This window comes from Cibotium barometz, chromosome 23 (assembly GCF_041138505.1).
Source record: "Cibotium barometz isolate CiBa-2024 chromosome 23, ASM4113850v1, whole genome shotgun sequence".
Taxonomy (NCBI): domain Eukaryota; kingdom Viridiplantae; phylum Streptophyta; class Polypodiopsida; order Cyatheales; family Cibotiaceae; genus Cibotium; species Cibotium barometz.
The window spans coordinates 25,893,040-25,965,128 of NC_141068.1; the positions used below are offsets into that span (position 1 = coordinate 25,893,040).

Below are 72,089 nucleotides of genomic sequence, written 5' to 3' on the forward strand. Positions count from 1 at the left end.
GATCACTTGATTCCCACCCTTATATGAGGCGAGTTTGTATCTAGCCCATCATGGTTGTACTTAGCTCTTTGTGGTTGTTTTATTCATTAACTAATTGAAGGATTTTTTCCTAGAAAAAAAAAGATCCTAACAATGGGATTAGAGCTTTCGGGACCACTCAAGGAGAAGGATTTGTAAAGAATTTTTCAAAAAACAAGGTGTACGCAATTATTTGGAGCAAAGAAGGTCAAAGATTTGATTCTTGGTAAATACGAACGCTTCAAATAGAGAAAGAATACTTGCACGAGAAGGCTAAGACATTGTCAAGAAATTTATTATGAAGGGTACAAGTACTTTGGAGAAAGGAATAAGTTCACAGAAAAATCCAAGGGATAAAGAAGGCAGGGTGTGAAGATTTTGAGGTAAATGATGGATCTTTAGATAAAAGGGCTATGGATCTTTGTCACCTTTAAAAAAAAAAACCACTTCCCGCTAGCTAAAACAAGAAAACCACCGTTTAATTTCTTCATTCTCTCCAAAATCCTACCGCATTCATGGAGTGAGCAGGTTCTTGGCTTGGTTCTCCTAATTGGACAGTCAGAAAGTATTCCTTCAAGAAAATTATCAAAGAAAAAGAGAAGAAGCTTTGCTGCACGCTATCGTTTGGCTTAAAAAATAAAAATAAAAGATCTCTTTCTCTTGCGTTGCTTTGAAAAAGCACGATCCTCTTCACACTATAGGAAGCGCCAAAGGCTATAGCCAGCTTGTTTTATATATATATACATATATATATATATATATATATACATATAAGCTAAGCTTTATAAAGCTCATACTTAAAGGCTCTAAAAAGCCTTGCATAAATGCTTTATAAGCTCTTTTTTATAAAGGCTTTAAAAACCTTATAAACGGTCTGCCAACATTTTTATTAAAACAAAGATTTAACTTATAAGCTTTATTAAAAAAAACTATAAGCTTCTAAAAGCCTATAAACCAAAGGTTTTTAAAAAACCTTATCTCTTAAGGTTTATTTCAACCTTTCCAAAAGAGTACCTCCAAAGTTTTTCAAGGCCTTTTCAAAAGAATTTTTCAAAGGTTTTGTCAAAGATTTCAAAGGTAACTTTGGGAGCAAAATAAAAAATTTCAAAAATACTCAAGTATTCTCATACATTGGACTTCTTCAATAGCTACTCCTCTTTTACACCACTTACGGACTTCATGACACTTGAAGTTGGGATTCTTCATCCACAAAATTTGAGACAATAAACGACTTCAACAAATTCAAAGCAAGGGTTGTAAGTATTACTTCTTACATATTATTTATTGCTTATCTTAATTGCCATTAAGTTTTTATAATTTTCTTTTTCTCTCTTAATTCTCCATTATGTCAAACTCGCAATCCTCTTCTATTTCCAAGCAACTTCTATCTCTTCAAGATCAATTAAATAAAGAACAAGCTAAGAGGATAAAATCGAAAGAACTAATCTCTAATAGGAAACGATCTTAAAGTATTGAATTTGATTGATATTAGACGTATCATAAAAGAAATTTTTCATGATCAAGAGCAATAAAAAGGAAAGAAAATTAGTTGTAAGGCTTTCACATTTCAAACTTTTGTTGGGAAAAAGGATACAAAAACGGTCTTGTCATGGATTAGTAAACTTGATGATTATTTTTCTAGGGAAGAATTTCTCGAGAAAGATAAGGTCAAGTGTGTTGCAAATCACTTGGTTGAAACTCCATCATATGGTGGAATGTAATCAATCAAGGACATGAAAAACTAAGAACTTAGAGATAATTTCAAAAGCTCATTAAAAATAATTTCTTGCCACCCCAATATAAAGCAAGTGCTCATCAACAATAGAATATGCTTTGCCACAATCGGATAAATTTTGGCAAGTTCTTGTCTAACTTCAAGCCATTAAACGATTGAGAACAAAGGATCAAAAATGTAAATTCATTGCTAGATTAAAGCCTCCTCTTTGAGCGGAGATCAATATGTTCTAACCTCATTCTCTTTCCACGGAAATCTCTTTGGCTTATAATTATGAGCAAAAGAATTGAGTACCAAGGGACAATAAACCACCTTAGGATTCTCATACTAATAAATTTAAAAAGTTTGTTCCTTTTTGTAAGTTTGATAGGTACACCAATGATAACAAAGGTGTTATTTCAAACAATAATAACAATCATGTGCTCACAACAATAACAATAAGAAGAGTGATGACACAAATAAGAAACAAGATCTTGTTGTGACATGTTACAATTGTCAACAAAAAGAACACATTGCATGTAATTGCCCGGAGAAGAAGAAGACGTCAACAACCGCATGAGTCAACATGATTGGTAGTGAAGAAGATGTAGAAGGATGACGACTTCTCTCCCGAGCAAGATAGCATTCTGAAATGAAGATCTTTTAGATGATCTAGGTATGACTAAACCTATTGAAAAACAAGTTTCACCTCATATGATTTTAAAAATGAAAGGATAAATTAAGGGTAAGGAAGTATATATATTGGATGATGATGGTGATACGCATGATTTTATTTCCAAAAAGCTTGTGCATACTCTTAAATTGAATGCTACTCCTTCAAAGTATAAAATAAAAATTTCTTTTCAAGGAACAAAGTATAATTGCACTAAGGAAGTGAAGATGTAGTTGTATCTATTGTATCATATAAACAACCTTGTACTTTTCTATTTGCACCTTTGCATTCATATGATGCTATTCTTGGAATGCCACCTTGAACTGGCACCTAGACCACTAGCAATGCTCAACCTGCCCAGCCTGACTTCTATCTGCTTCGGATTGTTAGCTTAGACCTCACAAGTGTTAAACAAGTCCATACTAATAATTTAACAACCTTAGCTAACCTATGCTGACGTGCACAGCTGATCAAGCTACCTCCTTTAGAACTTGCTGACTCAAACACAAACTAACTCACATAAATCTGATTCAACACAAGTCAGCTCTTCACTCACAGTTGTTTCTTCTCAACAAACTCCATCAAACACAACATAATTAAAACTAAAACATAAGATTTAATCAATCCAACACAGCCAGATTACCCTGTGTATATATACAATTGAGAAAATCTCAACACCCTTGAGTTTTGGAGATAGAACAGAAAGAAGAAAAGCACTACAAAACCAAGGGACTTCTTCACAATTATTCAAGCAAAATCGTGTATTCTCAACTTCACAAAAGCTAGAAACAACCACCATGGCTGCAACTATACTCTATAGACACCCAACAACAAACACTGCAGATGATTGTTGATGAAGGCTTTGAGATGGTCCAAGTTCCAACAGAATTACAATCTCAGAGGTCTTAGGGAACCACCTCCTACAAGATCCTCTCACCTTTGCAACTTTTGCTCTAGGCAAACTCAACTCAAACAAAACCTGTGTTCTTCTGCTCACACAAAATAGTTGCAACAAGCTTCTGCATAACTACTTCACTCCTAGTGTCCTCCTCCATGGCTCGCTCTCGAATCTATTTCTCCTTGCGCTCCTTCGACCTTCTTCTCGATTCTCTTCTCTACTCTCGTCTCGACGCCTAGCTCACACACAATATAATCTTCTCTATCTACAAACTTCTTTTTTCCAAGTGTCTCCAATTCCAAGATTCTCTCCCCACTGCTTCCCGTATTGCCCTTCTCCTTGCAATCACCCCTCTCTACTGCATACAAGTGTACTTTCCTTCTGTTAGCTAGGGAGGCAATGGCTAATTTCATTTTCTGGAAAGTGGCCACACAAAAATTACCTTTTCCTAAGGTTTTTAACCATACATCAATGATTTATTTTGTTTTCTTAGGGTGGGTGGACATATCTATTGGGAACAAAAAAACCTATTAGAATCAAGGCGCCAACAATAGGATGTGAGGGCAAGAGTGGATGTGGATGCCAATGGTGGATGCCGATAACCAAATGTTGACGCACACTTTGATACCATTGTCGAAAATGGCAAGACCCGAGGAAGGGGTGTGTGCATGGGGGTTCCACTCCCTGCTACCTAGCCACCCAAAACCTCCACCATCACTAAAAGGGTGGATCCGAGAGGATGGAGAGGTTGTCTCAATGTGCCATATGAACCCTATGTCAAGGTAGGAGAGGACATGATGTGGGATAAGTGGCACGTGTCAAACCACGGGGGGATGAACTAGGATCTCATCTTATAAGTGGTGGCCTACAATACTTGACCTTTTGTAACTCATCTCCCCAATCATCTATATACTTTCGATGTAAGTCTACTGCATCCATGTATTGGAGCCATTGGGCAATATTTGTTCTCTCTTGTAGCCTTCTATGATGATGATTTGTTGCTGCTGCATAGCATTTATGTCTCCTCCATCTTCGGAGATGCTCCCTAGTGTTTTGAAGAACTTCATCCCTTTCTTCAGATTGGGAATCCATATTAGATTCGGAGCTACTCCCTATAGTTTCTTCTGATGTTGTTAGCTCTATTTTTCTTGTGGTAACTGAGGAGTCGGTGTCGCTTTCAATCCCTATTTCAGACTCCTCACCACTATTGGTGCTTGAACTTGAGTCATCCCATATGGACTCAAGTTTGCTATAACCAATCCCCTCAACATTAGAAGGTAGAGCACAAATCATTTTGTAGGGGCATAACCTTAGGGAGCTCCTCACCAAGTGTAACCCATGTAGATCCTCTAGTTCCCTAGCTATTGATTGTAGCCATCATATGTATCTTGTTTAGATCATCTTTAGGCTCAATAGCTTGTTTTTTAGCATCTTTATAGGGTGGGTGCTTCCCTATGTCCGTCTCTTCTGTCCAAGTATAGCAATATTGCAGAGGGGTTGAATGGATGGTAGTATCAGATCTATGATCAAATAGTCCGCCTGGATGTACGTGACCAATCACAAGCTCTACTCTAAAGATTGAGTCATCAAATTGTAGGTAGACATGGTTTTTAGACCAATCATGGACCATTTTAGCTTCATGCATAAATGGTCTTCCTAAGATCATTTTATAAGAATCAGGTTGCTTGGAAATGACCATCATAATGAACATATGCCTCACCCGATGTTTCAACACCTTGATCTTAAGGTTGTGTAACATTCCCATTGGTTTGGTAATAGTACCATCAGCCATTTTAACCATAATGTCTTAGACTTTAAGCCTAGGTTTGGCCTTTTTTCCTAGCATTTTTTGGTGATTACACTAACTCTCGCACCACCATCTAGGACTCCCATTACAGTGATACCCTTGGTGGACTGGTAGTAATGTATTGGATTCATCACCTTCAAAGTACTGACCCAATTTATTCAATGGAATTTTAACTATTGATTTGGCTTACTTAACCCTACTACTCGATAGTAGGGTTGAGTCTTGTGGGTTTCTGCAAATGGTGGTAGTCCTATGTTGAGTTCTCCATTTAAAAGAGCTTTCAACGCTCTAAAGAGTTTGGTATCTCCACATAAGTGTGTAGTCATTGTGGTCTTTGTTTCAAAATCCATGAACTCCAACAATTTAGGGATGTTCAAGGGAGTACCCATCACCTCTCTACCATATGAGGGTGCTGGTGATATTGGAATTACCACCTCTTGAACGGGTTCAGGGTTCTCATACTCAAACATTCTCCTAAAGAGTTCAAATTCCATGCTTGGGATAGGTGAGTTCTCATTGACCTCAAGGATGACACTAGGTATATCCAAGGGTTTGTCGGTTGTGATAGGCTTTACGTTGTTTGGATGAACAGTGTTGTCAAGGATGTTTACTTGTTTTGGCCTTGATTCTAACTCCTCCTGAGCATATGTGACCATATCCTTGAGCTCATGAAGTTGTTCCAATTCTCTTATAGGGGTCACGGTATGAACCAAGTTTCTCTTTGTTTGGTTTCTTTTTGGTCTCCTTAGTTTTTGTTCGAGTCTCTAGTTTTCTCAAAACCAGTGTGTGTATCCACTGAATTAGAATCCTCATCAACATCATTCATGTAGATTAGTTCATTAGCTATTCCCAAGTTTAGTCATTACATTTCTTTGTTTTGCCCCCTTTTATGGATTTCTTTCTTCTATGGCCTCTCTTCTTTTTGGATCCCGCTACTGAAGTAGAATGGTTTTCTACTTTCTTTTCCACAACAGATGTGTTTTGAGCCATGAGTCTCGTTATTGCATTTACAGCTGGGTTAGGATTTCTCAAAATTGATGTTTGAGTGGCGTGGGTGGTCAAACTCAAACATCAATTTTCTTAAAATTGATGTTTGAGTGGCGTGGGTGGTCAAACTCAAACATCAATTTTCTTAAAATTGATGTTTGAGTTTGACCACCCATGCCATAATCATGTTTGAGTTTGACCATTCTGCTGATTTTCAACCACCACTTTCATTGGGCAATCTTTGATCCAATGATCTATGCCACAACGATTAAGGTTGCAGGTGGCATGCTGGAAGATGTAACTTGGATGATTGGTTGGTTTCTGATGGGATGCTCAAAGATAATGATAGCATTGAAGAAGCATTCTCTTGATAGTAGAGTTGTTGATGTCTCGACCCATTCTAGTTGTAGCTAGCTGGTATACTGGTTCAACTACAAAGTAGTTCGGATAAAGCTCTGTGGAGTCCTCGGTCACATGTGAGGCACTATCCAAGTCAACCTCGTATTTTGGATATTCAAAAGGTTCCTTGAAACCTATTTGATTCAATGATGTGATCCTCGGGTGTGGAGGTTGAGGTCCCAAAATTGGAGGTAATGACACATTTTGTGCATTGTAAATCCCCCTTGCAAAATAGGTTGTTGTCCCATTTTCTTAGCATTAGGTTGACGTGTAGCAGTAGGCATTATGACTTGTGACTGTGATGGAGCTAGTAAAAGCCAACTACTAAGGTCTGGAAGCATTAGCAAGGGTTTGCAAACACGTACGGCACTATGAAGCCTCATGACCATAACGTCCACAAAAATTACAATTCCCAGTACAACGTGCCCTTAGGACTTGACACTGACTGGTCGAATTCCCTTGTTGGCAAATTGAGCACCATTGAAGCTCTCTCCTTGGATACATATGTATGTTTTCTAGAGCTTTATTGACCTTCATCCCCTCTTGGAGTGCTTTCATGAAATATTTGAAATCATCTCCGCTAAAGTGTTACCCTTAGCAATGGGTTTAACTATAGAAGTGCTATGTCCCATGAATCTGGAAGCAATAGATTTAGAATACAATGCTTTGGCTCCCTTGACCATCAGATTATCTTCTAGTTGGATGGCATTTGTTGTGACTTCATCCTACATAGTGATCCCTCTAATGACTAAGCCCATGGATGAATCTATCAAGCAGTTGATTATTCGAATAGCATTCATGCGGAAGGCAATAAGAGTTCAAATGCTTAAGATGGCTAATGAAATCTCTAACCAACTCCTCTTCTTCTCTTTTGGCTTTGTGTAGTTGTGGAGCTACACCCCATAAACTCCTTCACACACAAATTGCTTCAAGAACAATCTCCTAAGAGCGGTGAAAGTTCAAGCACTCCTCAACCTTGAGAGTTTTATACCAATCCCCAGCCTTACTGTCTAATGGCATTGGTCTTGGAAACCTCATTTCGTTCTCCTAGTGCCTCACACACTTGATCAAATGCCTCCAAATGTCTCCTAAGATCACTATCTCCAGTGAATTTATGAGTTAGCTTGGCTATTTGCTGCTACTGGCAGCCTTTCCATGGCTATCTCGACCACCATCTCTCACGACGACAAGTGCTATACTCTCCGCTACCACTCTTTCCAGGGCCTGTGCAAAAGTAATTGGGTCAACGAGTAGAGTTGGTGCTGGCATAATATGAGCAATGATAGGAGCAGGTGGAGGTGCAACATGTGGCACTGTATGAGGATGCATTGGTATGAACCTTGGTGGGTGTGTATTTTCTACATAAGGTATGTGTCCTATTGGCACCCCAATAGGTGCTTTAGTCATGTGGGCATTAAGTCAGTCGGTCTCTCACACTCTAGGTGCTTTAATCATGTGTGCTTTAGCAAGAGTTGGTAGCACATGTACTCTAGGGAAGGGATTTTTCAAGGATATACTAGAATGAGATATGACCCCTCTAGGAATAGCAATACTAGATATGCCAGGCGACGCAGGAGCGTCCATGTGTAAACTGGTGGCTACCATGGTAACCGTGGGCATGTGGCTCAAAGGTAATAATGTGTCAGTAATAGGTGCCATATTTGGTGGTGTGGTACCTACCACTGGATGAGGCAATGTACTAGTAGTGTCTTAGGTGGGAATAACTCTAGGATCTAAGAAGGTGAAGCTCATGCTAGTATGCTCTTGAGTCCCTACATGGCCTTATGGGTTAGAAGATATGGGTTGGTCCATGGTATAGCCGGGTGATACTGTAAAAGTAGGAGCCATTGGGCTCACAGGAGGTGCTCAGGAGGTGTTACCATTTCTCTCATTGTGGGTATTCTTGCTTTGGATGTCTCGAATTACGCCATAGGCCTTTGGATCCTTTTATGTTCAATGATCCTATATATGCAATCGTAGATCCCCTATAAATCATTCCTCCTCTGTTGTGGCCCCAGCTATTGATTGGACAATCCCTTCCTAAACTAATACCATAAGCTTGGCTTGTACCGAAATCGATAAGAGTATCTATTGATGCATCATACTCCCAATCGTCTGTGAGAAGACGTTGATCACAAATTTACAAGCCTAGCTCTTTCCTCAAGGTAGACGCAATGTTATTATTTGTGTCGAGACTATCGGCGACGTGGACAATACTTGTGCAGTCCTGGCTTGGGACTTGTTTTAGGCATACTGAGCTGTTTGGGCTGCTAATTGTTGTCGAGCCACTTGCAAAGTCTCTACTTCCTTTTCTCTAGTAGCTTGGATTAGTGCCTCTATTGCATGCACTTCTTCTAATGTTCTACCATCATGCATAAGCACTTGTGCAAAGGGGTGGTTTGATGGTCATAGTTGCAACAGTAGGTGCAATAGGAGCTATATGGATAGGGATATCAACGTGAGCGCTCCCTACTTATAATGATGAGAGTACACCAGGTGTCCCTCTAGAGTTTACCTCAACTCCTTCATCATGTGGTCTGCATGTAATAAGATGTGGTTCAGAGCTAGCCGTTGAGGCCGAACCTCTGAGGTGGCTAGCTACGCGGTCAAAACGATGTGGTATCTGGCTTGACTTGTGAGGCTTGGTTAGGGTTCCCACTTCTTGAGACTGGGGATCCTTCCATTGACTCAAAATTAGATGAAGTATCACTGGCCCCTATTACAGTTTCTTGTACGATGCTAAACTGGTTTATGACTGAAGGTCTTGAGCTTAGTGTAGGTTTGTACACACTTACCTCTAGTATGGACCCACTTTCCTCTAAATTGGCCTTTAAAATCTGCCCACATCGTAGATGCATGTGAGTATGGGGTGTTTGAAGGTCCTGCAGAAGCCTCAAACAACTTTGAGAATTTTTAAAAATTTTCATTTTATTTTTAAATTTTTATCATAGAAAATTTTTGGATTGTCCAAAGTTTTTCCAAAACATGTCTTTGGTGTTTCTTAACCCATTTGGCAAAAAAATAATGTTTTTTTTTTTGGGTCAATCAAGTGCTACAAGCGCTGGTTCCCATAGTTAAGGAAGCTCAACTATGAAAACATACACTTTTTTGGGGTGTTACACAAGTTGCATCAACATGATCGCAATGGCCTAAAATATATATATTACACAAATTTGTGCGTGCATTTAAAAAAATAACTATACTTTTTTAAAACTTGTGGACCTTTTACCTTTTTCTTTTTCTTTTCTTTTAAAAAAAACTTTTTTTAAATTTTTTACTTCACGGTTTTGATTTTCAGTTTTACTGAAAAGTACTTTTGAAATCTTTGACTTATAGGCTTGCCTAAAAGCCTGCATGCATTGAATGTCGCCACCCCATCCTGAATTATCCAAAATTGGTTAATGTCAGGATTCAGATTTTTGTGACTAGTGGCCTAAAAGAGTATACACATTAAATGCGGCTAGCGAGTCAAGATGCCCCAAATTAGAAAGAGGATTAAAGCTAGTTTACCTACATAATTGCACTAATGCAAAAACACAAAAACCTACAAAAACACAAAAATTTATGTGTTACAAATCCTCCTCTAAATTCAGCTTCTATCCTGATTTCGTCATGTGAGGAGTTGAAATTAGGGTAAAAACTATGCTACGAAGCCAATTCTAAGGTCAATTTAACCAAATTATTTCTATTACATACTCATTTGACAATTTTTTCATTTCAAAAATGAAAAAATATAAAAAAATTACAAAATAGTAGAAATTACAAAAATTATAGAAATTACAAAAAATGTAATGATAAACACAAATTTATAATGAAAAATGCAACAAATCAAACACCTTGCATAGATTTTAATTCTTTCATTTTTGCCATTCTTGAAAAAACCAGAAAACATAAACATAACATAAATTAACCATACACACACATGCATTCAAAATGCACAGTGCCTATGTGATGGGGCTATTCTCTGATAGCGGCGCCACTTATGGGAGGGTCCTTACAAAATGCAAAAGGTGTAGGGAACAACCAAATATCATGGGGCTTCACCCAATCGCACTCGAGAGCACAACAGCTCAATTGAGAAGCCAAACTACCATGGCCTACACATAAAATACGAATGGGCATGTGTCACTCACCTTGTTGAATGTTGGTGGTTGCTGGGATTCTCATGGCCGTTGTCGTTTGCAGGAGCACCAGAGAGCTCCACTCCACTGCCACCATCGCACTCCAATGGAAGCTCAACTCTTCTCTCACTAAATCTCTCTCTCTCTCTCTCTCTCTCTCTCTCTCTCACATATACAATGAGCATATAACAGCTCTAGTTGGATTAGGCAAGGAATTAGGTAAGAAGAAAGAGAATGGAGAAGAAGAGCACTATAGTAGTTGCATAAGAGAATGAATGGTGAGAATAAGATATGCAATAGAAGAGATGAAGTGTTGAGTGTGCAATCTCTCTCTCTCTCTCTCTCTCTCTCTCTCTCATGGAGTTTTTAGTGTGGTTTAATGCACCTTAATTATGTTGCTTAATCATTGTCTTTCACCATGATCAATCCCATTTTAGGATTGTTAACACTAGCCACAAAATATCATCTTGGGAGCAACCACCGATTACACTCATTAGGCACACCCCCTGGCAACTTCCACAAAATAACCATTGTTTTGTGGTGGCGGGTAAATAATTCCAATCTATGATCATCAATTGTCTTAAAGCAGATATTCTAATTGGATATAAACATGCATCGTGCAAGTTTTATGTGACAACCCCCATAGGTACATTGAAAGAGAGCATCAACATAGAGAGGGGATGGATCACGGATTACATCATCAGCGCTACTGATAAAGAAAGTTCAATTGCCCGATTAGTGATCTCTAAAGTCGAATTGACATAGGTTGGATCACCGCCACTGATTTGAGGGCTCTAGTAATTAATAAATTTGAGTTATGATTTGAGCAATAGAATCAATGATTCAAGATGTGAGATTTGTAAAGCCAAGTTGCAATGTAGAATAGACAATTCAAGATGTGAGATTTGTAAAGCCAAATTGTGATTTTGATGAGTAGAATCAACGATTCAAGATGTGAGATTTGTAAAGCCGAATCGTGATTTGAGAAAAAAAGAGTTGACGATTCAAGATATGATATTTGTAAGGTCGATTCACAATTTGAGAAGTAGAATCGATGATTCAAGATGTGAGGTTGGATTATGATTAACAATGAAGGAAAATGAATCGTTTGGAAAGTGGGATCATCCAGAAGTTGGATTACCATGAATCATCCTTGAAAGTGGAATCATCCACTTTCAAGGAGTGGATTACCATGAATCATCCTTGAAAGTGGAATCATCCACACAGGAGAGTTGGATTGCCATGAATCATCCTTGAAAGTGGGATCATCCAAGAGTTGGATTGCCACTAAGCATCCTTGAAAGTGGGATTGTCCGAGATTCGGATCACAACAATTAAAGAAGTTGAATCGTCCCCAGGAGTCAAATTGCCCTAGGAGTTAAATCCCCATGATCTAAGAATCAATGATCAAATATGTGAGATTGATGAGGTCTTGGTGAGGTCAAATCACGATTTTAGAAGTGGGCTTGAGGTTGGACCATCTAAAAAGTCAAATCATCAACAAGAAGGGTAATCACATAATTGGGTTTCTTGGATCGTGATTAAGATGATGCAACACCTGGAGTGCTTGGATGGATTATCTCATGCCTCATGCCTCACAACAACTGGGGGGGGGAAACATGCCTCATGCCTATAATTGCCTGCGTGGAGAGAGAGATAATCAAGATTGCCTACTACCTCCATGTAGAGAGGGTGAGGAGATCATTTTTATCTTACCAATCTGTTAAAGCAAAGAGGGAGGACTAATTTGTTGTAGCAGCAAAGAGGGAGATCATTGGTCACCAGAGAGATATCGTTGTAGAGTAGAGTGAGGAGGAGCAAAGGCTTGGATCTTGGCCATACTACCACGGTTGTCTTCTCTTGCACCACCCTGATCTTGCAACCAATTGTCCAATCACTGAGCCCACAAAGCAGAAGAGGAGGCAAGGAGGAGCCTTGCCGATAGGATTGTTTTTGGTTTCTTTTAGAGTACCACATAATAGTCTTTATTATCTACATTTGTAAGATATATGAGAGTCTTTTCTTTACTTTATAGTAAATTTTTCTGGGGTGAACCTCCTTTTGATTGGCATAAATATATTGTGTTAGTAATGTCTAGATGTAGTTTTGCCCATATTCTTGAATGGTAAGAAATTTGTTTCTCTACTCATGCTGGATGCCAAATTCTTCAATCTTTAGGTTTGCATCCTTTGTCTTTATCTTCAAAAAGCCTCCTCGTGTGTGAATGTCCTTATTCCATCTTCTAGCTGTAAGCTATCATATATGTGACCATCCTCTTTTCCAGAAAATCTTGTAACTATGAGTTTGTAAGCTTTGTACTTACTACCATGTTCTCCCATATAGTGTGCTCCTCCCATTTTGGCATTGGTTCCCTAATTAGATATGTCATATATACGAGATTTTTTGGGGGGCTGTGACGTAAGCTTCTAGAAAAAATCTAGAGCTTTGGCTACAACAATCTAGGGGTTGTGATGTAAGCTTCTAGAAACAGTTTGGTAGGGAGGCGGCACAACTGAGGTTCTCCTAGAGAGATCTGCGAAGAGCAGATCCCTCAGTATGTGAAGGGACAAAAGAAGTACACTGCACTCCCAACAGAGGTATTGAAGCCATTATGGTTGGGGGGTGAAGAAGCTGTAGTCATAGTTGACAAGGGGCCTTGAGAAAATCAGAGTGCGCAGCAAAAGCGTGGTTCAACTTAGCAAGGCGTCAACAAGTGACTGAGCAAATGGTCCAGAGATCACAGTCCATGCGAAGAAGCACAGGACATAGTCCAACACGAGTAGGAGGAGGCAGTGGCGGCGGCCTATGATGTAGCAAGTGGCATAGTCCAACATGAGTAGACCTAAAGTGAAAACATCAGGGTCAGCATAGCTAGACCTTGATACACAGCTTCGAGTGCAGTAGACAGCTAGCACAAGGAATCACAACCACCCAGAATAGTAAGCATAGTGAGATGGCTCTAGAGAAGTGATGGGTGCAACAAGAAGGCGCTCTCAGCAAAAGACATTATGATGAGCTAAAACACAAGCAAGGCAAAGGCAACCAAAACAGTCAATTAGCATGTAAAACAGAAGAAACACTCCACGACCACAAAAAGGGAAAAATGATACAATTTGTGTGAAGGAAATAAGCCCTTTGGAAAAATTGACCGTTTACACTAAACCTCTAATAATAGTTGGTTCACATGCTTAAAATCATACCCGCAAAAATTTGTATCGCCTCGAAATATCATGCAAATATCGGCTTTATGAAAGCCGTGGTATTTTTGACCACTTGGATTTTTTGGGTACCCTGCCCTTGCTTGCACGCATGAAAAGGATTGTATTCTTTCTCACCCAAATTTTATGAGGGTCCCTTGCGTGAGACCATGGGTGCTCAAAAAGGATGTAATTGTGGTGTGCGTTCAGTTGTGCACGCATAGGTGTCGCACTACATGGGTTAGTTCCCACCCGAACATGTATGTTCAAATTGGACTCAATGGTTTCGCTGTGAGCAAGTGGCCTCAAAATGGACTTCGTGTCTAAGTTCGCTAGGCACATGCACACACACTTGTTGACACTCCAATTTGCATTGAGGGGGAGTGTTGAGATTGGCAATACCAAAATTGTTGGAGGTGAGAGGTGAGTGATCTAATTGATTGGAGAGAGAAGCTGCCATGGAAGCTAAAAAATGGAGATTTCAGAAATATGAAGATTATGAAGTCTTCATCAACATCAAAGAAGCTGCGCCCAAGAGAGTTGCAAATGGGAGTTTTGCAACATGGAGGGCTTGCTCATCATCAAAGAAGCTGAAATAAGGATTTTCAGCAAGTATGAAGGCTATGGATTCTCTTCGGTGTCAACAAAGAAGCTGCCAAGGAGACAAATGTCTAAGAGGTGCAATGCTTGTCTAAGAAGGGACGAGTGGTTATGGGCTTGGAAGAAGTCCATGGTTGAGCACATTCGAAAGGGAAGATGCCCATTGGTATGCTCATGAAGTATGGGCAATGTTGGGTGAAAGCAATTGGGGCTTTCACAAGGTATGCACTTATGGTTTCTAGAGAGAAACCAAAATGGAGAAGCACCCTTTAGAGTGGAACATGCAAGCAAGAGAGCATGTGAATTTTTGGGACTCATCAAGGAGCTCATTGTAGCAATAATGATGGGTATTGGAACCTTAAAGGTAGGGTTGCAGAGGCAAAGAGACTTACAGTAAAGGAGAAGCTGCATATGAGCAGCTATCTATAAGCATGCAAGTTAGAATCTGCATATGAGCAGCTATCTATAAGCATGCAAGTTAGAATCTGAATTGGGAGCGTGTGATAGCCATGCACATGGCTATGGAAACCTCACAAGGAAGAGCCAGAACCACCAAGTCCACGACAGCAAAATTGCAACAATTTAAGAAGTTGCACAGTGAGCAGCTTATGGAAATGCAGCTACAAATGAGCCAGGCATTGCTAGGTTAGAAATGGAAGTCGAGAAGTTCGTGGAGCTATTGAGGAAGGAGACGCGGCAGCCAATAGTGCGACTGAGAGAAAACGTGCGCAAGCAGAGCTTAAAGAAGGAAGAAAGAGCTGCGAGGTAGACGGAGACACTGTTTTGGAAGATGAGGAGCAGGCAACAAAAGCTAGAAAGAGGACGTAACCTGTGCATGAAGCTTGAAGGAGTTGTTCGTGGGGGCACCATAAGAGGAGGCTATGCAGGGTTGTGTCGACAAGAGGAAGACGACGGCCGACCTCGGGTGATAGCAGCGGAGAGAGAGAACGTAGCTTAAGCTGTAGCGTTTGGCAGACAGACCTCAACGTGTTTGAGAGCATAAAGAGGACGACCAGCAAAAGCATGCAGCACCAAGGCAGGGAAACTTGCAGGTGGGTTTCATGGGGTTGCACGTATTTAAAATTGTGATATGACACTCGGGTTCTTGCCCTGCTTTGGCCAAAAGGCATTGTATTTGTTTCACCCATGATTATGAGGGTAGCCGTACCCGAGCAGTTAAAAGCTCAAAACGAGAATTTGTATTCACCCAGTGCATGAGGGTTCTCCTACTCGAGGCGAAGGTCTCAAAAGGGATGTATGGTACTAAAAATAGAACTGGGTTCCCAGCTTGAGCAAAAATAGGTGCTCAAAGTGAAGGGTGTAGTCCTACCCAAGTTGAGACTCAAAAGTGGATAGTGTGCATGTTCCTGTCCTAGCACAATGTGATGTAACACTCCGATAGCATTGAGGGGGAGTGTAGAAAGGTGCAATGCCTATTATTGTATGGGTGATGGGTGAATGTGAACACCTCGCTTAAGAGGGGATGTTGAAATATGTAAGCTCAGTTTATGCGTGTGTGGGAAAGCACCCTAGAGGTGCAAGATATTGTAGTAAGATAAGAATGCCACATATGATATTGTATGGTGTGTAAATGTTGAGAGCCATATAAAAGAATGTGGAAAAGGGAGTGCCACGTGCATGATGATGTGTAAAGTGGGATAAGGTTAGAAGGCCTATATCATTGTATGGTTCATTTGTGATATGCAATAGAATAGAGCTATTATTGAGTGTGCAATCTCTCTCTCTCTCTCTAGTCATAGAGTTTCTTGTGTGGTTTAATCCACCTTAATTCTTATGCTTAATCTTGTGTCTATCACCATGATCAATGCCATGTTAGGATTGTTAACATGGTATCAAAGCTAAGATGGGCTCTTGATCATGGTGAATATCTATGCATAGTTTTCTTGTTTATGAGGTTATTTAATTAAGCATTATTTTTATTTTATTATGAAACATTTAGCACACTTGTTGTCATTAGTATTGCATTTGGAGAGAGATTATGTTGGTGAAGGCTATGGAGTCTTTGGTGTTAACAAGGAAGCTGCCAAGGAGACAAAGGTGTCTTAAGAAGGTTAGTTTTGTGAGTTTTGCCTCATGAAATTTTGGAAAAGGGTTGCTATATTGGGATGTGTGAATCCCTTGGTACCTTGCAATTTGTCAAGGATGTGAGGTGCATGCTTGTTCATGTGAAAATAAGCAATTATGGGCTGGTTGGAGCCCAAGTGGAGCTGATTGTGCTCACTAATTTGCTCATGAAAGAAGAGCTGGTTGTGGATGCTATTGGAGCATTCATTTTCTTGTTTATGAACCTATGGTTTCATTTGAGAGACCATGTGAAAAGCACCCCTGAATGGATGCACGCATTGAAGGAAAAGCAAGCAGATTTCGAGCTCAAGAAGACCATGTCAATGTTCATGGAAGACTCAACTTGGAGGTCTTGAAGAGGCAAAGAATCTCGCAACAAAGAGAGCTAGTGTTGAGTGTGCAATCTCTCTCTCTCTCTAGTCATGGTGTTTCTTGTGTGGTCCTCTCTACATGTGTCATGTTCAGCCCTTCTCGTTCCTTTTCCAAATTCTCTATGCATTGCATCTTGATCTCCTCTACCTTGTGTAGCTTTGTGACCTCTACCTAATGTGCAGCTTTGTGACCTGTTCTTTAGCCAGCTTTCTTGCTAGCTTCAAAATCTACTCTGATTTGTTGGAGTTTGGCCTTCCAATTCAGTAGATAGGTGTATCTCCTTTTGATTTGTTGGAGTTTTGGCCTTTGAGTTCACTCGACTGGTCTATCTCCTTTTGCAGCTTCTGTTCATAATCTTCTTTAAGGCCTTTCATAATCTTTCCATTATCAACTTATCTTCTATTCTTTCCAATTCATCGTTACAACCCTTAAGGCTTTTCCGTAAGTACTAATTCGGTCGAGCATATAATTGATCAGCATATATGGCAATCTGACACTAAACTAGTCATTATCATTATCTTCCTTCTCTGGGATTATAATATAAGTCCATGTATTTCTTACGCAGACAATGTTCTAATATTTAGCTCTGTAAGGCTTGGAGATAATAGCAGAAAATTTGTAAGAAAACCTAGTATGCAAGTATTTGTAAGTTAAGATCATGAAGCAGAAACCTTCTCTGTATGGCTTGGAGATAATAATAAAAAATGTTTGTAAGGAAACCTGGTGTGCATGCATTTGTAAGTTGAGATCCTTAAATGGAAACCTTCTCTTTGCCTGGTCGTTCCTCTTATTCTTTTACATCATCTTCACTTCTCATGTTTTCTTGAGGATTTTGCTATATCAGCTTCCACTAGTTTAGGAGCATCTACCTATCCTTTGAGAGAGGAGTCTCTTCCTTGGGAGCTTAGTTCAGGAGCATCTACCTATCCTTTGAGAGGAGTCTCTTCCTTTAAAACTTGTTATGCCCTTGGGAGCTCTTCTTATGGCACCTTTTGCTCTCGAATGTGTGTCTTTGGTGCTATATGTCCTTGGCTTTGTGGGTATCTTCCTTGTCCCCTTGCCTTCTGCTTCTTGTGACACACCTCTTAATTTGGTATGACTATCTTTGGTGCTATGTGCTTGGCTTTGTGGGTATCTTTCTTCTCCCTTACCTCTTCTGCCTTACCTTCTGCTTGTTGTTCTTGGTGCTATGGGGAAAGAATTTAGGCCTCTTTGAGGATTCCTATTTACACGGGCTCCTACTATAGGAGTTTTTCTATGACTTCAATTGTGTGATGGAGAGTTTCCTCTTTGAGGATTTCTATTTACACAGGCTCCTAGAGAGGTTTTTCTATGACTTCAACCGTGTGATGGAGAGTTTCTGAATTAAACAATAAAGGTTCATGTCGTTATACTTGCTAAGGTACTCTAATAGGAGGTCTTGCCTGAAACAAATTCTATACCTATGTCTGGATCGACCCTTGAGACCATATAGAGAACGTTGTTAGGGAGGGAGATAGATTTTCTTGTACGTACTCTTCACCTTCTTCAGAGGCTTCTTATCCACCCTTGGCTTCACAAGGGCTAACTTATATATGTTAGCCCTCGTGGATTTTCTTATACATACTCTTCACCTTCTTCAGAGGCTTCCTGTCCACCATTGACTTCACCAGAGCTAACATATATGTGTGTGTGTGTCTGTGAACGCGCGTGTTTGTAGAAGATGCTTGTGGCCACCACCGTTGCCTCCAGCATAAAAGAGGAGGAGGACCAAATATGAATTTGGTCCTGACACCTTGGTTTCTAACAAGTGTCCAATGAGATGGAGCAACACCCCATGTTTGCATGCATGTTCAAATGATTTATTAATTAAGTGACTTGTTTTCATGCGCTACTTGTGTTGATGTGGGCCAGTACTATAGAGGCAAGGATGGCCGGAACTATCGCATGCAAGACAATGTGAGTGCACTTGCTTGTTGGCGAGCAATTGGCATTTTGTAGGGCTTCAAACAGGAGATGAAACCATGCTCAAAATCCATTTGGGGCTTTCAAGGTGACATTTATAAGCTAATGGGTTCACACTTAAAAGTGTGGACTATGTATTAGATGGGCTCCAGACACTGGAGGCTAGTGGGCACCCATGTAAAAATTTTCATGTGGGCACCCTCTTTTGGTCCTAGGGTACGTGCAAGAGCCTTCTCTCCATGGCACCTCACCAACTCCTCTGGTCTACTTTTTCATGTGTGCGAGAATCCCCAAGGGCTCCTCTTCTGCTGTTTCACCTTCTCAACTGTAGGTCGCCATCATCACACTACCTTTACGGACTTGTATGACTTCTGTACGGATATGCCACATCACCCTTTGCTGTCGAGACAGCTATAATGTGACTCCTCTGACTGGGCTATGTATGACATGTTCTCTGCAACCAGCGACACATCGCCCGTAGGCCGGAACACTTGCTGAATCTGCCACATGGCTGTACAACAGTACCGGACCTAATCTCATAAGTCTGTTGTTCCCTGGCCACGGTATGACCTGAACCTCTGGCTCAAGGGAATGTGCCCCCCAAAAGATTCATCATAGGACTGAGGTGCTTGTTTGTTTGTTTGCTTATCATCCATGAATAGCACCTTCATACTTGTATCTCAAAAAATCTCTATTGAAATATACAATTCCTTAGGAAGGGTTGGCCCATTCCTGCCCTCGTGTGTATGATTCGCTTACATTTGTGGTGGTGTTGAATTGCAGCATTATTCACATTAATATTTGTTTAGCCACAAGACTACGGCTCTTACTGTGTGCCGCATTAATTACAATTGCATAAATTCAGCTAAAGTAGACACGACTCATATGGCCAACCATCACGCACTGGTGCTGCACCTACAGATACACTTGTAATAGCCATTATGGTGACTTCATATGCTCTGTATAGGTGCAATGATTGCAACATTCGCGCCTTCATGGTTATACAAGCCCGACTGTAAAATCTTTCGTAAAATGCCAAATAGCTTTATGGAGACGTCCCATGCTCTATACACTTGCAACGATTGCAACATTGAGGCCTTTGTGGCTATACAAGCCTCACAGCCTGACTTTGTGGTAAGCCTAAGTTGTAAAGTCAAGCATGGGGTTTGTATGCATTTGGCTACTAAAGCTTGAGAAAATGCAAGTTGCCAAAGTTAAGCTTGAAGACATATACCGTCATAAGGCCAGATGAATCTGAACTTATGAATAATTTTAAAAGAAAGAAAAGAATCACCAAAAACAAACAAAATTTTATATTTAAATTAAAAAAAAAAAGCTTAATAGAGACACCCGAGAAAAAAATAATATAATAATAGTAATAATAACTTGCAAGGATAGACAAATACATAACTAAATCACATGCACCCACATACACACAAACAAATTCTTTATTGAACCACAACAAAAGAATTTCTAACAAACAAGCTAAATAAATTTTTAATAACTAATTAGCAAAAACAAAACTTTTAATGACTAAAGTTAAGCTTGACGACAGTTTCTTTTATGATTCAATTCAATTCCTTCTTTACTTCCATTTGCAATGCTTCAATTCAAGAGATCAAAAGAATTCAATATCTGATCCAGTACTAAAGCAGTATCTGGTAGAAGTGGGTACTCCAAACTGTCAGCGAAGGCAACATTCAAGATGTACAGTTTCTTTGAAGCCACAGTTACAGCTGATAAAATGCGTTTGACCCCCCGTGAACTGTCTAGCTTGTATTCGAGTTGATACAAAGGTACCCCTCCATGCACTTGCCGCTCATTTACCTTGATCAGCTGCACATCATTAGTGCTAGGCTGCAGCATACACATTAGACCATATTTAAGATTACAAATGAAAAAGGCTTCAACTTAAGAAATGCAAAAAAATCAAATAGATGAAAATTAGAACAACATACCTTCTTCCTTTCAGCTTGTAAAAGCTTGTCTGCCACAACATCTACAGTCCCGAACTCCCGGAGAGATGAGATTCGGACGGGATTGACCACCACGCCTATGTTATTACCCTTAGATTGAGGGTCCTCGAAAAGAACGGTTGCTCCGGCCTTGTCTATCTTCGCAAGTAAAGGCAGAAAACCACAGAGAGAACTGAGGTAAATTGAAGGCCAAAAACAATAGATGAAACTAATGAAATGATAAATGTAAGAGCAACTACATGATATTACTGAAAATTTTGGTATGTTAGCTCACCTTGTTCCATTGAGCAGGTTTCATCAAGGTGAAGCCTTCCATTTCATCAATGTAAAACTCCAAGTTCAAGGGAGCTTGCCTTTTCGCATCTGCCTTCACAATTCCTTAACACTGTCACTCCAATCCCAATTGAGATAAGACATTGACAAGAAGCACCCAAATTCTCATTATCAAGGAGGCCAAGAAATTGAAACTTACTGTTTCTCTTATGGTCTAGGAATAAGAACAAACTCTATCAAAAATCAAGAAAGCACACGTGTTCATTGTTGACTCAACACATCACGAGATGTAAGCACACATTTTAAGAAAACAGATCCTTCCATTAGTGAAGTAAATGTATATTTAAAAAGACAAATATAATCCCTCTAACAAGGTTGAAGTCTAAGAGTAGGGGGAGACTTCCTACATTGCTAGCTGCTGTTCAAGGGAGGTACATATGCAGGGGTGGGGGAAAGAAACACACTGAAGTATGTAGTGCCAACTGATCACATTCTCACTTCAAGATTAAAACAGCACGAGGCTCCATGCACAAAATGTGCCCTCCTTTCTAGCATAGCCCTGGAGTTGCCCTTGTGGCACTCCAAGCAGCCACGGATGATGTTGAATGCGGTTGGTACATAAGGTATAACGTCTCCATAGAGCACGCCCAAGGATCATCTTACCTAGAACCCAAACCCTAACAAGGTTTTATAGACCCAATGTCATGACCCTGAGAAAATGGAACAGCACAAGTGTGGGCACGGTGGTTGCTGAGCAAAAATATTAAATGTTTCACATTTGGGGTGCCCGGACAGAGAGAATGATGTATGGACATCTCCAGGTGTGAAGGGGGGAACTAGAACATTAATATTTTAATGTTTTGTTTATGGTTGCCCCTAGGCCTTAGTGGCCCCTAGGGAACTTTAATGTTTATTAAAGTTGGGGCCCTAGGACATTTTTGGAGAGAGGCCACTCCACTTTTGGAGTTGCATGCCTCTCTCATCTCTCTCTCTCTCTCTCTTTTTGGGAGGCGTGCAACCTACGTGCAAGTCTGAAGCGTGGAGAAGAAGGGAGGAAGTCGACTGCTGCATAGTGGTGGATTGCTGAAATTGCTGTGAGCAGACCAGGCCGTAAAGTCCACGTGGCCAGTACAGGCCGTATAGGGCAGGCGACGGCTGTGGTTGCAGGCGGCGCCGGCGATCAGAGAACAGGCGGAGCAGGCAGTTGCAGATTCAGGCGGCTGCTGGCAGGTTCTGACCTATACGGAATAGGGGCTGCAGGTGGATACTGTACAGAACAGTACGGTCGCTGCTAGCTGGAGCAAGCGGATACTGTGCAGGACAGTATAGTAGCAGCTTTCTGACACAGACAGTTCAGTTGCTGCAGATTCTTCTAACGCAAGCAGTAGTTGAACGTACAGATTGTACGAACAGCTGCAGGGGTGTTCTATCAGAGTATATTTGGTGCAAAAGTCAGGTGGTTGCAAGAGGAAAAGTACAGTCAGTCTCTGGCATGCACAGACTGGTACAATTGGCCTCGCGAGTGCACAACCACGTGCTGATTTGGTAAGCTCTGAACTTGTTCATCTATCTTTCTTTCCATTGGCTTATGTCTGTTGCAGAGTTGTGCTATCTGGCCCCTTGTGAGAGGAGGGGTATGGCAGATTGAAAGGGTGGAAACAGAGACTGGACAGTGGATGTATGTTTGTGCTGAGTTGTGGAAATATTTACATGAGATATGCCAGATGTGTGCTCAAGGCTGTCCTGCTGAATGGTCTTGGCTGATCGGAGGGAAGCACAGAGTGTTGATTTTGTGGGACACAGATCTGTGTGTGAATCCTCTGTGCTAAGAGGTCTTGTGGGCTGCCAGATTGGACATACAAGTGTATTCTCCTGGCTGGTCTTGTTGTACTCAGCTTTACATCATTTTGAATTTGAATTAAAAAATAACGAAAGGGGCGCCAAGCTTTGGGACCAACAGGTGTCGGTTTTATTTCAGAATTGGGGCACTCTAGCTCCAATCAAATTTGTTTTTATATCTGGACTACAAGTCGAAGGGACTGCTAGTCTACCGCACTTTGGTTTCTACCAGAGGCCGGTTTCAAGGTTCCGTTGCCGGGACCTATCATCAACTTTCTTAAGGGGGTGAGTTCGTGGTTGACTCGCGGAAAGTCATCGCTGAAAAATTCAGCAACATGTCTGATACAGAAGACGAGTACTTTTATCATGAAGAGGAAGAGCAAGATGTCAGAATATGCAGCGGAAATGATATCCAAACTTGGGTAGACAAGAGCAAGTAGACTGCAGAAAATAATCAGCACAAGAAACACTGAGAGATGTGTGTAAACTCTTCTCTATACACAAGATCCCGGAGATAACTGAATGAGAAAGTGGAGGAGGATGGGGGGGAATATATACAAGCCCATGAGGGCAGTCGGCCAGCTCTGGAAGAGGCCCACGACTGACAAAATGTCCACGACTGCTGAAAAACAGCAGTCGGCCAGCATCTGGTGCCCCACATCTGCACAAAACAAGTCGGCCAGCACTCAGATAGCCCACGACTGCTACAGATGCAGTCGGCCAGCCTCAGAGTGGTCCTGGCATCACCTGGCAGCCCTCCAGCCACTAGGAAAAAATGGGAAAAATAGGGAAAAAATACGGGGAGTGTGGAAAAATGATATACGGGCGGGCACACCCACAACAGAGGCCCTGGTGTATACAAATAGACAGGAGATGACTTCTAACACCCCCTCTCAGCTCCTGGCTGTGAAACCAACCCCAGGGAGCTGGAGTGCCGCCTGAGCGTAGCCTGAGGTAGAGACTTCGTGAAGAGGTCCGCCGCATTGTCCTCCGTCGAACAATAAAGTAGCAAGATGTCACCCGCCAAGATCTTCTCACGAACAAAGTGATACTGTATCTCTATATGCTTGGTCCGGGCATGGAAAACCGGGTTCCGAGCAATAGCTATACAACTCTGGTTATCACACTGGATGACTGTGGGCTCCCTCTGTGGAAACCCCATCTCGCCAAGCAGCCTCCGCACCCATACAACCTCACAAGCAGCACCACAAGCAGCCCGATACTCTGCCTCTGTCGAAGAAAGAGCAATAGTCGGCTGCTTCTTGCTGCTCCAAGAAACCGCTCCTGAGCCGAGGGTAAAAGTGTATCCTGAAGTAGATCTCCTCGTGTCTGGATCTCCTCCCCAATCTGAGTCACTCCATCCTTGGAGCTTGACTCCATTCCCTCCTGTGTAAAAGAGTCCCAGATCCTTCGTACTCTGCAGATACCGCAAGATCCGCAATCCTGCGTCCCAATGAGTCTTCAATGGCGTCTGCATAAAAGAGCTCAACAGCCACACGGAGAAGCTCAAGTCCAATCTGGTGTTCAGCAACCAGATCAATGAACCAACCAACTTCCGGTACTGCGAGGCATCAACTGGCTCACAAGGATCTGTAACAGTTAACTTTGTGTTCGGGTCCATCGGCGAAGTAATAGGCTTGTAGTTCTCCATCCCAAAGGCCTCAAGCAACTCATGAACATACCGCTGCTGAGAGACGAAAAACCCCCTCTGGGTCTGCCAGATCTCCAATCCCAAGAAGAAGTGGAGTAAGCCTAAGTCGGTCATCTCAAACTCCTTTGACAAGGCAGCCTTCGTCACTCCAATGTGCTCCACATGACCGCCGGTGAGAATGAGATCATCCACATAACGGATGATGAGTGTGACCATGCCGCGTTCCCGAAAGAGATACAGGTTCGGATCTGCAACCGATCTCTGGAATCCAGTCCGAATAAAGAAGGAATCAATCTTCTGATTCCAAGCCCGCGGAGCCTGCTTAAGACCATACAAGGCCTTACGTAACCTGTAAACCATCCCTTCCGATCCTGGAACAATGAAGCCTGGAGGCTGCTCAACGTACACCTCCTCCTGCAGGTCACCATTAAGGAAAGCCGATTTTACATCCATCTGGTACACGGGCCACCTCTGAGAAGAAGCAAGGGCAAGAACGGTCCGAATCGTGGTCATCCGCGCTGTCGGTGCAAAGGTATCCTCGTAGTCGATGCCTGGCCGCTGAGCATAACCCTTAGCCACGAGCCTGGCTTTGTGTTTGTCCACCGACCCATCAGCCGCGTACTTGGTCTTAAAGACCCATTTGACACCAATGACTGACCGCTTCGACGGCCTCGGTACCAACTCCCAAGTGTTGTTCTTCTCGATGGCGTCAAGTTCCACCTGCATGGCTTCCCTCCAAGTATCCTGTGAAAGGGCTTCCTTTACGGAAGTGGGCTCTTTATCCCGCATGATACGAGACATAAGAGCATAGTTCACCTGAAGAAGCTCCGCCGTGTTGCTTTTATCTCAAACTCGATGTGATCTTCGAGGGCCGTCCTCTGTGGTCCATTCGGAGGGTAGCTCCGTGACACCTGACTCCCGAAGGGTGTCCATCAACCACCTAGGTACTCAAACAGATCGTGGAGCCTCCTGTGGTCGCGGGGGCTCAACTCCAGCTGCGGGCTCAACCTCCTGTGATGACTGAGGTGGATCATCTGGAGTGGTAGACTGGGAATCATCATCAGACTCTGGATCTCCAAGAAGTGGCGGCTCCTTGACAGTGGATGCTGGAACATGCTCGTCAAAGACCACATCCCGGCTGACTACAATCTCGTTCCTCTCTGGATCATACAACCTGTATCCCTTGGAAAGAGAGTTATACCCCACAAATACCAGCTTGCGGGACTTGGAGTCAAGCTTCCCCCTCTGCTTCTTCGGAATATGTACATACGCGTCACTCCCAAAGACACGGAAGTGCGAGACATCGGGTTTCCTGCCAAAATATGCCTCAAATGGAGTCATATGGGGTACAGAAGTCGTCGGAGAGCGGTTAATGGTATGGACAGCTGTCGCCACAGCCTCACCCCACAGTGGACGAGGAAGATCTCGATGCTCCAGCATGGTCCTCGCCATCTCCACCACAGTCCTGTTCTTACGTTCAACAACTCCATTCTCCGAAGGCGGTCCACACAAGTCAGTGTGAATCAACTCCAAAGGTTTCGAAGCCCGCCTGGAAGCCTGCTTCGGAAAGGATTCCCTGTGCTGCTTACCACGTATGCAAGAACTGCAGCGTCCTTGCCTACTACCAACATCTCGCAAGCCAACCACCATCTGGTCCCGGAAGGCGCGCCGCAAAGCATCCACATTCAAGTGGCCAAAACGAAACTGCCACAAGTCTCCGACCTGAGAGCCTGTCAGTGAGGAGAGTGCAGAGAGTTTGTAGATACCGTTCTCCACACCGCCTTCCCAAACAACTTTGCCTGTCTCACGGTCCCTTAGAGCAACTGAATGCTCCTCAAATTCCACCCGAAAGCCAGTCTTGCATACCTCATGCACTGACAAAAGATGAAAGCCTAGAGCAGGGACGTAAAGAACACGGGAAGCATGCTTGCCCCCCTTGCCGTCGGGAATGATCTCCATCCGGCCCTCACTATGAATCGGAATAGTGGAGTTATCACCAATAAAGATACGACCTGACTGCCGCTTCAGATCCAGGAAGAAGTCACGGGATGGAGTCATGTGCCTGGAAGCACCACTGTCGAGAATCCATTCCCGAGTATCCTTTGCGGTGAAGCCAACTGCCTCCTCGCTCGAAGACAATGAATCATCGGAGTCCACCATCTCCAAGTGCACAAATGCCGGAGTTTTCGCAGCTGAGGCTGAGGACTCAGCACTCTTCCCTGTCCGCTTAGGGCACTTCCTCCAGTAGTGGCCTTTCTCGCCACAATCATTACAAGATCTTTCGGCCTTCAGCTTCTCTCGTTCTGGATCAAGCTTCTTCTCGGAAGACTTATCTGGTGAAGCCTTCCCTTTGCCCTTGTTGGTATTACGGCCTTTCGACCATTGGCCAGTTAAGGCCTCCGAACCTCCGCCGTGAGGAGGGTTCGTGAAACGTTCCTCCTGGTCCAAGACCATTGGCACAAGCTCCTCCCAAGTAATGGTGCTGAGCCTGCCACTCGTGATCAACGAGGAATAGAAAGCGGAATACTGACCAGGCAAGTGAGAAAGTAACGTGATGGCCATATCTTCGGACGATATCTCTTTCCCAGCTTGAAGGACTTCCTGCTGAAGGGCCTGCAGCTTGTTAATGTGTTCCCGCATCGTCGAAGACTTTGCAGGGTTCATAACCCGCATCTGCACTTCCAAGGATATCCGCTTCATGGGTGACACCCTGTTGTACAAAGAAGCCAAGTGCTCCCATATGCCTCTCGCCAGCGTCATGTGCTTCACATGGTTGATCACCTGTGGTGTGCAATTGAGGAATATAAATGACCGGACCCTGGCGTTGACACGGTCCCACATTTGTGCCTGTGCCTCTCGGTCCTTCCTCGCTGATAAAACCTCCCCTTCCTCAGCTTCCGGCCTTGGCACCCCTTTGATAATAAAATCAGCAAGATCATATGACTCCAGAACTGACTCCATCATGACCTTCCAGATGCCATAATTGGACCCGTCCAACTGCCGATCCACTGGGAACGTGGGAAGAGTCGGAATCTTCACGTGCTTCTCTGCCATCTTGAGTAAATCCGCCATCTCGGAGAGTAACCTGAAAGGGTGGGTGGGTGGGAAAAAATCTGAAAATCAGAATATATGCAAGTGGCTGTCCAGCCCCTCTGCCCGCCTTCCTCTTGCACCTTCACTTCCCGTTCAGCCCGAAACAGTCCACCGATCAGCAACCTGTTGCTCCCCCTCTTGCTCAGAAAAACGCCCAAGATCTGCTAGAGCCTAGGGCTCTGATACCATGTCAGAATATGCAGCGGAAATGATATCCAAACTTGGGTAGACAAGAGCAAGTAGACTGCAGAAAATAATTAGCACAAGAAACACTGAGAGATGTGTGTAAACTCTTCTCTATACACAAGATCCCGGAGATAACTGAATGAGAAAGTGGAGGAGGATGGGGGGGAATATATACAAGCCCATGAGGGCAGTCGGCCAGCTCTGGAAGAGGCCCACGACTGACAAAATGTCCACGACTGCTGAAAAACAGCAGTCGGCCAGCATCTGGTGCCCCACATCTGCACAGAACAAGTCGGCCAGCACTCAGATAGCCCACGACTGCTACAGATGCAGTCGGCCAGCCTCAGAGTGGTCCTGGCATCACCTGGCAGCCCTCCAGCCACAAGGAAAAAATGGGAAAAATAGGGAAAAAATACGGGGAGTGTGGAAAAATGATATACGGGCGGGCACACCCACAACAGAGGCCCTGGTGTATACAAATAGACAGGAGATGACTTCTAACACAAGAGACCTCTCCTGAGAGAAATGAATTTGAGGATATTCTTGCAGGAGAACAGGCTTCAGATGTTGAGCAATATGAGGATGTAACATAGCCAGAAGATGTGCCTAATAAGGAGGAAGATGATGCTCAGTTTAAAAATCGTTTGGCCGGTGTTATGGATGTGTTTATGCAGCTCACACAAAGTGAGAAGTTTGCTGAATTTATGAGATCCCGTACAGAGCCTGAAAAGAAGAAGAAGAAGGTTCGTTCTAAGAACCTTCCTCAAGGTCATAGTGGTGCCTTTCCACAGGATCCATCTTTTGGACAGTTTCCGAACATGCAACAGGCTTTTGGTGCTAACTCTCAGAGTTCCTTCTTTGGACAGCCATCTATTCCTCAGCAGACTATGCATCCAGGTTATTTTGGTGGTGGCTCGGTGTTCCAATCTATGACTGAGGGTTATCCTCAGGGAGGCATGGGTTTGCCAGGGCCTTTTGGAGCTAATTTTCAGCCTGGAATGCAGGGGAATATGTATGGTGGAATGCAGTCCGGTATGCAAGGAAACATGTTTGGGAGCATGCAACCTGGAATGCAAGCAAATATGTATGGTGGCATGCAGCCCGGTATGCAGCCTGGTATGTTTGGAAACATGGCTGGAATGTATGGCATGCCAAGTGTGGGAATGGGTAATGTTGACCTATGATGGGCATGAATGTTGGAGGCAGCAATCTTGCGAAGCCACTTCCATATGATAATCTAACGCCTATGGGAAAGGCGAAGGATTATAAGGAAGGGGAAGCTGCTGTGAAATTTTATACATTCAGTGGAGCCAAAGATAAATTAAAGACACTTACCTTTTTACAGCAGTTTGATGCTGCTTTTTCTGGGGGTAATTACACGGAGTCCTCAAAGGTGAGAAAAGCTGCGACTTTTCTCAAAGGCAATGCATTGCAGTGGTGGTCTACTCTTCTTCTGCAGGGCATAGCACCAACTACTTGGGTGCAATTTAAACAGGTGTTCTCTTCCGTATGGCTCACATCTACATTTGAGGTGGATGTTATGACTGCATGGCACAAGTTGGATGCTTCAAAGTGTGAAAATTTGGAAGATTATAACAAGAAGTTTTGGGAAGCTTTACTCCCAGTTACTTCTTACCGTGCAGTGCCTTTGTCTGAGCAGGTAGAGAAGTATTGTTGTGGGCTGCCCAAAGAGGTGCGTGACTATTATATCAAGACTCCTGTAACGAACATGTCACAGATGATAGAGAATGCTATGACAGCTAATGCGTTACTCACTGGAGGTTCATCTGGATTTAAAGGCAGTAAGATTCGAGCAAGAAAGCTGAAAAATCTGGGCATGCTTCACGTGATGCTAAAGGGTCTTCAGAGACGCGGTATAAGAAGTTGCCAATGCCCAAGAGAACTTCTGAGGAAAGACAGGCTTTGAGAGATGCTCGGAAATGTTTTTACTGTACAGAAGAGGGACATATGTCTTTTAATTGTCCCAAGAGAAAGTCCCAAAAAGACTCTGACAATAAAGGAGAGCCCAAGTCAAAGAAACCAAAACCTTCTGCAGGGTTAGTTCCTGATCTTGTTGGGGAACAGCCAGGTGGTGAAGAGACAGAGTTGTGAAGAGCATGGGACAAAGTGAGAGATCAAAATGCCTTGATATTCTTTGACACAGGTGCTAGAGCCAACTTTATTTCACCGGATTTGGCTGGCCGATTGGGAATTCGTGCAAAGGAGATGTGGCCGTTATATGAGGCTAACATGGCTTGTCCAGGGTATGTAGAACCCGTTACTCCTATCATTGGGAAGCTCAGAATTCATTTGCAGGGTTATGTGGACAGCGAAGAGTTTTTCATCATGCCACTTGATGACTGTGATGTTTTGTTGGGTATGCCATGGTGCCACAGAGTACATGCGGTGGTGGATACATACAATAGGAAAATCACTCTGACTCATAGAGGGAAAGAATATGTTTTGGATGTAAAACTTAAAGGGGAATCTGTTCCTATTGTATCAGCTTCCGCAATTTCATCAGTAATGAAAAAGCATCTTTCCACGTACTTGATTTATGTAAAGGATGCACAAGATGATGAGTCTAAGTCTAATTTGTCTATGTTAGATAAGGACAGGTCTGATTTCTTATGTGGGTTCCAAGATTGTTTTTCCGAGTCGTTGTCGGGGAAACTTCCTCCGGAGAGGCCAGAAGATCATGCCATTGATCTAATTCCTTGTAGTACTCCACCAAACGTACTGTGTTAGTGAAGCCCAACAAGAAGAAATTATGAGTCAAGTACAGGAGCTTTTGACTAAAGGGTTGATACACCCTAGCTCATCACCCTTTTGCTCACCTGTACTCTTAGTGCAAAAGAAGGATGGTTCTTGGCGCATGTGTATTGACTACAGGGCGCTGAACAAGAATACCATCAAGAATCGATTCCCCATACCGAGGATCGATGACATTTTGGACCGCTTACAGGACTCCACAGTCTTTAGTCGTATTGACTTGAAAAGCGGGTATCATCAGATACGTATTAGACCCGAAGATGTGCATAAGACAAGATTTCGAACCACGTTTGGGTTGTATGAGTTCTTGGTTATGCCCTTTGGTTTGACAAATGCACCTGTCACATTTAACAGAATGATGGATAGGATTTTTCGGCCTCATAGAGCATTTGTGGGCACATTCTTTGATGATATGATTGTGCATTCACAAACTGAGGAAGAGCATAGAAGGCATTTGGCCATTGTGTTTGCAGAACTCAGGAACCATAGGCTGGTTATTAATGGCAAGAAGAGTGAGTTCTTTTTGCAAGAGATACATTTCTTGGGACATATTGTGTCTAAGCATGGAGTCCGTATGGATCCAGCGAAGGTGGAAGCAATTCTTAACTGGCCAAATTTGAGGACCGTGCATGATGTACGCAGCTTTCTAGGATTGTGTTCCTATTACAAGCGGTACATACGGTATTTTGCTGAAATTGCTTCGCCCCTTCATGCCTTAACAAAGAAGGCAACTCTGTTTAGATGGGCTGATCGGGAAATTACAGCCTTCAAAAAGCTTAAAGAAAAGCTTACTTCGGATCCAGTATTGGTGTTACCGGACCTCCGAAAGGCTTTTGTTGTCCCATGTGATGCATGTGGAAGTAGCATTGGGGCAGTTCTCATGTAGGAGGGACATGTGATAGCCTATGAGAGTAGAATATTGCAAGATGCCGAGAAGCATTTACAGGTTTATGAGAAAGAGATGTTGGTTGTAATTCATGCTCTTTCTACATGGAAACACTATTTGCTTGGGGCTGATTTCACTGTGCAGACAGATCCTCAGACCTTGTGTTATTTCCTCACACAAACTAAGCTTTCAGAGAAGCATATGCGATGGGCAAACTTTTTGTCTATGTTTCACTTCCAGATTGTGCATGTGGAAGGCAAAAAGAATGTAGGGGCAGATGCTTTGTCACGCAAGCCACAGGTCTCAGCAGTTTCACTTGCTTATCATCATGAGCTTGATGAAATGAAAGAGCAGTATGCCCATGATGAGGACTTTGAAAGGTTGTATGATCAGATGTCTGAAGGTCAGCGGCATGAGCATTATACTCTCAGAGATGGGTTTTTATTGATGCATGGCAGACTGTGTGTTACCAGGCCATTGCGCCTCAAGGTTATGATTGAAAGTCATGCTCCACCGTATGCAGGTCATAGAGGTATTGACGCCACGATAAAAGCAATGGAGACTTTCTTTTATTGGCCAACCTTGAGAAGAGATGTGCAATGAGTGGATGGGATGGGCACTTTCTCGCTCAAGAGCCGGCATAGAGGTTGCAAGAACCATACAAGACTTCACATTTTGGGATGAAGTCAATACTATCAATGCTATGATGAAGCCGATCATGCGCTTGATGCGGATTGCAGATGGACGGGAGCCATGCATTGGCAAGGTTTATGAGGGGGCTGACCGAATGATCGAGAAAATAGGGGAAATGGGCTTGTCTGATGAGAAATATGCAGAGGTTCGAGAATTATGTGAAGCACGATGGAATGGTTATCATTCTCCTATGCATGCTGCAGCGTATGTCTTGGATCCCGAGTTCCAAGGATGTGGACAAGAGGCCGATGATGAGGTGATGGATGGTTTGGAGACAGTGCTTTCTAGGCAGGTTCGTGATGCAGATAAACGAAGGTTGGTGAAAGACCAACTTGGATTTTATCGCAGCAAGTTGGGAAGGTTTGGATCGGCTGATGCTCAGAGAGATAGGTTTAAGATAGGGGCTGCTTTATGGTGGGAGGATTATGGGGCTCGTACACCACAGCTTCAATCATTGGCAGTAAGGATCTTGTCTCAAGGTGCAAGCTCCTCTCCGATTGAGCAGCTATGGAGTGTGTTCGGCCATGTTGCATCCAAGAAGAGGAACAAATTTGGGACAAAACAAGTCAATGACTTGATTTTTGTAAGTGCTAATTTGCGCTTGCTTGGTGATATGGCATCTCCCAAACCAGAGAAGTTTATATTGCTTGATGAGGAGTCCTCGGATGATGAGGAGACACATGGACTTGCAGATCCTGGTCAGGATGGGATTGAAGATTTGGATGCTGCAGATGTTGGTCTTGATGATATGGCTTTCTTGGATGACATAGATGATAGTCTCCTTGATGGCATCACTGGCAGTAGCCATGCATGATATCTCCTTACTATTTGCAATGTGCATGTCACCTTGAGGCTTGGACTTTGGACTTGGATTGTTTCTTTTATCTAGGCTGTGCCATGTGGGCCACATTTTGTGCTTTTTGTCACTTATGTCATGTATGATGTGGGCTAATTTATTTTGACTTGTGAGATCTGTTCAGTGTTAGTATCTAGCCATGCGAATTATGGTGCACTAGACTTTAGTGTGTCTCTGATTTGGTTATATAAATGTGCATTGTATGTTAAGATTTATCGTCATTTCTAGGAATTATCTAGGTCGTTCCCTGTTTCCGTTCCCCCTTTTTCTCGTTCCCGTTCCCCTGGTGGTGCTTTCGTTCCGTTCCCGTTCCCGTTCCGTTGCTACTATGGCGGTATGTTCATGAGTTGCTTGAGGCCTTTGGGATGGAGAACTGCAAGCCTATTACTTCGCCGATGGACCCGAACACAAAGTTAACCGTTACAGATCCTTGTGAGCCAGTTGATGCCTCGCAGTACCGGAAGTTGGTTGGTTCATTGATCTGGTTGCTGAACAGATTGGACTTGAGCTTCTCCGTGGGGCTGTTGAGCTCTTTTATGCAGACGCCATTGAAGACTCATTGGGACGCAGGATTGCGGATCTTGCGGTATCTGCAGAGTACGAAGGATCTGGGACTCTTTTACACAGGAGGGAATGGAGTCAAGCTCCAAGGTTGGAGTGACTCAGATTGGGGAGGAGATCCAGACACGAGGAGGTCTACTTCAGGATACACTTTTACCCTCGACTCAGGAGCGGTTTCTTGGAGCAGCAAGAAGCAGCCAACTATTGCCCTTTCTTCGACAGAGGCAGAGTATCGGGCTGCTTGTGGTGCTGCTTGTGAGGTTGTATGGCTGCGGAGGCTGCTAGGCGAGATGGGGTTTCCACAGAGGGAGCCCACAGTCATCCAGTGTGATAACCAGAGTTGTATAGCTATTGCTCGGAATCCGGTTTTCCATGCCCGGACCAAGCATATAGAGATACAGTATCACTTTGTTCGTGAGAAGATCTTGGCAGGTGACATCTTGCTACTTTATTGTTCGACGGAGGACAATGCGGCGGCGGACCTCTTCACGAAGTCTCTACCTCAGGCTACGCTCAGGCGGCACTCCAGCTCCCTGGGGTTGGTTTCACAGCCAGGCGCTGAGAGGGGGTGTTAGAAGTCATCTCCTGTCTATTTGTATACACCAGGGCCTCTGTTGTGGGTGTGCCCGCCCGTATATCATTTTTCCACACTCCCCGTATTTTTTCCCTATTTTTCCCATTTTTTTCTAGTGGTTGGAGGGCTGCCAGGTGATGCCAGGAGCACTCTGTGATTTGCTCAAGAGTAGGCATCTGTTGCTGGCCGACTGCTATTTTCAGCAGTCGTGGATATTTTACACAGTCGTGGGCACCTTCTGGAGCTGGCCGACTGCTCATGTGGAGATGTATATATTGCCCCTCAGCCCCCACCACTTTCTCATTCAGTTTTTCGGGATCTTGTGTATAGAGAAGAGTTTACACACCTATCTCTCAGTGTTTCTTGTGCTGATTATTTTCTGCAGTCTACTTGCTCTTGTCTACCCAAGTTTGGTTGTCATTTCCGCTGCATATTCTGACATGAGTGACATGCTAATGTTCAAAAAACCAAAAAAGCATGTCACTCACAAACTAGCACTGCTCCTCATCATAGTTACCAAAAGTTAACTATGCCAAAGCATAGTGTGTCCAGGACCTCATAGTCACCAAAAACGTTTTGGGGTTTTTGACGTTTCGGGGTAAAACGTTTCGGCCTTCGGCTAAGAAACGCAAGGTTTCGGATTTTTTTCTATATAATTTTGCATTGCTAAAGTTCGAAAAAATAGGAACTTTAACTTTGAGACACACTTTTCTTTTTTGAGAAACCAATAAAATCAAGAGTTTCTGAAACGTTTCTTGCGTTTCGAGGTTTCTCACTCTAGAAACACGTTTTCATGCGACTATGTGTGCCCTAGATAAGAAACTCGTGAAGCCTCAAGAGACTATACATGGAATGAAGACTCTGGCGTCCCATACGAGTGACATGCTAATGCTCAAAAAAAGCAAAAAAGTCTCACTCACAAACTAGCACCGCACCTCATCATAGTTACCAGAAGTTAACTATGTCAAAGCATAGTGTATCCTAGATAAGAAACCCGTGAAACCTCAAGAGATCATACATGGTATGAAGTTTCTGGCGTCCCATACCACCAGAGCACACCCCACATAAAACCCACATTAAACATGATCATAGGAATAGCAAACTTACCTCCCCCCTCCCACACAACCTAGCCTTGAAGCGACCAAATTCTTCTCTGAACAACAAGGTCAAACCTTAGGTCAACTGGAGGGTCAATCTTCATTCATGCAAAGTCAAGGATGAAAGATACCACCATGTTCACACTCCAATCTGTCTCCCTAGCTCCCGTAGTCAGCTCTATTGGTTGTCTATAAGCCAACAAAAACCTCAACCTAGGCATCTTGGATTGTGATCATCACCACAAGATTGCCGAACTCGACACCCTTTCCTAGATTATGCCAATTTTCAACAAGTCTACCTACCACCTGCCACCAACCACCTAGTGGCTATCCAGATAGCATGAAGGGATCATGGGAAAAGTTGGTATGCTCACTTCACTGTTTTACAAAGAACTATCCACTCATGTAGAAGAGTAAGAGCATGCAACAAATTCCATCTCAGTTCGGCAAAGATCTCCAAAAATTGAAGATTGTGAATTAGGGATTTGACAAAACAAAGTACTTGAAAATAAGCATCACAACTTAGTGTTGCATGTAATAGGTAGATCACCGTAACGCACAACAAAGCCTTCTTTAAACTTGTGAGTTTATGCAATCCACTATACTTTAAGAGAGAAGAGTGGTGTAACATGCGGAAGCTTCGGGAGAGATCGGTAATTCAATGCTCAGAAATCAGCACTCTTTTCGCGACGGAATTAACGCACAAAACTGAATGAAGATGTGCAGAAAATAGAGAGAGAGAGAGAGAGAGAGAGAGAGAGAGAGGGAGAGATGAGAGGACACAGTATTGGGTCCCAAATACCCTCTGTAGGGCCCCCACCAAGGTGGTAAGGTACGTAGTGTACGGTACGCTATCAGTACGTACGGAACGTACTTCTGTACGGAACAAATTTTAAGGTACGTAAACACTACGTACCATTTGTAAACAGTCCTAGAAACCTGAATATTTTGTAGACATAGCAACCAAAATACTTAAAATAAAGAGACTGAACCTCATTACTTAAAGTTTAAATCAATTATCAGTTACCAAGCCCATTACACAATACCTCATGTTAACATTAAACAATCATAGTGATATAAGCAAGAACCATGAAAGTCATAGATAATAAAAGAGAGTACAAATATCATGTCTACAGCTGCCAGCACATGTCCTGGTCCACAAGTGCAAAAAGCAAAACAATGAAACACTACACAGTTGTCTAGACTCTAGAGTCTAGACGCAAGAGTCTCAAATCTCATCATCAGATGAAGATGATGAGTCTTCTGAAGAGAGCATGCCTCCATCATTGATACCATTGCCCTCTTCATCGAACTCTGGCTCAGTAGCAACAAGCTCCAGTGCATCCTCATCATGTGCCTCGGGAATCTGAGTGTGAATGAGTTCGACAGCCTCATTTGCACGCCTCTGCTGGGTGCGACGAACTGGAAGCTTTCCCCTGCGAATGCTCTCTCGTCTCGCAGAGCTTGGATCTGGAGCTGCCGGGCGTAGAGGAATGCTGAGAGATCGTGCACGTGAGCGGGTCACACAACGATCCACGCTCTCAAGCTCTCTATGTAAAGCTCTCAAAATCTCCTCTTGCTCATCTCTAATCTGCCGATCCACAAGCTCCGGGCTGGGTTCATCTACCATTTTGAGTAGTGTTGGATCAACCTGTTTAAACATGCCACAAATTGCATATTGGACAATGGACATCCATTGAACTACAAAAAAATTTCTACTTCTAAGTTCTTATTGAGTCCAAATTTCAATGTATACCTGCTTTGGTGACCCCAAAGCATGGTAGCTTCGCACGAGCCTCATGTTAGCTCTGCAATACACCAACTTCTCTAATTGAGAAGTACTAAGGCGATTCCGAATCTTAGTGTGTATAAGGGAGTATGAGCTCCAGTTCCGCTCACATGCTCCAGCCGAGCAATCCTGTGCAAAATGAGTGCAATGCGAGCAAATTTGTAAATCTTTCAATGCTAAAACATCAATCTTCATTTCCGAAGATTATACTTTAGAGATTAATTACAAGTTACCTGAGATAGAACACGAAGAGCAACTCGTGAAAGGTTTGGAAGACCAACCCTTCCATAAGAGTGCCACCATGTCAAAGGGAATTTCATGGCTTCCTTCCTCAATGACACAGGTCTCGCAAATGAAGCACCAATACCACTCATGTAAGTGGTGAACTCTCTATCAATCTGAAGTTGCTCCTCCTCTGAGAACATCCTTCCCACATACTCTGACTGCTTCATGCTCAAAGCAGTATTATTCCATAGCTCTGGCGACCTGTAGAGAGGATGGAGCATGGCAGCCATCGCATGGATGGGACGGCTCATGAATGTCCACCGTTTGTCTACAATGTCCAGGATCTCACCTCGGCTGAAAATGAGAGATTGAACATACATGTCTTAGGTTATAGTGCTAAGAGAATCGAGAATCGAGAAGTCATAAAAATCAAAGAAAGAGGAAGAAATTAGAACTATTGCTTACCGTTGAGCAGTCATCATGGAGCACTGAGCAACATGGTCTTTCATTTGCATAAACAAATGAAAGACCAGCCCCAAAGTTGAGCCCTCCATGTCTGTAAGTCGGAGAAGGACATACACGGGCTTAAGTGCAACTGAAAGGCTATGAACTTGCTGCCAAAAATCATCATCCAGGATCCGCCTCTGCAAGTATTTTGTACGCTCATCCTCTGAATTATGCATCTGTCGCCACCTTGGATCCACAACTGTTGATGATAGTGAATCTCTTATCTTGTAGAGCCTATCCAAGACCAAGTACATGTAGGCAAACCTGGTCTTGGATGGTCTCACCATATCCAAAGGGCTATGGCTCCGAAAGATGGCAAGAGCCTGATGCTTCTTGCGGAAGAAGGTGGTGATCTTTACAGCATCTGCAACAATGGGCTGCACCCAAACAAGCTTCCCAATGTCTTCCATAAGTAAATCAAGACAATGGGCAGCACATGGAGTCCACACTATATGTGGAAACTCTGCCTCGACCATTTGACCCATTGCCTTGCAGTTAGAGGCGTTGTCGGTCACCACCTGCACAACATTGTCCTCCCCAACCTCAAGGATAGCCTGTCGAATGTGGCCATAAATGAACTCCCCTGTGATCCTGTCGCCTGCTCTCCCTGCATCCACGGCACGCAAGAAATAGGTGCCCAAGCAAGATGACACAAGGATATTGATTATGTGCCTCTTGCGAATGTCTGCCCACCCATCTGAAATAATAGTGCATCCAAACTCCTGCCAACCTGCTTTCACAGGTGTGAGCGCCTTGTCTATCAAGGCCTTCTCCTCATCCAACATGGATGTACGCATCTTCGTATACTGAAGACCTGTCCATGTCTCAGTAGGCCCTACCTGCGCAATTGCTTTCACCATTCTTTTCCATTGGTCTGTCCTTAACACATTGAAGGATATATTACACTCAATAAGAGTGCGACAAATCTCCATTTCTGCCACCCTTTGCCGCTCTTTTACCCAAGCTTGTGATGAGATACAAGAACGCAGAGTGGATTGCTTTGATGCCTCCCCTGTACCTCTCGCATCTTGTGGCAGGAGGTCCTCATCATCAGCAATACGTGCCCTCTTCCTGCCTGTGGTGGATTGGGCTGAAGCCGAAAGACTTTCACCCTCATCTACTGTACCTGAACCTGTAACATCTCCAATAAAAGCATCATGGAGAGCATCTTGCGTACTTTCACCACCTCTAACACTGCTTGCACCACCCATTGTAGGACAATTCTCCGCAATCAATTGGTCCCTCACAGCTTGTGGTATTTTATCACATGGACCACATTGATTGGTGCACCCGATACCTGTCATGTGCTTGATGACGCGAGTGTGTGACTCCCCTATCACACATGTATATTGCACTAGTACACATAGTGCACTTAGTACATTAAAAGTACTAAGTGTACTATGTACTATAACTTATGGGCTTGTACACACTATAAGGGTGGGCATAACGCCTTTACCCCAACAACCTCCCACTTAAAGGCAAAGTGCCCTTAAGTAAAGGAAAAGAAAAAATCAGCATGTACATGATAATATACAAGGCCATATCAAGGCTGAAAATAGCCTCATCCAATGCCCATCAAGTGTCTGCAATGAGCAAACCGCTCCGGAGGCAAACTCTTCGTCAACAGATCAGCCGGGTTGTCATCCGTATGAATCTTAACAAGCTGAATTTGCTTGTTCTCTATCACCTCTCTGATGAAGTGATACTTCACATCCACATGCTTCGTCTTTGCATGAAAAACAGGGTTCTTTGCCAACTGGATGGCACTCTGACTATCACAATGCAACAATGGAATATCCCCTGTATAGCCCAAATCAACCACTAACCGAGATAGCCATAATGCCTCCTTGCAAGCCTCTGTGGCTGCAATATACTCGGCCTCTGTAGTAGATAAGGCAGTGCACTTCTGCATCCTGGATATCCATGACACAGCACCTCCTGTGAATGTAAATACATAACCGGTAGTAGACTTCCGGTATCAGCCCTGTCTCTATCTGACTGTGGGCTGTCCATAGCACTGAGTTTCACATATGGAGGCAAAGGAGTACTAGCTTTCTTCCCCCCGTCCATATTGAACCTCTGCAAGACTTTGCCAATGTATTCCTTCTGAGACAAATACAACACATGCTGATTTCTTTCCCGAAGTATCCGCATACCCAAGATGTGATTAGCATCACCCAAATCCTTCATATCAAAGGTTTGATGCAGCCTCTGCTTCAAAGCATCCATCTCTTTACGAGATTTCCCGGCAATCAACATATCATCAACATACAAAATGAGAATCAAGAGACTGCCATCCAAAGCTTTCTTGGTGTACAAGCAGTGATCTATGTCACTTCTCCTGAATTTCTGAGATTTCATGAATGTATCAAATTTATGATACCATTCTCTTGGTGCCTGTTTGAGCCCATAAAGATTCTTTTTCAGCTTGCATACAAGCTTCTCCTTTCCACTCACTGCATAACCCTCTGGCTGCTGCATATATATCTCCTCATGGAGATCACCGTGAAGAAAAGCAGTCTTCACATCCATCTGAATCAAGTCCAGATCATCATGCGCAACCAAAGCCAACACAGCTCTAAGTGTGGTTATTTTGACCACTGGAGAGAAGATCTCATCAAAGTCCACACCATATTCCTGCTTAAAGCCCTTAGCCACTAACCTGGCTTTGTATCTTGGCTTTGCATCTGATGCAACTTTGAGCCTGTATACCCACTTGCATGGCAAAACCTTCTTGCCTGCAGGCAAATGCACCAACTTCCAAGTTCCATTTTTATGCAGAGAATCCATCTCTGACTTCATGGCACGCTCCCATAGAGCCTTGTCTGCCCTCTGTAAAGCCTCTTTATAACATGAGGGCTCCCCACAGTCAGTAAGCATCAAGTAGTCAACCCCTGGAACAAACCTGTCAGGGGCTCTGGAGGGTCTAGTGGACCTCCGTACCCAATGACCATCATTTGCAGGTTGCTGTCCAGCCTGCATATCACCCATTGGTGACTCCTGTTCCATGCCATAAGGCTGAAAAATCATGCCCGGTATCTCCTCCAACTGTGGTATATCCATAGGGATATCTTCTGCCATATCTGGCTGTCCATTTGGACCATTTTCAGCACCATTTAAGGGCTGGTTTTCCTGCTGTAATGGCTGATTTACAGCCCTTTGTTGTTGTCCATGATGTCCATCATCATCAAAGATGACTCTGCCAGGCTCCTGTTGCCTTGCAGGCTCCTTATACATGCATGTTTCATCAAAAATGACATCATTGCTGCGTATGATCTTTCTATTCATGGGATCCCAAAGTCTATACCCCATTTCACCTCTGTCACCATATCCTAGGAATATGCATTTGTGAGACTTAGGATCAAGTTTGGTGCGCATTTCCCTGCGTATGTGCACGTACGCAACGCAACCAAACACTCTCAAGTGCTTGTATGACGGAGGCTTCCCTGTCCATACTTCTTCTGGCACTTTCCCACCAAGCCTCGTGTTAGGTGACCTATTTATAAGGTGAACGGCTGTCATAACAGCTTCAGCCCAAAAACCATGAGGTAATGCAGCATGTGACAACATAGAACGGACCTTCTCCTGTATGGTCCTGTTCATCCTCTCTGCTGTCCCGTTTTGTGGAGGATCATAAGGAGTAGAGAGCTCCCTCTTGATGCCTTTAGCATCACAAAAGTCCTGAAACTGTTTGGACATATACTCTCCACCATTGTCGGAACGCAAAGCCTTCAGTGTTTTGCCAGTTTGATTCTCAACAAGAGCAACAAACTTCTGAAACACTGAGAATGTATCACTCTTCAAACGAAGAGGATAAACCCACACTTTGCGTGTGGCATCATCAATAAATGACACAAAATATTTTGCCCCTCCCAAAGAAAGCTGAGGCATCTCACATACATCTGTATGCACAAGCTCTAACTGAGCATCTTTCTGTCCAAGAGCTTTCTTGTGGGGGCACTGTAGTTGCCTACCATATATACAATGCTCACAAAATTGAAAACTTGAAAACTTTAGAGAAGGCAAGTAACCCAAACGAGACAATTGCTCCATTCCCTTGACACTCATGTGTCCCAACCGGCTATGCCACATAGAAATTTCCGGCAGCTCGGTTGCATTTACATTAGCATGGTGACAAACACCTGCATGCATAAAATAAAGAGTGTCCGCCTTAGAGCCTCTGGCAACAACCAGTGAGCCCTTACTAATCTTCCACTTTCCACTACCAAATGTGGTAACATAATCAGCATCATCAAGCTGTCCAGTAGAAAGCAGATTCTTCTTGATCTCAGGCACATGCCTGACATCATGGAGCATAGGCTGTGAGCCATCTGAAAATACAAGCCTCACATCACCTCTGCCAAGAATTTTGCATGCATGGTTATCACCCAAATAAACCACTCCTTCATTGCCAGCAGTGTACCTGACAAACAAGTCTCTGCAACCTGTGACATGAAAGGAGGCACCTGAATCAATGATCCATGAGTGCATACCATGACCACCTGTAAGAAGTGAATGGGCATCAAGTGAAGACGTAAAGAGGACCTCATCCTCACTGCCATCTGCATGTGACACATTGATTTCTTCAATCTTGACTCCACTTTTGCCCTTTGGCTTTACATCTTTGGCTTCATCCTTGTCTTTGTCTTTGCCTTTTCCCTTTTCTTTTTGATCATTTTTCCATTTGTAGCATTGTTTTTTGATGTGTCCCTTCTTGCCACAATAATGGCATTCCAAATCCTTTTTGGAGCGAGACTTGCTCCTTCCCCTTTCTTGGCTTTTCCCCCTTTGCTGGGATCTCCCACGTGCATTCATTGCATTGGACTTTCCAACAGAGTTGTTTTTCCGGTTCATCTCTTCTTGAAGAAGAGCACCCTCAACATCTGCATATGACAGCATAGCATGAGAATTGCTAGTGGCTGTCCTAAATGTGTCCCAACTCTCTGGCAAAGTGCATAACAAAAAAGTGGCTTTGAACTCATCGTCCATTGCCAACTTTTGATTAATGACCTGGCTGACAATACCATTAAACTCATTTAGATGGGCTGTCATAGAAGCCCCTTCCTTCATCTGAAGGCCTATGAGTTTCTTCAACCAATACACTATGCTTGAGGCACTTTGTTGGGCATACAAGTCCTGCAATCTCTGCCACATTCCCCAAGCTGTCTTCTCTTCACGAATGCTGAAAAGTAATGAGTCTGACACAGACAACATGATAGTAGATCTTGCCAGCTCATCCATATCTTCCCACTCTTCAGCAGTAAGAGAAGCGGGCATCACACCCCTTTCTTTGATAGGCTTGTGCTGCTTTTTCTGGAGCAACACATTGTAGCATTGGGTTTGCCAAATATCATAATTATGCGAGCCTTCAAGCTTCTTGATGTGAAGCAATGAAGAGCTCTCACCTGTGGTTGCCATAGCAAAATGCAACCTGTAATGCCTAACTCCCTGCAAATGTGCAAACACTGCACCCAAGATGTGCAAACACTGCACCCAAAGCACACAAAGTGCTCACAAATGTTCTCCCAAGCTTTGACTCCCACTGCGGAAGCAAGAATGCAACTTTTCTCCCACTTTATGTGATGAAAACACCAAAATCTGGTTGCTGCAGATTTTGGACAGCACCTTAAATGTGCTCTTTTGCCCTTCCAAAGTACTGTACAGCAGTACCAAGTGCTTACAAATGATGTACCAAACCTGTACCGGCAATTTCAGCAGCTGAAATTGAATCTTTTGGTCACTCAAAACAGTGTACAGCCATGCCAAAACATGCACAAAGCTGTGCCAAATCTGTACCAGCAGGTACAATAGCAATAAATGCTCTCCTGGCTGTCCAAATGAGTAAAAATCAGACTTTTACAGTCCCGAACACTGCATAAAACAGTCCCGAACAGAAATTGGGCAAAAGCCCCTTGACTGCAAGCTGATTTCTGAGGATTCAAGGCATAAATGGCTTGCCTGCTGCTTTGCCAAGCTCAACAAGCATACGAACTTGAAAAGCCCCTTGATTTAAGATCAATTTCTGATCATACATGGTACATTGACGCACATGAAGGCATCCAGAGTGTTCACGATGCTTCCCCCTGGCCACATATACATCAAATACATGAAAGCCCCTTGATTTACAGGCACATTGAGTGCTTGTAAGGCATCAACACATTATCCACAGCATCAAATGCGATTGCCTGCATGCAAATCAACCAAATCGGCACAAAAGCCCCTTGATTTGCACTGCAATTTGCTGCAATTTTGCCCAAATGTGCGATTTTTCACATCATACAGCATGTATGAGTGCTTAATTGCACAATTACATCAAAAGCCCCAAATTTCGACATCCAATTTCTTGCAAATTGATCCTGATTGTGACCAATGTCCTGCAAATTGATCCTGATTGTGACCAATGTCACCCAATTTTGCCAATTTTGCTCAAAAATTGAGCAATTGGGCACCTGTACCTGCTCAATTGCTTGAATTGATAAGAAATTCGCAAAATTGAAGCAAAAATACCTCTGAAATTTCTGATTTACTCTGATTTGCAGGCGGGTTGATGAATTTGGTGCTGCTGCAGAAAGATTGATGCTATTGGAGGGCTCTTCAGGCGTGCTGCAGAATTCGTGTGCTGCTATGTGAGAGAGGAGGGCCTTCTTCCACAAAGCAATCGCTGGGTAGCTGTGCGCTTCACTCGGCTAGTGCCAAGCTACAAGACGGGTGGTGGAGGGTCGTGCTGGACGGGTTCTGTTGATGGACGTCTTCGCTTAGCGCCTGGACGTCTTACGCCCAGCGCTTGTTCGCTTGCGTTGTGATGCAACGCCCGCCTGGTAGCGCTTCGCTCGCCTAGCACGCTTACGCGCTACACTTTTGCCACGTATTCGCCTGGCTTCGCCGTCGACGGGCTCCCTTCGCTACTGGCCGCTGACGTCTTTGCTTAGCGCCAGTCTACGCACAGCATCTGTAGTCGACAGTCCACGCTCATCGCTCATCCGCCCAACACTTCGCCTATCGCTTACTGATTCGCACGCTTATGAGCGCCACCTGTAGTTTAGCCTGTGTTGCTTTCGCCTCTTTTGCTGCCTTCGTTCACGCCCAGCCTGCAACCTTCACGTGTTCACGTAGAACTTGATGATGCTGATGATACGACTCCTTGCTACCATCAAGGAGAAGAGGAAGGGAGGGATCACTAAGGGCTCTGATACCAGTTGATGGGGAGAAAACCAGAATTAAGGTTTAGAGTTCATTCATGGGAGACATACACAGAGAAGCAAGGGAGAGAGAGAGAGAGAGAGTTGTGGGGATAAGTCAACTCATGAAAAGCATGAGTGTGTGACTCCCCTATCACACATGTATATTGCACTAGTACACATAGTGCACTTAGTACATTAAAAGTACTAAGTGTACTATGTACTATAACTTATGGGCTTGTACACACTATAAGGGTGGGCATAACGCCTTTACCCCAACACTGGGTCTATCCTTTGACACAGAAATCACAGGTATATGATGCATTTTTGGCCTTTGTAGCACTTGCTGAAACAGAGTCAGGATGCAAGGTTAAGACTCTCCGTTCTGACCGAGGGGGGGAATATATGTCACACATGTTGAATTCCTTTCTTGAGAATAGAGGTATAAAACATCACTATACTACTACTTCTACTCCACGGCAGAATGGGGTTGCAGAAAGGAAGAATCGGTCACTCATGGAGATGGCCAGATGTATGCTAAAGGCAAAGAAGCTACCGCATATCTTTTGGGTGGAAGCTGTTATGTGTGCTTGTCATATTTTGAATCGATGTCCCACAAAGACATTGGTTTCCATTACTCCTTTTGAGGCTTGGCATGGCCGCAAGCCTTCGGTATCACATTTTCGTACTTTTGGGTGTCTTGCATATGCACACATACCCAAAGAGTTGAGGAGGAAGTTGGATGATAAAGCCACAAAATGCATTTTTGTTGGGTATAGCCGTGAGAGCAAGGGCTACTGGTTATATGACCCACTATCCAAGAAGATATTCACTAGTCGGGATGTGATTTTTGATGAAAAATCAGAAATATCCATGGCTGGTTATGATGCAAATCAGGCTGAAAATGATGTGTTTGAAGGTCTACTACCTATGGAGTTTCATTCCACAGTTGGTGATCCAACTCATGAGGGTACACGACAGCTAGCAAATCATGAAGGTAGTGCAGAAATTCAGCAGCAAATTGAGCCAGAAGCTGAACCAAATATGGGGCAGTAGGCACCACAGGTCAGACACATACCTAGATGGTATTTGAGGACATTACAGGACAGCCATCTAGAGGGTCCTCTTGCTGGTCGTACTCGTAGGGAGACACGGACCAATGAGCATGCACACATCATGGATTTGAATATGGTTATGGCAGCCAGTTTACAGGATGATGATGAGCCTGATTCATTTGTGGATGCACGACACAATGTGCATTGGAATAAAGCCATGCAGGATGAGCTTGATTCTATTAAAAGGAATCAAACATGGGATTTCGTTGATCTGCCCAAAGGCAAGAAAGCCATTGGTACTAAATGGGTCTATAAGTTGAAAAGACATGCAGATGGATCCATTGACAGGTACAAAGCCCGTCTAGTTGCAAAGGACTATGCACAGAAGAAGGGCAGTGATTATGAGGAGACATTTGCTCCTACATCCCGTATGTCGCATTGGCTGCACATCGTGGTTGGGTTGTTCACCAGTTGGACATTAAGACTGCTTTCCTACATGGGGACCTCGAGGAGGAAGTTTATGTATATCAGCCCATAGGTTTTGCAGAACATGGTCATGAAGGGAAAGTCTACAGGCTGAAAAAGGCCTTGTATGGTTTGAAACAAGCTCCACGAGCTTGGTATGCAAAGATAGATGCTTTCCTACTTACTCAAGGATTTGTGAACAGTCCATCAGAAGCCACTTTGTATGTAAAGAAAGAAGAGAAAGATCTGTTGGTCATCAATCTTTATGTAGATGATCTCTTGCTCATGGGATCAAATGATGACAAAATTGCAGCTTTTAAAGAGATACTGCAACAGACATTTGACATGTCTGATTTGGGGCTCGTACACTACTATTTGGGCATACAGTTTGTGCAGGATAGTAGAGCATTGGGTTGTTGCAATCTCGGTATGTTGCTAAACTTCTGGAGAAGTTTAAATTTCAGGACTGCAAGCCTATTAGCACTCCTATGGAGCCTGGGATGAAACTGTCACTACAAGATGACAGTATTGCCTTTGATGCCACTACATATGCTCAGGCTGTTGGGTGCCTTATTTACTTGTGTACTACACGGCCAGATATTCAGTATGTTGTATCTCAGTTGAGCAGATTCATGCACAGCCCGCGGTTGTCGCATTGGCAAGCTGTGAAGCGTGTATTCCGATATTTGCAGGGTACCTTGTCTCTTGGATTGCTTTATCCTGAGGGAGGTGACATGCAGTTATACGCTTACAGTGATTCAGATTGGGCTGGTGATTTTGATACCAGACATTCCACTAGTGGAAATTGTTTCTTTCTTGGCTCTTCATGCATTTCTTGGCTAAGCAAGAAACAGACCACAGTGGCCACTTCGTCTTGTGAGGCAGAGTACAGAGCAGCCTACACTACTACTGTTGAGTGTGTTTGGCTGCGTTGTCTCATGACCGATATGGATATTTCAGTGGAGGAGCCTACACCTATCTATACTGATAGTCAGAGTGCCATTGCTGTGGCCAGGAATCCTGTGTTTCATGCTCGCACGAAACACATTGAGATTCACTATCATTTTGTTCGGGAAAGACTCAAGGCAAGTGATATCAGTCTGATCTACTGTCCTACGGATCAGAATGTGGCAGACATCTTCACCAAGGCATTACCACGTCCGAAATTCGAAGCATTCCGCACTGCTTTGAATTTGTTTCCTTTTGGTGGATGATATACAGTGATCACATATCACTCCAGGGGGGTTTGTTGGGTTTTATGCTGTGTATGCACCCAGAGGAGTGCTAGTGATCATCAGTAGATTACTGGGGCATTTTTTACTTCAGTTAGTGGAGGTTTTTTCCCCCAGTTTAGCTTAATTTCACTTATAACAGTTTATAAGTGTTTTGGTCCACCCGGCACACTTTATGGTCGGACATGTGAACACATCTTTTAGGTCACTTCATTATGTGGCTATTGTACTTCACATTATCATACTGAATACACAAAGAGTCGTGTTCTCTCTCTCTCTGCTTCCCCACGTTTCTGTTTGCAGTACCTTCAAACCCTAACCCTAACAGCTGAAGACCTTCAATATCCAAATCCAAATCCAAATCCAAATCCAAGTCCAAGTCCCAAGTCCAAGTCCAAGTCCAAGAATCACTTGCTCATCCCATGAGTAATCTCCAAAACTCCTACAGCCTTGTCGATGAAGAAAACCATGGAAAAGCTCTTTTTGGCAAGAAAACTGATATAAAACCTGTTTTAATGGTTTTCGGGCGATAAAAACCTCCAAAAAGCAATTTTTAGGGTTTTTGGAGCAGTTTTAGGATTTTTGAAATTTTCAGTCCATACAACTCCGCATATGTCTATACAGCTCCATACACGCGTCCGTATTGCCCATGCATATGCCCATACAAGTCTAGGGCTGACCGTACATCTGAAAAGCAAGTTGGAGAAAGTGTTGATGGCTCTCGATGATTGTAATGAATCATGATGCCCACACACACTCCATGATCTCCTTCATGATGCTACAAGAGAGATTCAAGCCTTTTTATACTTGAAGAGGGCTCTACCTTTTGCCAAAAGCTTAACCAAGCTTTTGCTTTTGCCTTTTTCCCTATGCTTTCCACTTTATAAAATATTACTCACTTTTATCATAGTTCTTTAACTTTGCTTTTCTAACTTCAGGACCTTGCTTTTTGGCTCGGGACCTGCTTTTTGAAAAAGCACCTTTTAGCTTTTTGGCCCAACTCAATCTACTCTTTCCAATGGTACCCTTGGCTCACGGTCAACCCTGTTTGACTTTTTGCTTTTTCCTACTTTTTGACCAAGATTGGTGCTTTTTCTTAATCAAACCTAATGGAGCCTATCCCCATGTCTTCTTCCACCTGTCTGGTGTCCGAGCATGGGTTTCATCATGTGAAATAGAGCTAGGAGGGCCAAATAGTTACAGATATCACTATGTTCTCAGTCTAGACATGTAGTCTAAGCCCGAGAAGTTTCAAAATTCTCATCTCATGGCCTCATATATCAATAACATTTGGACATCATGAGAGAGTGTGTGATGAATCATAAAACTTGTCACCCTAGAAGTCATCTCCTGTCTATTTGTATACACCAGGGCCTCTGTTGTGGGTGTGCCCGCCCGTATATCATTTTTGCACTCCCCGTATTTTTTCCATTTTTTCCTAGTAGTTGGAGGGCTGCCAGGTGATGCCAGGAGCACTCTGTAGCTGGCCGACTGCATCTGTATCAGTCGTGGGCTGCAGGAGAGCTGGCCGACTTGATTTGCTCAGGAGTAGGCATATGTTGCTGGCCGACTGCTATTTTCAGCAGTCGTGGACATTTTACACAGTCGTGGGCACCTTCTGGACCTGGCCGACTGCTCATGTGGAGATGAGTGTTTCTTGTGCTGATTATTTTCTGCAGTCTACTTGCTCTTGTCTACCCAAGTTTGGTTGTCATTTCCGCTGCATATTCTGACATGGTATCAGAGCCCTAGGCTCTACAAGATCTTGGGCGTTTTTCTGAGCAAGAGGGGGAGCAACAGGTTGCTGATCGGTGGACTGTTTCGGGCTGAACGGGAAGAGAAGGTGCAAGAGGAAGGCGGGCAAAGGGGCTGGACAGCCACTTGCATATTTTCTGATTTTCTGATTTTTTCCCACCCACCCACCCTTTCAGGTTACTCTCTGAGATGGCAGATTTACTAGAGATGGCCGAGAAGCACGTGAAGATTCCGACTCTCCCCACGTTCCCAGTGGATCGTCAGTTGGACGGGTCCAATTACGGCATCTGGAAGGTCATGATGGAGTCAGTTCTGGAGTCATATGACCTTGCTGATTTTATTATCATAGGGGTGCCACGGCCGGAAGCTGAGGAAGGGGAGTTATTATCGACGAGGAAGGACCGAGAGGCACAGGCACACATGTGGGACCGTGTCAACGCCAGGGTCCAATCATTTATATTCCTCAATTGCACACCACAGGTGATCAACCATGTGAAGCACATGACACTGGCGAGAGGCATATGGGAGCACTTGGCTTCTTTGTACAACAGGGTGTCACCCATGAAGCGGATATCCTTGGAAGTGCAGATGCGGGTTATGAACCCTGCAAAGTCTTCGACGATGCGGGAACACATTAACAAGCTGCAGGCCCTTCAGCAGGAAGTCCTTCAAGCTGGGAAAGAGATATCATCCGAAGATATGGCCATCACGTTACTTTCCCACTTGCCTGGTCATTATTCCGCTTTCTATTCCTCGTTGATCACGAGTGGCAGGCTCAGCACCATTACTTGGGAGGAGCTTGTGCCAATGGTCTTGGACCAGGAGGAACGTTTCACGAACCCTCCTCACGGCGGAGGTTCGGAGGCCTTAACTGGCCAACGGTCGAAAGGCCATAATACCAACAAGGGCAAAGGGAAGGCTTCACCGGAGAAGTCTTCCGAGAAGAAGCCTGATCCAGAACGAGAGAAGCTGAAGGCCGAAAGATCGTGTAATGATTGTGGCGAGAAAGGCCACTACTGGAGAAAGTGCCCTAAACGGACAGGGAAGAGTGCGGAGTCCTCAGCCTCAGCTGCGAAGACTCCGGCATTTGTGCACTTGGAGATGGTGGACTCCGATGCTTCATCATCTTCGAGCGAGGAGGCAGTTGGCTTCACCGCAAAGGATACCCGAGAATGGATTCTCGACAGTGGTGCTTCCAGGCACATGACTCCATCCCGTGACTTCTTCCTGGATTTAAACGGCAGTCAGGTCGTATCTTTATTGGCGATAACTCCACTATTCCGATTCATAGTGAGGGCCGGATGGAGATTATTCCCGACGGCAAGGGGGGCAAGCATGCTTCCCGTGTTCTTTATGTCCCTGCTCTGGGCTTTCATCTTTTGTGAGTGCATGAGGTATGCAAGACTGGCTTTCGGGTGGAATGTGAGGAGCATTCAGTTGCTCTAAGGGACCGTGAGACAGGCAAAGTTGTTTGGGAAGGCGGTGTGGAGAATGGCATCTACAAGCTCTCTGCACTCTCCTCACTGACAGGCTCTCAGGTCGGAGATTTGTGGCACTTTCGTTTTGGCCACTTAAATGTGGATGCTTTGAAGCGCGCCTTCCGGGACCAGATGGTGGTTGGCTTGCCAGATGATGGTAGTAGGCAAGGACGCTGCAGTTCTTGCATACGTGGTAAGCAGCACAGGGAATCCTTTCCGAAGCAGGCTTCCAGGCGGGCTTCGAAACCATTGGAGTTGATTCACACTGACTTGTGTGGACCACAGCAAATACCATCCTTGGGAGGATCTCCCTACTTCATGCTGCTTGTTGATGATTGTACCAGATTCACGTGGGTCTACTTTCTTTCACAGAAGGACCAGGCTTTTGCTCGGTTCAAGGATTGGCACGTGATGGTGGAGAAAGAGTCTGGATTCCAGGTCAAGACTCTCAGGGCTGACAAAGGAGGTGAATTCTCCTCGACTGTATTTTTCCGGTTTTGTGCAGATCATGGCATCAAGAGGGAATTGGCCAATACCGGATCGCCTTCGGAGAATGGAGTTGTTGAACGTAAGAACAGGACTGTGGTGGAGATGGCGAGGACCATGCTGGAGCATCGAGATCTTCCTCGTACACTTTGGGGTGAGGCTGTGGCAACAACTGTCCATACCATTAACCGCTCTCCGACGACTTCTGTACCCCATATGACTCCATTTGAGGCATATTTTGGCAGGAAACCCGATGTCTCGCACTTCCGTGTCTTTGGGAGTGACGCGTATGTACATATTCCGAAGAAGCAGAGGGGGAAGCTTGACTCCAAGTCCCGCAAGCTGGTATTTGTGGGGTATAACTCTCTTTCCAAGGGATACAGGTTGTATGATCCAGAGAGGAACGAGATTGTTGTCAGCCGGGATGTGGTCTTTGACGAGCATGTTCCAGCATCCACTGTCGAGGAGCCGCCACTTCTTGGAGATCCAGAGTCTGATGATGATTCCCAGTCTACCACTCCAGTTGATCCACCTCAGTCATCACAGGAGGTTGAGCCCGCAGCTGGAGTTGAGCCCCCGCGAACACAGGAGGCTCCACGATCTGTTCGAGTACCTAGGTGGTTGTTAGACACCCTTCGGGAGTCAGGTGTCACGGAGCTACCCTCCGAGTGGACCACAGAGGACGGCCCTCGAAGATCACATCGAGTCCGAGATAAAAGCAACACGGCGGAGCTTCTTCAGGTAAACTATGCTCTTATGTCTCGTATCATGCGGGATAAAGAGCCCACTTCCGTAAAGGAAGCCCTTTCACAGGATACTTGGAGGGAAGCCATGGAGGTGGAACTTGACGCCATCGAGAAGAACAACACTTGGGAGTTGGTACCGAGGCCGTCAAAGCGGTCAGTCATTGGTGTCAAATGGGTCTTTAAGACCAAGTACGCGCTGATGGGTCGGTGGACAAACACAAAGCCAGGCTCGTGGCTAAGGGTTATGCTCAGCGGCCAGGCATCGACTACGAGGATACCTTTGCACCGACAGCGCGGATGACCACGATTCGGACCGTTCTAGCCCTTGCTTCTTCTCAGAGATGGCCCGTGTACCAGATGGATGTAAAATCAGCGTTCCTTAATGGTGACCTGCAGGAGGAGGTGTACGTTGAGCAGCCTCCAGGCTTTATTGTTCCAGGATCGGAAGGGATGGTTTACAGGTTACATAAGGCCTTGTATGGTCTTAAGCAGGCTCCCAGGGCTTGGAATCAGAAGATTGATTCCTTCTTTATTCGGACTAGATTTCAGAGATCGGTTGCAGATCCGAACCTCTATCTCTTTCGGGAACGCGGCATGGTCACACTCATCATCCTTTATGTGGATGATCTCATTCTCACCGGCGGTCATGTGGAGCACATTGGAGTGACGAAGGCTGCCTTGTCAAAGGAGTTTGAGATGACCGACTTAGGCTTACTCCACTTCTTCTTGGGATTGGAGATCTGGCAGACCCAGAGGGGGTTTTTCGTCTCTCAGCAACGGTATGTTCATGAGTTGCTTGAGGCCTTTGGGATGGAGAACTGCAAGCCTATTACTTCGCCGATGGACCCGAACACAAAGTTAACCGTTACAGATCCTTGTGAGCCAGTTGATGCCTCGCAGTACCGGAAGTTGGTTGGTTCATTGATCTGGTTGCTGAACACCAGATTGGACTTGAGCTTCTCCGTGGGGCTGTTGAGCTCTTTTATGCAGACGCCATTGAAGACTCATTGGGACGCAGGATTGCGGATCTTGCGGTATCTGCAGAGTACGAAGGATCTGGGACTCTTTTACACAGGAGGAAATGGAGTCAAGCTCCAAGGTTGGAGTGACTCAGATTGGGGAGGAGATCCAGACACGAGGAGGTCTACTTCAGGATACACTTTTACCCTCGACTCAGGAGCGGTTTCTTGGAGCAGCAAGAAGCAGCCAACTATTGCCCTTTCTTCGACAGAGGCAGAGTATCGGGCTGCTTGTGGTGCTGCTTGTGAGGTTGTATGGCTGCGGAGGCTGCTAGGCGAGATGGGGTTTCCACAGAGGGAGCCCACAGTCATCCAGTGTGATAACCAGAGTTGTATAGCTATTGCTCGGAATCCGGTTTTCCATGCCCGGACCAAGCATATAGAGATAAAGTATCACTTTGTTCGTGAGAAGATCTTGGCAGGTGACATCTTGCTACTTTATTGTTCGACGGAGGACAATGCGGCGGACCTCTTCACGAAGTCTCTACCTCAGGCTACGCTCAGGCGGCACTCCAGCTCCCTGGGGTTGGTTTCAGGGCCAGGAGCTGAGAGGGGGTGTTAGAAGTCATCTCCTGTCTATTTGTATACACCAGGGCCTCTGTTGTGGGTGTGCCAGCCCGTATATCATTTTTCCACACTCCCCGTATTTTTTCCCTATTTTTCCCATTTTTTTCTAGTGGTTGGAGGGCTGCCAGGTGATGCCAAGAGCACTCTGTAGTAGCTGGCCGACTGCATCTGTATCAGTCGTGGGCTGCAGGAGAGCTGGCCGAATTGATTTGCTCAGGAGTAGGCATCTGTTGCTGGCCGACTGCTATTTTCAGCAGTCGTGGACATTTTACACAGTCGTGGGCACCTTCTGGAGCTGGCCGACTGCTCATGTGGAGATGTATATATTGCCCCTCAGCCCCCACCACTTTCTCATTCAGTTTTTCGGGATCTTGTGTATAGAGAAGAGTTTACACACCTATCTCTCAGTGTTTCTTGTGCTGATTATTTTCTGCAATCTACTTGCTCTTGTCTACCCAAGTTTGGTTGTCATTTCCGCTGCATATTCTGACATGAGTGACATGCTAATGTTCAAAAAACCAAAAAAGCATGTCACTCACAAACTAGCACTGCTCCTCATCATAGTTACCAAAAGTTAACTATGCCAAAGCATAGTGTGTCCAGGACCTCATAGTCACCAAAAACGTTTTGGGGTTTTTGACGTTTCGGGGTAAAACGTTTCGGCCTTCGGCTAAGAAACGCAAGGTTTCGGATTTTTTTCTATATAATTTTGCATTGCTAAAGTTCGAAAAAATAGGAACTTTAACTTTGAGACACACTTTTTTTTTTTTGAGAAACCAATAAAATCAAGAGTTTCTGAAACGTTTCTTGCGTTTCGAGGTTTCTCACTCTAGAAACACGTTTTCATGCGACTATGTGTGCCCTAGATAAGAAACTCGTGAAGCCTCAAGAGACTATACATGGAATGAAGACTCTGGCGTCCCATACGAGTGACATGCTAATGCTCAAAAAAAGCAAAAAAGTCTCACTCACAAACTAGCACCGCACCTCATCATAGTTACCAGAAGTTAACTATGCCAAAGCATAGTGTATCCTAGATAAGAAACCCGTGAAACCTCAAGAGATCATACATGGTATGAAGTTTCTGGCGTCCCATACCACCAGAGCACACCCCACATAAAACCCACATTAAACATGATCATAGGAATAGCAAACTTACCTCCCCCCTCCCACACGTGACACAACCTAGCCTTGAAGCGACAAAATTCTTCTCTGAACAACAAGGTCAAACCTTAGGTAACCTGGAGGGTCAATCTTCATTCATGCAAAGTCAAGGATGAAAGATACCACCATGTTCACAATCCAATCTGTCTCCCTAGCTCCCGTAGTCAGCTCTATTGGTTGTCTATAAGCCAACAAAAACCTCAACCTAGGCATCTTGGATTGTGATCATCACCACAAGATTGCCGAACTCGACACCCTTTCCTAGATTATGCCAATTTTCAACAAGTCTACCTACCACCTGCCACCAACCACCTAGTGGCTATCCAGATAGCATGAAGGGATCATGGGAAAAGTTGGTATGCTCACTTCACTGTTTTACAAAGAACTATCCACTCATGTAGAAGAGTAAGAGCATGCAACAAATTCCATCTCAGTTCGGCAAAGATCTCCAAAAATTGAAGATTGTGAATTAGGGATTTGACAAAACAAAGTACTTGAAAATAAGCATCACAACTTAGTGTTGCATGTAATAGGTAGATCACCGTAACGCACAACAAAGCCTTCTTTAAACCTGTCAGTTTATGCAATCCACTATACTTTAAGAGAGAAGAGTGGTGTAACATGCGGAAGCTTCGGGAGAGATCGGTAATTCAATGCTCAGAAATCAGCACTCTTTTCGCGACGGAATTAACGCACAAAACTGAATGAAGATGTGCAGAAAATAGAGAGAGAGAGAGAGAGAGAGAGAGAGAGAGAGAGAGAGGGAGAGATGAGAGGACACAGTATTGGGTCCCAAATACCCTCTGTAGGGCCCCCACCACGAATGGTGTATTTGCTTTATTAGAATGATGCAAATCTAAAAAGAAAATACAGAAATCTTGACCTTTCTTGGCTGAGAAATCTCTGCCCTTGACCTGCAATCCTTCACCCCTTTGCATTAGCACTCCTTGGCTGTCCTGGCCCTTGATTGCTTGTGCACTTGGTGAACTATGAGATAACACAATGACTTGTGGGCTCACCTATTTATACTCCCAATAAATTGCAGTCGGCCAGCTCTTATCCAGGCGGCCAGCTTCTTTTTGTCCCACGACTGAATATTCAGCATTTAATGCTGAATAAATCACATAAAAAGCTGCGCTTTTCTTCATGGCTGGCTGGGCATCAGGCACATGCTTCAAAAAGGACTGGGCACTGTTTTGCAAGCAACTTGGGGGCTCGGCTGCCCCATACTTGCCCTACATCCATATAAGGCTGCATATCTTGTATGTTTTTCTCTAGCCTGCCCTTAGGGGTGTCCTACAGCCCCTCCATGGCTGGTGGGTTCAGCCAGGGCCTTCCTGGCCCTCGTGGGGGTGGTTTTACACTATCCCCTGTTAGAAGTCATCTCATGTCTTTCTGTAGACACCACGGCCTTTGTTGTGGGTGTGCTTGCCCTTGTAGGTGTTTTCTCATTTTTCCCCACTCTCTGTATTTTCCCCCCATTTTTCCCTATTTTTCTGTGGCTTGGGTGGCAGCCCTGTGGTGGAAGGAGGACCTCTGATGCTGGCCGACTGCATTTGTACATGCTGGAGCAGGCTGATTGTTTTGCTTCAGGTCCACAACCTCCCACATGTGCTGGCCGACACCCCCTGCAAACTGGCCGACTATTTTTTGGCTGGTCGTGGAGGTTTAATGCCAGTCAGCTGCCTCTAAAACAGGCTGACTGTCCCTTGTCTCATTAGTCTTGTATTCGGGATCTTCTTTGTGTATATAGAGCAGAGTTACACCTCTATCTCTCTCTCTCTTGTGCTGTTTTTTTTTGCATTGCGTTTGCTTGTGTTCCCAGATTTGGTCATCATCTGCGCTGCGCATTCTGACATGGTATCAGAGCCCTAGGCTCGTGGTAGTTCTTGGGATTTGTGTGAGCAAGAGGGGGACTGTTGTGTTGCTGATTGGTGGACTGTGCAGGACTGCTTGGGAGGAGGAGAAGCAAGAGGACGGCGGGCTGATTTGCTGGACAGCTACTTGCAGGTGTAAGTTCTTCTCTGTTCCCACCCACCCACCCTTCTTTAGAGTACATCCCCGCAATGGCAGATCTTTTAGAGATGGCCAAGAGTCATGTGAAGATCCCCACACTCCCCACGTTCCCAGTAGACCGTCAGTTGGACGGGAACAACTACGGCATATGGAAGGTTATGATGGAATCTGTTCTGGAGTCTTACGACCTTGCTGATTTCATCGTTCTTGGGGTTCCACGGCCGGAAGTAGAGGAAGGGGAGTTACTGTCGATCCGAAACGACCGGGAGGCACAGGCACAAATGTGGAATTGTGTCAACGGCAGGGTCCGTTCGTTTATCTTCCTCAACTGCACACCGCAGGTAATCAATCATGTAAAGCATATGACACTCGCCAGAGGTATATGGCAGCATTTACAACAGGGTATCGCCCATGAAGAGGATTTCCTTGGAAGTTCAGATGTGGGTTATGAGCCCTGCAAAGTCGTTGACAATGCGGGAGCATATTAACAAGCTGTAGGCTCTTCAGCAAGAAGTTCTTCAGGCTGGAAAGGAGATATCGTCAGAGGACATGGCCATAACGATGCTGTCGCATTTGCCCTCTCAGTACTTAGCATTTTACTCGTCTTTGATTACCAGTGGCACGCTCAGCACCATCACGTGGGAGGAGCTTGTGCCCATGGTCTTGGACCAGGAGGAACGATTCACGAACCCTCCTTAGGGTGGAGCTTCGGAGGCCTTAACTGGCCAACGGTCGAAAGGCCGTAACACAGGCAAAGGGAAGGCTTCATCGGAGAAGTCTTCTTAGAAGAAGTTTGTTGCTGACCCCGAGAAACTAAAGGCAAAGAGGACCTGTAATGATTGTGGCGAGAAAGGCCACTATTGGAGAGCTCCTTACCTTGGGATATACCAAAGCAAAATCCAAGGTGCCTTGACGATAGCGAAAAACCCGCTTCAATGCTTGCCAATGCTTTGTACCTGGACTGTGCATAAATTTGCTACACTGGGAAACTCCAAACTGAATATCCGGGCGTGTGTTGCATAAGACTAAGCAAGGTATGTATCGCATATCGAAGAAGTAACTTGGTTATGCAAGTTTCACCATGTATAGCCTTCGAGACTTTCGCCAAAATCCCAAGACTCAATGCTGCCAGGTATTATTGTCATGGATACACTAGACGTGGAAAAATCAAAGCAAATATGAAGGTCCAAGGTAGGAAAGCTAAGTTATGAAGACTAGATCTTCCGTTGAATTCGGCTTCTTCCTAAGTTGGTCAATGGCATTAGGAGACTTCTAATCAACATGTTCCTAAAATGGAGCAAGAGAGGCTTATCCCCTCCCCAAAAAAAAAAAAAAAAAAAAAAAAGATAAGTGGGAATTCAATCATTACCCTAAGTTGGGTAGTGTCATGTTTCTAAGTTGAAACATGAGAAATCGCATCCTAAGTTGGATGAGGGGATGCCACCAACTCGACATTAAACCCACTAGTTGTCCATGGCAGTGATTCCAGATCCATGTCTATGATGATCATAGAGAACCATTTGTGTGAATGGCCATACACTGTTCATGGTGTGAACATTTTGTGGATTGGGTTGAATGGTAATCCATGGAGAGGCACAAAGAGGTTCAACCAGTGCTTGGATCCATGACATGTGGTGCACAAGTTTGTAAGATGGGAGTTTGCCCAAACAGCAGTGCATACTGCATTGTGCATAATTGTCTGGCGTGTAAAAGGCACCAATGAACCTGCAGCCGGCAAGGCACATTACTAGAAATTGACATCCGGTCATAAAGCAGCACATACTACTGTACATACCGATTTATTTTTTCATCTAGTAGAGAGGTCCCACCCTCAAGATGACACTAGGTTGGGAGCATCTTTTGTATGAGCAAGGCAGCCTTCCTCCAAGAGCGGCCAGCCATGAAGGAAGCGCCTTGTTGTGTTTCTTTTACTGCTGTTGCAGTGCTTTGCATTCTGCCTTCTAGGCATGTTTCTTTTAAACTAACAGAACGATTTTTTTGGGAAAAAAACTACGACAAAAGGAAAAACTTTCAGGCAAAATACTGATGGTAAATAGGAAATAAAAATCAAAAATTGGCAAAGAAACAGCCATACCCTCTGCAATCGCCTCCTTGTGGTGCAAAGCGTCAGAAAATGCGAAGAAAAGTAGGGCGAGAGCTGCTCTGCGGTCGATAAAGCCATCTGAAGAGACGGAGCTAGGGTTTCCATTTTTCCCGACCTGAGCAGATTGGGCGGCCACAGAAACGTGGACTTGTGATGAAAAGTTCTTGTGCCCTTCTCCAGGGCAAGAAGGGCTCAGGGGGAACCCTGGTATTTTAGGGCTTCTGCGGTTTCTCTCCCAATTTCTGAAAGCGTTGCAAGAACAGAAACATCTAAGAATTTCTGTGGTCTTGATTAGCAAAGGGCCGTGGATACACAGCCATGGTTGATTGATGGTAGCCATGATGGCTGTGGCTGTGGCTGTGGCGAGTGACCCTCTACCAGTCGCATGTGCCCACACCTGTTCGGCTGGGCAAATGTAAGTTACCTGTTCACACTACTAGGAGTGTCACGTTAGTATGTGCCCACACCTGTCCGGCCGGGCAAATCATCATCATTGAGGCGTGTCACTCTATCACAATTTGAGTGGACACATTAGTATGTACCATGATCTAAGTTCCCACGTCATCATTGTTGACACTATTTGGAAATACTTGTAATAATAAATTGGCTTTTTCCAAAATCTCAAGGAAGGAGATCGATCTTATTCGAAGAGAGGTTAAAACCCATTCATATCTCAATGTTTTGCCTAAATCTTCCCATTCAACCCAATCGACCCTTCCGACTCTGCCCCCCCCCCCCCACTTTGTCTATGAACCTTATAGAGAGTCAAAAGATTTTCCATCAACAATTCATTGTCTTTCTTTTCGGTGCCAAGATATTGCGAGACGAGAAATCTTACAATCACCACCTCAACCTCTTATTCTTCCTATCGTACTACATAAGTGGGAGTGACTTGAACACAGATGGAGACACGAAGGTGGACTTGCGTGCACTTGATGTGATTCCAAAGCTGGGGTCTCCAAATGATAGCCATTACCTATCTGATGCAAAGATCAAGGCACAACTTTGACCCATTCAGCTAGGAGACATGATCACTGATCATGAAAGGGAAAACTTCATCTCTCTTTCTCTTTGATATGCTCATCTTTTTGCAGTTGACTACAAGCATCTCAAATAGGTCACAATGGTGGAAGTGGATTTGGTGGATGGGGCCCAACAGCAACAACCCTACCACATGAACCCTAACTTCTCACTTGTGTGATACACTTCTTCAAGTTGGGTTTGTTTTTCCTTTTGAAGAGTCTGTTAGGTTTCTCCTATTGTAATCTATGTAAACAAGAAAGTTGAGGGTATGTGTGGATTTCAAAACGTTAAATATTGTGACTAAGAAGGATCGTTACCCTATCCCTTTCAACAATCAAATTCTCGATGAAGTGGCTAGCAATGAGTGGTATAGTTTTTGAGATGGGTATAGTGGGTATAATCAAATGTGCATTGCAAAGCAGGATCGACTAAAGACAACCTTCACTACACTATGGGGTACAAGTGCCTATTATGTGATGCCTTTTGGTTTATGCAATGCTCATGCTACATTTCAAAGATCTATGAACAAGGTTTCTAAGCCTTTCACTTTGTGAGGATATTCCTTAATGATTTTTATGTGTATGGGAATCACTTTGCACAAGTTGAAAAGTCTTTGAAAGGCTAACATAGTACATGCTTTATTGAATCCAACAAAATATAGATTTGGATACAGGGTATCTTGCTTTGTCATGTTTTCTCAAATGAAGAGATTGTTATGGATCTAGATCCAAGATCTTAAACTTGCCTATTCCTACTACAAAGACAAAGTTAAGGTCATCCAAGATCTTAAACTTGCCTATTCCTACTACAAAGACAAAGTTAAGGTCTTTTCTTGGGCATATGGGGTATTATCGAAGGTTTATTCAGGGGTTTGCTCACATTTCTCAACACTTGAGCGAGTTCTTAAAGAAGGATTCACCTTTTGATCCTGATGAGAATGCATATGTCATATGCATTCTCATTAGGATTATACATTCTTAATTGCATTTGATGCATTTGAGAAGCTAAAGGTGGCACTCACCCATTGAACCTATTTTGAGTTCACCTAAGGGAGAAAGAGAGTTTTTGGTGTGTACACAGATGTGTGTACACAGATGCTTCTCAAGCAATTGGGAGTATTTTGAGCCAAAAAGATAAACAAGGGTGGTATGACCATTCTATTCATTTTGTAAGTTGATAGCTCATACGAGCACAAAGAAACTACTTCATCTCACTGAAAGAGAAGCTCTTGCTCTATTATATTTGCTATGAAGTGTAGCATTATATGGTAGTGATGTATGTGAACACACTTAGGACTGTCAGGGCATTTTTTCCCTCACTAGGAGGTTTTTTCCCCTATGCGTAATTGGTATCAGAGCTAGCTTCCTTGACACTTGATCTAGTAGTCTGCCTCCCTCCTCTCACGACCCTATTTTTCTCTCTTCGATTGAGATACCCTCTTAGAAGAAGAAGGTGTATATTGTAGTGTACTGTATACGAAGTATACAGCGTTTTCGGGGTCTACGAAGAAGCTGTATATTATAGGCGCATTTCGAGCACCGCAAGGTTTCTGCAGACGTTCTGGAGAGGTGTCATTTTGTATTGGTTCTGCTCGATTTTGGGTGTTTGGGCTGTGTAGTGGCAAAGATTTGGTGTACAGTAGCATCTACAGTGTCTTCAACAACATCGACCATCATACTTTTGCCAATAACAATCTATTCTCTACTCTGTGTTATTTTTCATACACTTTGCAGGTGATTCAGTTAGTTGTTGGCAACCATCCAGGGTTGCATCCACCAGTGAATACTGAGTACTTGCAGTGTGTTGAAAGATTTTGCATTTGGTAGAAAGTCATGGGGGTGGCGGCAGTAGTGATGTATTCAACATGTTGTCTGCTGAGGACAAACTTGATGGGACTAACTACCCATTGTGGTCCTATATGATGAGGCATGTACTGGTTGCTAAAGGCCTTTGTGGTAAGTGGTAGTGAAACTCGTCCTATTTCACAACTACCAGTGCAACCAGGTGCAGTAGGTACATTTGAAGTAGAATCTAATACAGATGTGGCTCCTCCACATGCACCACCAGTACCTCCCACTACTGCTCAATGAGATGGGATGGAAGAGATGCACAGGCACATGCATTGCTTGCACTTTCTATGAAGCGAAGCATTATTCGATAATGTAAGACTTCAAAACAGGCATGGGATGCACTTGCTGCATTATACTAGGTGTGCAATGAAGCACGTGTTGCATATCTGCACAAACAGTTGGAGTCTAAGTACATGAATGAGGGAAACTCAATGGATAGCTTCTTGACCAAGATCATAGATTTTAAGGAGCATCTTGCTAGTGTGGATGAGATATATCCTGATAGTACATTGGTGCCCACAGTTCTCAATGTATTGTCGTATTCTTATCAGAGTTTTTCCCTCTATCCTTAGACTCATGATGAATGGAAATCCAAATGCCCTTACATTTGATGAGCTGGTTTCAATACTCTTGCAAGAAAGGCAGTCTAGGCAAAACAGATCTAATATGCGAGTTGGTGACCAAGCTTTTGTTGCCAATCAAAAAGGCAAATTGGCATTGAGAAGGACAATTACATTGTTGACATCCTCCTCTTAGACATTCCTCAACTTGATGGGTCGCCTTAGTAGTTTTATATCTAGTGGTGTATGACATGTTCTAAGGAAAACATGAACTTAATATTTTCTTTTGCTATATATAGCATTGTGGGAGAGAGAGAGAGAGAGAGAGAGAGAGAGAGAATGCTTTAAATAATGTCTTTGTTCTTTGTTCAATTTGTAAGAAAGGCTTTGTCTTGTTTATGATTATATGTATGTGCTTTCACTTTCTTGTTGCTCGTATGCAAGTTTGGTGAGAAGAGTCTGGGTGTCATAGGTATGCATGTTGTCCCTTGGAATGCACTAATTGTATGATATTACCACGTTTATGAATATCCTTATGAATTTTTCTACCCATCAGCTAAGGCTTCATTGTTCTTCTCACGTCCTACCATCCTACACTTGCAAATTTTGATGTTAAAAGAGATCATTTTGTTGAAAATTCTTTGGTAGATATATATGCTAAGTGTGGCTTACTTTGCAGAAGCACATACTTTTTTTGTTAGCTCATCAAATCTAAACAAAGATATAGGTTGCCAAGGCATTCTAGATATTCTTATTTATTGTTAACTACATATCGGTTAACACATTCCTACGACAACTATGTCCACACACTTATGTAATGGGCGCCCACACTATAATGTAAATCTTGTCATTTGATGAGGGAAATGCCCTAAAGATGCTCCCAAGTATTGAGTTTAGAAGGATAGACAAGAGGATCTAAGTCAGTTGGTCAAACCATAGAGAAAAGCCTTGTAACTATGTTTTGGGCACCACGGGTCACTTACTCCTAGGCGGCCTGATGGGAAAAGGCTTGGAACTATAAAAGCCAATTTCTCTTGTTTGTAACTCATTCTCCCATTTGTACAATAGAAATGGAGTGTTCTCTTTCCCTCTCTCTTACAACTTTAATCTAGCATGTGTGGTGTGCTTAGGGTTAGGGTTTGGGAGTGATTAGTGCTAATTACTTGTTCTCTCTCTCTCTCTCTCTCTCTCTCTCTCTCTCTCTCTCTCTCTCTCTCTCTCTCTCTCTCTCTCTTGCTTGAGTGATTAGGCTACCATCGCGATCATCTTTCGTGGAGATCCCACACAATCTTCGCGAGAGAGGTTGCACCACCTGTTGGATTAGCAACTGCCTTGGTGTGACAAACGAGTGTGGGAGGATAGCGGAACAAGCGACTACTATGATGGAAAAGGCTTGGAACTATAAAAGTAAATTCTCTTTTTGTAACTCATTCTCCCATTTATGCAATAGAAGTGGAGTGTTCTCTCTCCCTCTCTCTTACAACTCTAATCTAGCATGTGTAGTGTGCTTAGGGTTAGGGTTTGGGAGTGATTAGTGCTACTTACTTGTTCTTTCTTGCTTTCCTCTTGCTTGAGTGATTAGGCTACTATCATGATCATCTTCCTTGGAGATTCCACAGGATCTTTGCGAGAGAGATTGCACCACCCATTGGATTAGCCCGCCTCGGTGTGAAAACGAGTGCGGAAGGATACGGCGACAAGTAGCTACGGTGGAGCTCTTGAACATAGCTCAAGCTCGGATCGTTAACTTCCCACACGACACGTTAGGGTGAGCTTAACATCTTTGGTGCCACTGCTGGGGCGCGCCAATCTGCTAGTTGTCAAAGCCTTCTTTGATTCGAATCTGACAGAGTCTACATAGCACGATGCCAAGTAAGTAACTATGGCATTCGATTTTTAGGTTGTTTGATTTGTTTTGTTGAATTTTTTTTGTTTTGATTTTGTGCATAGATTGTGGTTGGGAGTAGGATTAGCAATTGTTTGAGCAAAAAAACTAGAGATTTGAGTGATTAGATAACTCAAAGAAGAGGGTTTTGCTTAAACATAGAGTGTTTTTTGCTAATTGTTTTGCTTCCAAACATGTTTTTTGTCAGATTAGTGTACATAGGTAGCTTAGGAATGTAAGATAAAACCCTAATCAACCAAAAAACCTTAAAAAATCATAAACAAACTCTTAATTTTCACTAATCTATTGGTTAGTGTGTAAAGAGCTAAAAATAAAAAAAATTGAGCCTAATTGATTATAATTGGACTAACTGGAGTGGCATTAGTGTTCTAAACATTTTCCTTGACCTAATTCGATGCCTAGAACACTCCCATTAGGTCATAATTAATGAGAATTAGCACTAATTAGGTCTCATTTGCCTAATTTTTTCTCTTTTGAGTGGGTTAACTAGAGACCTAATTAGAAAGATTAATTAAGGGTGATCACATCATTGGGTTAGCCTAAACATTGCTAATCCACCTATCAAATCCTCATCTCTGAACTCCTCACCACATTAAGGAGTAATTAGCAAAGAAGAGGGTTGAAGGTTATTAACATTGAGATTAAGAAGGATTAATTTTTAGTTAAGTTAGAGTACCTCTAGATTAGTTAAAAACCATTAACCTAGAGTTAAGCTCTAACTTTAGCCTTTTCCCACCTACCTTGCATTAATGAAGGGATCTTAATTGTCCCTCACTCAACAATCACCTTACCTCAAATTCAAATTCGCACACGGCACATGTACGTACTCGAAAAAATTCTATTAAAAATTTTTTTAGACACAGCCGTACCTTTATGAGCGTACGGGCATACCTTCCCAGAAAAAAGAGTATTTTTTCCTTTAAAAAAAACAAACTTGGACACGGCCATACCTTCCTAAAGCCATGGCCGTACCTTCATAAGCGTACGGACGTACCTTTTTGTTTTTTTTTTCTAAAATAAAATTTTAAATTTTAAAAGTTTAAAAAAATTTGACACGATCGTACCTTCCTAAAGCCATGGACGTACCTTCATAAGCGTACTGGTGTACCTTCTTGAGAAAAAACCTTTTTTCTTCAAATAAAAAAAACACTTAGACACGGTCGTACCTTCCTAAAGCCATAACCATACCTTCATAAGCGTACGGGCGTACCGTACCCAAATGTTTTTAAAAAAATTTGGGAAAAAAACGTAGACGTACCTTCCTAAAGCCATGGTCATACCTTCCTAAATCCACGGCCGTACCTTTATAAGCGTACGGCATATCATACCAAAAAAAGTAAAAAATGTTGAAAAAAACTTAGACACGGTCGTACCTTCCTAAAGCCACAACCGTACTTTCATAAGCGTATGAGCGTACCATAAAAAAAACCCTCAAAATTTTCCAAATCTTTAGAGGTGCTTAAAGTCTACCTCCCCGACCCATGAGGGTGGTTTTTACAAGCACAAGACACCTAAAAAGACCCTTTTTTAACCTTAAGGGTGCGTTCAAGTGCACAAGCACCAAACACCTGAAAAGACCCGTTTTCACCTTAAGGGTACGTTCACGCGTAAGGCAAAAGAGAGCTAAAACTCCTATTTTGGGTCCATGCGTGTATCGTTGAAGCTTTTCTAAGCCTCAAAATGCACACCATGGACACCTTTTGATCATGGTTGCATGCCTTATAGTGCCCATCTTTCAACTCCAACCATTGCCTCTCAAGGCAACCCCCCTTGATCATGGCAAGATTAAAACCGAGTCCATTTCTACTGAATGTGCCATATCCAAAAAGAAACAATGCACTAAGCACATTTGCCAAGGTGAAGATTGGGTTACCATCCACAGCAATGGCTCCACAAAGACCACATCCTCCTCCAGGAGTGATGATCGTGTCGGAAAGTCACTCCCCCATGTAGCCCCCAACAACTAACCAAACAACAAAAACGGTTGGCCACATATCCCAATCCCTTCTCGAGAAGCAACATTTTCAGAAGGTAAAGCACTACTAGGCTCAACTTGAACCACCACATGTTTTTGAGACTTTTGACCCATTATCTGAGTGTGCACAGTCCCCCATACTCACTCGATGTCTGGGACAAGAACCCAAACTTCTGCACCATGTAAGGCAGCAGCCCTTGCAGCTTATGCTCAAGGCCGAGGAAGATCCATTTGCCAACATGACGTTGACAAACAAAGATCTTATCCCACTTGTGCCTCCTAATCCACCATTGCCTATTCCACATGCGACCAAGACCAAATCCCACGTTCACATCGAACACCTCGATGCGAACAATAACAGAGTCCGATAAAGACTCACGAGGTGCCCACACAAAATTTACTGAGGTATTTTACTCTCTTACGGCACCCAGGTCTCAACCTCAACCCTCGACCAAATTGAACTTCCATATATGAACAAGGCCATGTACATGAGGAAGCTCCTCATTAACATGACCTTGCTGGCCTCTTAGCCTTCCTTTCTTCCCAAATCCAAATGCCCATTGGAACTTTGTTAAAAGGAAATCCAAATTTATGGAATGACCTCAGGGATTAGATGGAACGAAAACTACAGGCTTCCCTAGAGGAGAGAGCTAACTCAGATTCCTTGGATGAATTTGATCCCCATCATCGTGAACTACTCCATGAGCACAACCCACACCCCAAAGACACACCAACCATTCGAGTAAATGTGTTGGGCCACTACTTTGAAGATGATGACACAAATGCAGCCCTACCCATTTCCTACAACGGACATGCGGTTAGAGGCATCCTGGATGGGGGTGTTGGTGTAAGCATCCTCACAAGAACGTGCTAGGAAACTTGGGGACAACCACCCCTTGATCCCACCCAATTGCTGATAAAGCTTGCGAACGAGACATCTACACGACCCCTTGGCCTAGCAAAGGATCTCAAGATTAGAGTTAGTGACATTCAAACTCACATTTGTAGTCATGGACTTTTGTAACGACCTCTATGATAGCATCCTGGGAAGACCCTTCATGATACAAACACGACTGGTCCATGATTGGGACACAAATCTAGTCTACCTCCGCAAAGGGAATCAAATGCTCAAAGTGAATTTACATACTTGGCACACACATCCCATGGTTAGAGGTCCCTTCACCAAAGATTCTATGACCATCAGGATCGATGATCTCTTTGTTTGTGACATTTGTCACTCATCGAATCCTTAATGACGTGCGGGAGCCATACACAGTCCCTTTGATACCCTCGCAGACCGCAAACTTGGCACGCAATTTGTGCTCCTTACCGGCCAGTACCTTCATAAACCCTACAAGGCCTTTGCCTCATTTAACACCCTAAGTGTAAGCATAGCTCCCAACCACAAAATGAAACCCTTCGGGTATGGTTATATTTTCCCTTTGGGGCAGAAATATGCAAAGAAAACATGCCTTGATGTCTCCCACAGCTAGCCACAATCTTTTTCCATGGGAAACATGGGTCTCCCTAGGCAAACCCTCTCTTCACAGTGCCCATGCCAAAACTCAATTGCCTAGTGAACAACGTATACAAAGCCTTGGGTCTTTTATACAAAACTGTCTCTAACCCATTGGGTTGTAAGTTTTATCTGGTTCCCACAGGCGAGACACTAAAGAAGCAGTTATCCTTGGAGGAAGCTAGGTCAAGAATGCTACAAGTATAATCAACTCAGCTAATAGCACAGCTACCCTTGTGCTTCCTATGAGCAAGGTAATGATAATCCTCTGGGATGGGGAGCGCATCAAATCCGATCCTCTGTCTGTACTAACCACTGCCCCACAAAAGGGTACTCTCTCACTCCCCCCACAAAAACTGGTAAGTCTTCCACTGCCCCCGAGCTTCCACCAGAACTAAACCCACCAACTCCCGAGACGACTGAGAGTGGTCTATAATGGTGGCAAGCCCACATATATCCTATGGTCCACACCAATCTCATATTCTTGGAGGCATGGAAAACCCACACTTACACAAGAAAATACTTTCATTTAAATTTCACATGAAATGTATCTAATGAGTGTCGGGTATTTCATTCCTACAATCTCTACAGGAAATAACCAGTTGGAGTGTAGATTTCATGTATGTTATGGCTCACCCAAACCCCCCATTGGAACACATCCAACAAGAAGATTACTTGGTGAACTATCATGAGGATCTTTCCAATGGCTGAGCTCGTAACCCTTGAGGTCTTCAAGCTCTACAACTCCTTGAGAAGTAATTCCACTGGGCCACCCCGCGAGCGTTGTCACATCGTTGCACACTTAAACTATGGCTGGCCAGGAACTTTAGGCTCATAAGAGGCTTAATGCTATTACAATGACCACTCTCATAATATATCCATGAAATACATCACTTGGAACTTCATCCTAACTTACTACCACACGCTCTTGAAGTGGGAATCACCACCATAAGTATTCCATCGAACCATTACGGGCGCCCGTCCAAGTTGTAGATTTGAACACCATTTGCTTCATATCTTGAATGTATATACTTTTGGTGTATCTACCTTGACTCCTTGATATAAGATAATGGTATTAACTCTTGTTAACCCTAGGAATGGGTTAACATTCTCCCCTTCCTGATGTTGATCACGTCCTCGTGATTGCGTTGAAGAGCTTTGTGTGGGGAGAATTGCCAAGCTTTGTTGATGGCTTTTGATGTTGAGTGACGTTCAATAGTCCTTGTTCCTCCAAAAGGAATAAGAAAGGTTAGTTAGTAAATGAAAAGGTTAGTGATTAGCGGGAATCCCTAACGGTGGTGGGGGTTTTTGTGAATGATTGCATTTTTATATTTTTGTGAGCATGTTTTTATATGGGTTATATTTTTTGCTCACTTTATTTTTGGTAATCATAAGAAGAGTTACATGTTATTTGTGTTAGTTGGGAATTTAAGAGACGTTAATGATGGGGGAGAAGAGAAGGAAGGATCCGAAGGAGCGTAGACAAAATCATCAGAATGAGATTTTCCCATCTCATTCATTGAAAGTGACATTCATTATTTGAAGAAATTGACCTTTGAGGTTTCTTGTCAAATGTCATTGAGTAGGACCTGTTCCTGCATGCTTCTTCCCATGTGCTTTTGATGCTTTTATGTATATTTAAGTACTCTGTGAAGCGAATACTCATGAAGTATATTAAATGAGTCAAATGGACTCTTATTGAGTTGCTGCTTGACATAGCCACTGGTTGGTGAGGCATGAAGGAATTATGTCGACTTGTGAGACTAATATAGATATCTTCACTCTAAGGATTAGATATCAATGTGTTATGAAGACTTACCTTCGTTTGGGGAGGTTTGCAGTTTGAAAGAAAATTCTAGGCGATGGGTTATACTATTGACCAAGCGTTTGCCCACCATGGCCCCCCATCCAAAGATGTACCTTGAAGGTTGTCAATGGTGAGGTTCTAGTGTAACTGTTCTCCATTGCATGAGTATGGATATGTACTTATGGAACATCTGTTACATTAACTTAGCCAAAATAATAGTAACCTATAAGCTTAACAAAAATGTATTGGCTGGCTATTGAAGATTGATGGGAGTTTCTTGTGATATTCTACCATTTTTAGGTAGGCCATATGTGTGACTCCCTTGTGTTTTTGTTTTTATTTATTTTTTGTTACCACCTTGCGAGAGCAACAGGTTCTTGTGGCTACTATCCTTTTTGAGAGAATAGGTTCTTATGTCTACCGGATGGCTTCTACACTGCTTCTTATCTAGAGGGGTGAAAAGAGCATTGTGAGTTTGTCCTTGATGCGCTCATAAGTCTCTATTGTAGACGTGGGGATTGATTCTTGAATTTGTGGCTCATTAGGTGTTATCAAGGTGGTAGGTACAACTTCTGGTTGGTTGCCATTGGTGTTGACAGAACACGCAAGCTCTTGTGTATGTGTTGACAGCAGGAGATCGGTTGAGTGGCTTGCTTGGTGTTGCTTGGGCCTTCATTCTTATCGAACCTTAGGTGAAGCTATTGGGGTTAAAGGTGTTGGTGAAGCGTTCTTCCCGTTGTTCGATCTTGGCAACCATATGATGGGATTACCATCATAATACCCTTATTGTTGAAGCACGTTCACAACAACAAGCTCCCATCTTTGATAGGTGGTAATGGTTGATGCCTTTGAGGCTTCTTTCTTTGAGTAAGCTTGGAGCACTTCTTGATGTGCTTGGGAATCCAAGCATTGGTATTACCTTGGTAGTACCCTTGAGCTTGTAGTAACCTTTTTGGTACCCACACTTGTTGAGTTACTTGAGTTCTTTGAGGAACTTGCATCGGCATTTATGGATGACATTGTGGAGTACTTTTATTCTTCTTTTGCCTCTTTAAGTTTTGCGTTGAGGAAGAGGCTTTGATTGTTGAGGTACCCAAATTGGATTGGCACCTTCGTAATAGCCTTGAGCTACTACCCACATTTTGATACCATTAAGATACTTTGATTTTGGTTGTCATGGTGTGGTTTTTTTTTTGTCACATTGGTTGGTGCTGAGGATGCGAGAGTGAGACTCATGGGTGTTTTTTATGATGAGGCTTGGGTCTCTTTTAGATTGATGGCTGCTAATGTTGAGGCTTTTGAGCTTGTAGCTTTCTCCTTTGGTGAGGTTAGTTGATGAGATATTGTCAAGGTTGAGGCTTTTCCTTTGAGTTCCTGTTTAGAGATAGATGGTTGCGCTTGGGAAACTTCTTCAGGAACAGCTTTTGATTGCAAGGTTGTGGCATTGGACTTTGTTGGTGAGAATGGAGTTGAAGGGGTAGATGCTTTATTGGAGTCGGTCATTGTACAGAGGGGCTTCGAGGAGAAGGTTTGTAGCTTTTTACGTTCAGCATCATAGAAATCCATTAGGGTTGAATCCTCTTTCGTGCAGTAGTATGGTATTGTCAACTTTGTGTTGTTGACCATCATGATGACCCTATCGCTAGCAAAGCTCAGTGGTGCTTGGGCAGCAATAGTCCATTTATGTCCCAAGATCAAATCTTCTTCCAACACATACTCAACCACAAAAAACTTACACGTAAGGGGGTTAGGTTCTATATACATTGTTTGTTCAAAGTACCCCCAACATGGCATGTTCAAGCCGTGTAAATGGAATTCTTTCATGAGATGAGCTGTAAGTGTTGGGTGACCTAACAAATCCTATAACTCAAGGGTCATGAGATTGTGTTCTCGTCGCGTGGATAAAGCTGTGCTTGGAATGTGGTGATTTTATTATAAAGTTCAAATCCAACCCATAACTCTTGGGATATTCTGAGTAAGATATGTTGGAAGTTCCAGCTCCTCCAAGGTCTCTTCCTCCCGTATAGCAATTTCACAATGCCTGTAGGATTGTTTAAGGTGACTGTTTGCATGGATTTGTTAATTGAATACCACGAGTCACGTACCTAAGTTTCACCCAGGATGATATCATACTCAAGGGGATCTCAGTATCATGGAATCTAAATTCCACATTTCCACCAATTGTTTCAGTAGCACAGCTAAAGTATCCTAGAACTTAAATGTTTTGTCTAGCATCTTTTGCAAGACCATTGTCTTTAGGGATAATTTGAGGTTGTCCCAATGACACCTAAGTTTCTATTCTCATGATGTTATGACTAGCTCGAGGACTAATCAATGCGCGTTTGCGCTTAACATCATTGCCCATTGGGAAATCTAACCATACCATAATAAAAT

The 72,089-nt window shown here is 43.7% G+C and overlaps 2 protein-coding genes across 2 annotated transcripts; both read right to left on the minus strand.

The window, feature by feature from the left end:
- Positions 1 to 20,382: 20,382 nt before the first annotated feature.
- LOC147625792 (Photosystem II reaction center PsbP family protein) lies at positions 20,383 to 59,458 on the minus strand. Its single transcript, XM_086817364.1, has 4 exons — positions 59,050 to 59,458; positions 21,066 to 21,154; positions 20,774 to 20,929; positions 20,383 to 20,672 (listed from the first exon to the last, which is right to left on the minus strand). Exons 1-4 carry the CDS (start codon positions 59,396 to 59,398, stop codon positions 20,421 to 20,423), a joined length of 846 nt encoding a protein of 281 aa, XP_086673490.1. The 5' UTR covers positions 59,399 to 59,458; the 3' UTR covers positions 20,383 to 20,420.
- Positions 36,363 to 39,155, minus strand: LOC147625793 (uncharacterized). Its single transcript, XM_086817354.1, has 4 exons — positions 37,752 to 39,155; positions 37,295 to 37,640; positions 37,029 to 37,190; positions 36,363 to 36,923 (listed from the first exon to the last, which is right to left on the minus strand). The coding sequence occupies exons 1-4, from the start codon at positions 39,095 to 39,097 to the stop codon at positions 36,501 to 36,503; spliced, it is 2,277 nt and encodes a 758-aa protein (XP_086673480.1). The 5' UTR covers positions 39,098 to 39,155; the 3' UTR covers positions 36,363 to 36,500.
- Positions 59,459 to 72,089: the final 12,631 nt, after the last annotated feature.

Coding starts and splice junctions, on each gene's coding strand:
- LOC147625792 (XM_086817364.1), bottom strand. CDS start 59,398: ATGGCTACCATCAATCAACCATGGCTGTGTATCCACGGCCCTTTGCTA. Junction 21,155..59,049: donor CAAGGAGGCGATTGCAGAGG/GTATGGCTGTTT, acceptor TTGTGAAGGCAG/ATGCGAAAAGGCAAGCTCCC. Junction 20,930..21,065: donor AACCTGCTCAATGGAACAAG/GTGAGCTAACAT, acceptor TTACTTGCGAAG/ATAGACAAGGCCGGAGCAAC.
- LOC147625793 (XM_086817354.1), bottom strand. CDS start 39,097: ATGACAGGTATCGGGTGCACCAATCAATGTGGTCCATGTGATAAAATA. Junction 37,641..37,751: donor TCCATGATGACTGCTCAACG/GTAAGCAATAGT, acceptor TCTCATTTTCAG/CCGAGGTGAGATCCTGGACA. Junction 37,191..37,294: donor CTCTTCGTGTTCTATCTCAG/GTAACTTGTAAT, acceptor CATTTTGCACAG/GATTGCTCGGCTGGAGCATG.